The 58,437-nt window shown below is 37.1% G+C and overlaps 1 protein-coding gene across 3 annotated transcripts; it reads right to left on the bottom strand.

The window, feature by feature from the left end:
* Nucleotides 1-16,463: 16,463 nt before the first annotated feature.
* Nucleotides 16,464-27,478, bottom strand: LOC114261516 (mediator-associated protein 2). Of its 3 annotated transcripts, none has more exons than XM_082871523.1 (6): nt 27,334-27,474; nt 26,422-26,494; nt 22,104-22,239; nt 18,310-18,388; nt 18,068-18,151; nt 16,464-17,088 (listed from the first exon to the last, which is right to left on the bottom strand). In XM_082871523.1, exons 2-6 carry the CDS (start codon nt 26,469-26,471, stop codon nt 16,682-16,684), a joined length of 756 nt encoding a protein of 251 aa, XP_082727649.1. In that variant the 5' UTR covers nt 26,472-26,494; nt 27,334-27,474; the 3' UTR covers nt 16,464-16,681. The 3 variants fall into 3 exon arrangements, with proteins under 3 accessions (XP_082727649.1, XP_028057580.1, XP_028057582.1); XM_028201779.2 differs by lacking the exon at nt 26,422-26,494 and adding an exon at nt 26,652-26,737 and having other exon boundaries at nt 27,334-27,393; XM_028201781.2 differs by lacking the exon at nt 26,422-26,494 and having other exon boundaries at nt 27,334-27,478.
* Between the last annotated feature and the right edge of the window lie 30,959 nt (nt 27,479-58,437).

Consider the following 58,437-nt stretch of genomic DNA (forward strand, 5'->3'; position numbering starts at 1 on the left):
TTATTTACCATATTGCCACCCTTAGTGGCCCACTCAACATACATGTTTGAGCCTCATTACACCTTGTATCAAAAACACATTTCCATCAGCCATTTCTCCTTGCTTTGCCGACTTAGAGAGAGAGAGAGAGTGAGAGTTTGTGTAGTTCTTGAGATTTGGCTTAAACAACTTAGAGAATTGAAGGTTGATTGTTGCTTTGTGGTCCTACACTTGTAATTGAGGCTCTAGGTAAGAGAACTCAACCTTTATTGATGTGTTTGAGCTAGTTCTTGCATGGTTCATGTTAATTTGTAGAGTTAAGTCATGATTTGGTCCATAAATGATGGATTGAAGATCATTTCTTGCATGCATGTTGGTATTGTTGCATTTTGAGGTTGATTACATGGACATTGGTACATGCATGCTCATATTGTTGTTATAGACCATGTTTTCATCTGGTTTTGGAAAGAAATGAGCTCATTTGAGCAAGCTTTGGAGCTTCAATTTGGTTTAAAACTCATTCATGCATGTTTGAATGATTGTTCTTGAAAATGGGTTTGAATATGGTTTTAATTGACTCACCTTTGGGGCTTGAATTCATGAATTGAGCTTTGAAACTTGTTATACATTGAATTTAATGATGTTTTCAAGAATTTGGGACCAAGAGGTCGAGTTTGGAGTGGTTGAATGCTTGGTTTGAGCTTGGGAGGCAAATCTGGAAATTCCAGATTTGGCTTCCTCGCTCGAGCGAAGGATTCCCCGCTCGAGCGAGCACCTTTGTCCAGGGCTCCGCTCGAGCGACCATCGAGCGACCATCGCGCGTAAAATTTCAGCATCCAGTACTTTTACTGTTTTGCAGACCGCTCGAGCGAAGGATTCCTCGCTCGAGCGAAGCCTTTGATTTTGGACTTACGCTCGAGCGTAGAAAGTCTCGCTCGAGCGAGGCTCCTATTTTCAGCAAACTTTGCGAAATGTTTTCTAAGTGTATTTTTGCATCCTCATCCCATCCTAGGCATTCTTAGGCCTAGTTTAAGACATTTAGATGAGGATATCATTGTAGAACACACCAAGGCAAATTAGGGATTAAGTTATGAGATTTCCCAACTGTGTAGCTTAGTGTGTTCAACCTGTTAACTGTGTAGGGTTGGCAACTGGGGAGACACGCTCTAGCATACTGTAGCCCAGAACTCTGTGAGTAACAATTGTGTAAAGATATGTTCAACTGATTATCTTCTGAATACTGAACTGAACTGTTTACTGAACTGGTATTATTTACTGAATGAATGTATGTCCTTTATTTCTGAACTGTACTGTGGCATCCTTAGTATCTACGGTTTACTGTTACTGTTACTGTCACAGAGATCTCTGTCGGTTTCCTTGTGAAACCACTACTGTTTACTGACTGATGGCCATCATTACTGTTCGGTCTTTTAAGACCTACTGTTACTGTTATGCTAATGGATGTACCACATATGACTGTTTACTGTACTGAGCAACTGAATTACTGATTGAAATGAACTGTTTTCATTACTGTAAGGACATTCATTCTAAACCCCTTTACGCTTTATGTTATTCACTGGGCTTTAGCTCACTGCTCATATATATATGTAGGTGTACAGGCACCAGAACGGAGCTAGGAGCGTCAGGGTAACTCCAGTTTTGTCAAGCCAGCCTTTGTGCCTCACTGCGAGGTTCCGAGCCTACTGTTAAGGCTTAGGGGTGTTTTAGAGTTTCCCCCCCCCCTTTTTGTACTGTTTCACTGTTTTGTATAGACTGACTGTTTACCGTACTGTTATACAGGGATTAGGTCCCTGTACTGTGTGACTGTTAATTTTGTATACGGTGTTGTACAGACGGAATGTTTTCTGTACTGTTATGTGGGGTTGAGTCCCTAGTTAAATGGATGTGAATATTGTGTATACTGTTCTGTACTGTTTTTGTATAATGTATGAAAAGCCTTTTTGCATACAGACTGTCACAGCTCAATGGACACTATTTATTTACTGTATTGGCTTCCGCCAGGCCCTGTACTCTGTTTCACTGTATTACTGTTCAGCAGGCCTTCGGTAATCTCGGATTACTGGCCGGTTACGGTGCTAAACCCATAGGGCCGGGTTTAGGTCGTGACAGAGTGGTATCAGAGCGATACTTACCACGAGTTATACCGCACACACGTGTCCAAATGAGCTATAGGGTGTCCTAGAAAAGTGATTAGGGCATCTCATGAGCATGATAAGTGTGTGGTTATGTTATGACTGAATATCTGCCAATGTGTTAAACTGGTAAACAAATGACTGCTTATGTTTAAAATTGTTATAACTGCTTATAGTGAAATGGACAATGCAAATGAACCTGAATCCTCGTCTACCGAGGCAAGAATGGAAAGAATGGAAAGAATGATAGAACTGATAACTGCTAGACTTGAACAACAACAGAACCAACCGCCCCCACCTCCTCCTCCTCCGGTACAGCCGGAACCTAATGTTAATGTGGATGATGGGGATATTATTGCTCTCACCCATAAATTCAGCAAGATGAAACCGCCATCCTTTCAGGGAGGCCTTGAACCGTTAAAAGCTGAAGCTTGGGTTCTGGAAACAGAGAAATTATTTGAAGTGTTTCCGTGCTCGGAAGCGAACAAGGTATTGTTAGCTACCTTCACCCTTCAAGAAGAAGCTAGAAGGTGGTGGATGTTGATTCGCGAAACAAATACTGTTATGACTTGGGCTCAGTTCAAGGAGTCCTTCTTTGAAAAGTACTTCCCTCAGTGTGTCAGGGATAGAAAAGTGACCGAATTTGAACAGCTGAAGCAGGGCACAATGTCCGTTGCAGAATATGAAACCAAATTTACTGAACTTGCCCGTTATGCACCGCACATGGTGGATACTGAATATAAGAAGGCCAGAAAATTTGAAGGTGGCCTTAATGTGGCAATACTTGACCGGATAAATGTTTTGAAATTACCGACTTTTGTGGGTGTTCTCGACCGGGCATTGATGGCCGAGTCGAACATTGCAGCAGTGAAACAATCTGAAACACCAACAACTGAATGGCATGGAAAAAGGCAGAGTTTCAAATTTAAGAAAGGCAAGCACAACCCAGCCAACAAGAAACAGAATACGGGGTTGACAACTAGCCCCAGCCAAGGGAGTGGTTTCATACCACCCTGTTCTGAATGTGGCAAGAAGCACAAAGGGGTTTGCTACAGAATATCTGGAGCCTGTTACAGGTGTGGCAAGGTGGGCCACATGGTTAAAGACTGCCCCTCTGCTCCACAAGCCGGTGGTAAAGCTGCACCAAGCGCAGCAGCATCAACTGTAGCACCAAAGCCTAACCCCAGAGCTACCGGGAAAGAGCCTATGAGGCAAGGCCGAGTGTTCGCCCTAGTACCGGGAGACGTGCAAAATACTGAGACCGTTGTGTCAGGTATCCTCTCTATCTGTACACAAAATGCATATGTACTGATTGATTCGGGGTCTACGTATTCTTATGTATCATATGCTTTTTCACGGAAATTGGATAGACCCTTAGAACCCATGAACTATCTGCTAGCCGTATCATCACCCGTAGGGGGATCCATGACATGTGCTTATATGTACCCCGCATGTGAAATTATTGTTGGGGATATGCATCTATTTATTGATTTACTGCCATTGAACATTGATCATTTTGACGTAATATTGGGGATGGATTGGTTACAAAAATATCATGCCACTATTGACTGTGTGACCAAGCAAGTTGTTTTCCGTCCACCTGGTTTGCCTGAATTTGTGTTTAATGGGAGTGGAGTAGTACCTCCTCCGTATTTGATTTCGTCAGTGAAAGCTGTTAAATTAATTAGAAAGGGGTGTAAAGGATATCTGTGTTCTGTACTGACTGTGTCTACTGATGATAGTGTTAAAACTGATGTGAATTGTATTCCTATAGTCAGGGAATTTCCAGATGTTTTTCCAGATAATCTTCCAGGAGATTTGACTGATAGGGAGATTGAATTTACCGTTGATGTGATTCCCGGAACACAACCAGTTTCTAAAGCTCCTTACAGAATGGCTCCAACTGAACTGAAGGAACTGAAAGTGCAATTGCAAGAACTGTTAGACAAAAAGTTCATCAGACCCAGTACCTCACCATGGGGTGCACCAGTTTTGTTTGTCAAGAAGAAAGATGGCTCACTGAGACTGTGCATTGACTACCGTGAACTGAATAAGGTAACTGTAAAGAACAAATACCCTTTGCCACGCATTGATGATTTATTTGATCAGTTACAGGGTGCACAAGTGTTTTCTAAGATTGATCTCAGATCGGGGTATCATCAACTGAAGGTTAAACCGGAAGACATCGATAAAACTGCTTTTAGAACGAGGTATGGACATTATGAATTTTTGGTTATGCCTTTTGGAGTCACGAATGCCCCTGCTGCCTTTATGGACCTTATGAATAGAATTTTTAAACCATACCTTGATGACTTTATTGTTGTATTTATCGATGACATATTGATTTACTCCAAAAGTATAGAACAGCATGAACATCATCTGAGACTTGCCCTACAAACCTTAAGAGAACAGAAACTGTATGCTAAACTGTCTAAATGTGAATTTTGGCTTGACCATGTTATGTTTCTGGGGCATGTTGTTAGCAAAAATGGAATTTCTGTTGATCCGCAGAAAATTGAAGCTGTAGTGAACTGGCCTAGACCAACAAATGTGACTGAAGTCCGAAGCTTTTTGGGATTGGCTGGATATTACAGAAGATTTGTCAGAGATTTCTCCAAAATTGCCCTACCATTGACTCAGTTAACTCAGAAGGGGACATCATTTGACTGGACTGACCAAAGAGAATCTGCTTTCCAGGAGCTGAAAACTCGATTAGTGACTGCACCGGTTCTTACCTTACCCTCAGGTACGGATGGTTATACTGTATTTAGTGATGCTTCTCATAAGGGTTTGGGATGTGTTTTAATGCAGAATGGGAAGGTTATAGCTTATGCTTCCCGACAACTGAGACCACATGAAAAGAATTACCCGACCCATGATCTGGAACTTGCTGCAGTAGTATTTGCACTGAAAATCTGGCGTCACTATCTGTACGGGGTGACATGTGAAGTATACACCGACCACAAGAGTCTAAAGTATTTCTTCACACAGAAAGAACTGAATATGAGACAGCGGAGATGGCTGGAACTGATTAAAGACTATGACCTACAGATATTGTACCATCCGGGAAAAGCCAATACCGTTGCCGATGCATTGAGCCGGAAACCGATTGGAAACTTAGCCCGTTTGCTTACAGGGCAGAAAGAGTTGCTTTGTGACCTGGAAAAATCTGAAATAGAAATTGTTTTGAGAGGACAATGTGGAATCTTAGCTGCTATTTCTGCTCAACCGGCACTGATCGAGGAGATTAAAGAGAAACAGCAACTGGATGACTTCTTGAAAAAGATCATCGAAGAAAGAGAATCTAAACCGAGACCGGGATTCAAATGTGAGAATAATGTACTGAAATTTCAAGAAAGACTGTGTGTACCGAATGATACTGAACTGAAAAGAAGAGTTCTGCAAGAAGGCCACAATTCGAAATTGTCTATCCATCCGGGGAATACAAAAATGTACCAAGATCTGAAACAGAATTTCTGGTGGCCGGGAATGAAGAAAGAAATTGCTGATTTTGTATCCAAATGTCTTCATTGCCAACAGGTCAAAGCTGAACATCAACGACCTGCCGGACTATTGCAACCCCTACCCATACCAGAGTGGAAATGGGAGCATATCACGATGGATTTTATCGTTGGATTACCTCGCTCCAGAAAAGGTATAGATTCAATTTGGGTTATTGTTGATAGACTAACCAAATCTGCTCACTTCTTACCTGTCAAGACGATTTATAATGCGGACAAATTGGCTGTTATCTATATTGATGAAATCGTTAGACTGCATGGAGTGCCTGTGTCTATTGTTTCTGACAGGGATTCGAAGTTTACATCGAGGTTTTGGCAAAGCCTACAGACTGCATTGGGTACTGAATTGAGGCTGAGTAGTGCCTATCATCCTCAGACAGATGGCCAATCTGAAAGGACCATCCAAACTCTGGAGGATCTACTGAGAATGTGTGTCCTTGATTTTCAGGGAGACTGGGAAAGCCATTTGCCCTTAGCTGAATTTGCGTATAACAACAGCTACCATTCGAGTATTGGCATGGCGCCTTTCGAGGCATTGTATGGCAGAAAATGTAGATCTCCAATCTGCTGGGCAGAAGTTGGAGATGGGCCTTTGCTTGGGCCCGAGATTGTATATGAAACAACTGGAAAAGTGAAACTGATACAGCAAAGATTGAAAACTGCACAGAGTAGACAGAAAAGTTATGCAGATGTCAGAAGACGGGACAGAGAGTATGAAGTGGGTGATCACGTTTTTGTGAAAGTGACACCAATGAAAGGCCAGACTCGTTTTGGAGTCAAAGGCAAGTTAGCACCGAGATACGTCGGACCATACGAGATCATTGAGAAAATCAATCCGGTGGCGTATCAAGTTGCGCTTCCTCCTGAAATGGAGCACATGCATAACGTCTTCCACATCTCTATGTTGAGAGATTATCTCCGGGATCCCTTCCATGTGATTGAGCCTACTCGGATAGTGTTGGGTGATGACTACACTTACGAGGAACGGCCTATACAGATTGTAAACCGACGAATCAAGAAACTGAGGAACAAAGAGATCCCGCTAGTGAAAGTTGACTGGCAGAACCATGGTGGCGTGTATGCCACTTGGGAAAGGGAAGATGACATGGCCAAACGATATCCTGAACTGTTTCCACTGAATCCTGTTTTCTTCCAGAATGAAGGTAACTCGAGTTTAGAGGACTAAACTCTTTATAAGGAGGGGAGACTGTAACGACCCTCATACTGTTTACTGATTAAGGACTGATCGATTACCGATAATCACCGATTACTGTTAAACGAAACGGATAATGACTGATAACTGACTGATAATCGAACTGAATGAAATACTGAACCGACTGACTGAAATTGGAATCTGAATTAACTGAGTATATGATGGTTAATTGCATTCTATCTGTTTGATTGTCTGATTATCTGTTCATGTTTATATGTTTAAACTGCTAATTGAAGGCCTTATCGGCGGCCGAATTAGAAACCGATTGATGTTCCGTGACCCTCATAATTAATGTGATTTTATGGTATATTTATCTGAAAATTGATTAGGTATGATTAAATTAGATAAAATAAGCTAATTAAAGAGTTTGTTTTATTTACCATATTGCCACCCTTAGTGGCCCACTCAACATACATGTTTGAGCCTCATTACACCTTGTATCAAAAACACATTTCCATCAGCCATTTCTCCTTGCTTTGCCGACTTAGAGAGAGAGAGAGAGTGAGAGTTTGTGTAGTTCTTGAGATTTGGCTTAAACAACTTAGAGAATTGAAGGTTGATTGTTGCTTTGTGGTCCTACACTTGTAATTGAGGCTCTAGGTAAGAGAACTCAACCTTTATTGATGTGTTTGAGCTAGTTCTTGCATGGTTCATGTTAATTTGTAGAGTTAAGTCATGATTTGGTCCATAAATGATGGATTGAAGATCATTTCTTGCATGCATGTTGGTATTGTTGCATTTTGAGGTTGATTACATGGACATTGGTACATGCATGCTCATATTGTTGTTATAGACCATGTTTTCATCTGGTTTTGGAAAGAAATGAGCTCATTTGAGCAAGCTTTGGAGCTTCAATTTGGTTTAAAACTCATTCATGCATGTTTGAATGATTGTTCTTGAAAATGGGTTTGAATATGGTTTTAATTGACTCACCTTTGGGGCTTGAATTCATGAATTGAGCTTTGAAACTTGTTATACATTGAATTTAATGATGTTTTCAAGAATTTGGGACCAAGAGGTCGAGTTTGGAGTGGTTGAATGCTTGGTTTGAGCTTGGGAGGCAAATCTGGAAATTCCAGATTTGGCTTCCTCGCTCGAGCGAAGGATTCCCCGCTCGAGCGAGCACCTTTGTCCAGGGCTCCGCTCGAGCGACCATCGAGCGACCATCGCGCGTAAAATTTCAGCATCCAGTACTTTTACTGTTTTGCAGACCGCTCGAGCGAAGGATTCCTCGCTCGAGCGAAGCCTTTGATTTTGGACTTACGCTCGAGCGTAGAAAGTCTCGCTCGAGCGAGGCTCCTATTTTCAGCAAACTTTGCGAAATGTTTTCTAAGTGTATTTTTGCATCCTCATCCCATCCTAGGCATTCTTAGGCCTAGTTTAAGACATTTAGATGAGGATATCATTGTAGAACACACCAAGGCAAATTAGGGATTAAGTTATGAGATTTCCCAACTGTGTAGCTTAGTGTGTTCAACCTGTTAACTGTGTAGGGTTGGCAACTGGGGAGACACGCTCTAGCATACTGTAGCCCAGAACTCTGTGAGTAACAATTGTGTAAAGATATGTTCAACTGATTATCTTCTGAATACTGAACTGAACTGTTTACTGAACTGGTATTATTTACTGAATGAATGTATGTCCTTTATTTCTGAACTGTACTGTGGCATCCTTAGTATCTACGGTTTACTGTTACTGTTACTGTCACAGAGATCTCTGTCGGTTTCCTTGTGAAACCACTACTGTTTACTGACTGATGGCCATCATTACTGTTCGGTCTTTTAAGACCTACTGTTACTGTTATGCTAATGGATGTACCACATATGACTGTTTACTGTACTGAGCAACTGAATTACTGATTGAAATGAACTGTTTTCATTACTGTAAGGACATTCATTCTAAACCCCTTTACGCTTTATGTTATTCACTGGGCTTTAGCTCACTGCTCATATATATATGTAGGTGTACAGGCACCAGAACGGAGCTAGGAGCGTCAGGGTAACTCCAGTTTTGTCAAGCCAGCCTTTGTGCCTCACTGCGAGGTTCCGAGCCTACTGTTAAGGCTTAGGGGTGTTTTAGAGTTTCCCCCCCCCCCTTTTTGTACTGTTTCACTGTTTTGTATAGACTGACTGTTTACCGTACTGTTATACAGGGATTAGGTCCCTGTACTGTGTGACTGTTAATTTTGTATACGGTGTTGTACAGACGGAATGTTTTCTGTACTGTTATGTGGGGTTGAGTCCCTAGTTAAATGGATGTGAATATTGTGTATACTGTTCTGTACTGTTTTTGTATAATGTATGAAAAGCCTTTTTGCATACAGACTGTCACAGCTCAATGGACACTATTTATTTACTGTATTGGCTTCCGCCAGGCCCTGTACTCTGTTTCACTGTATTACTGTTCAGCAGGCCTTCGGTAATCTCGGATTACTGGCCGGTTACGGTGCTAAACCCATAGGGCCGGGTTTAGGTCGTGACAGTTTTCTTGCCTAGCTAAAGCAATAATACCGTTAATTACCCTATAGGAATTGATAGTGAGTTGCATAGGGTTCAGCCTATAGAAATGGAGAACTTGACGAAAGAGGGGATCGAGTGGAAGCCGAAGTCCACATTCGGTAAAAGCAACTATTGGAAAGGGCATTGTATGATCTGTGGGCACGATGGTATCATTATCCCCGGCCAATTTAAGATGAACATCGGCTGGGATAGAAAATTCTTGTCTAAAGTATTCAAGTTTTGTTGGGGTATTTACCCTATGCCTCCACATACCCATTATGTTGGCTTAAACTAAGAGGAATCTGTCTTAAAAGATGGGCGTTTTTCAAGTTTCCCTAAGGATTAAGGGTTCTATAGACAAATCCCAAATCTATGAACTATGAAGATAAAGATCGAGGGCACAGATCTGGGACAGATACAAAAAAAAAAAAAAGAAAAAAAAAGAAAACAAAGACGAAGTTTCAGATTCAAGAACAGAGGTATAGTTCTCAGAAGCAGTAGAGATACAGAAACAAATCAAGAAACAGCAGCAAAGAGAATGATGGAAAAGCATAGAAGCTCAAAGTATAGCCACAAATTCAAGAGACAAATAAATCCCAGACCTCGAACAAAATCAGTAATGGCAGCAGACAGACAAAAGCACATAAAGAGAATTGAAGAATTAAAAGAAAGGGTCTTACCAGAACAAATGAAGCCAAGGCAATGCTCACCAAACCCAGAAACCAGTTGCAACAACAAAGAGGGCTTTTTCAAGAATGAAGGATCAAAAGCAGTTCCAGGAGAAAGTTTGAAGCAATGGCGGATTCGAAGAAGAAAAAGCTTTCAAAAAGAGAGAGAACGAGAAGACAGAATGAAAAAAGTAAAGGAAAAGAAGAGGCAAAAAAGAGTTTTGTCAAAAAAATTTGAAACGGCGGCAAAAATAGGGCAATTATTGCGCCTAGAGCAACGCATGCGTCAGACGGCGCAGACGAACGAACAGACAGCTTCAGGCGCGTCACTAAAACGCTCCAATAAAGACGAAACACGTAAACGAAACAGTTGGATATGCATGACAGCTCATGCGCGTAGGGGAGTACGACCGAAGCCTCGTTCTCCGAAGAGAACACGTCGGCTGAAAGAAGATAATCTTGGCAAAACAGTTTTTTTTGAACCATTGCTCAGAAAAGAAGTGACAAAATTTCGAACAGTGTAGGTTCCATCATCTCAGAATGCCGAGGTAATGGAACCTAGGGGGCAGTTGTGGGGACATATTTTCTGAATACCAACACGTGGCATGGTGACGCCGACGTGTCAGCCGAGGTGCCACGTGTCCTGGTAGTTAAGCCGAGGTAATCCCGGATAAGCCGAGGTCATCTCCGAAGATGTCGGAATCCGAAGATAAGGGACAAGAGTCCTGAAGCAAAGAGGGGACTTAATTAAGATAAGGATAAACCTCTTAGGGAGTTTATCTCTATCTCCTAAAGAGTCCAGAGTAAGTACTAAGATTGGGGTACACAGAAGTCATATTTCTAGTTGGACTTGGATTAAGTATATTATAAAAGAGAGGCACCCCCGTGGGTCTAAGGTATGTAATTCATATCTTGAGTATTCAGTTTAATACTTGATTATCCTTGAGAAACATACTGACTTGATCGTCGGAGTGCCCCCGGGTGGAAGAACCACCGCCGGAGCTTTTTCTTTCTGTTACAGGTTGTTGGAGCCATCTATTCTGCCGGTGCTTTGCTGCTGATCACTAAACGGGCAGTGTGGTCAGATTTTTACCCACACAGTTATATATAGTTGTATTCAAACACAGACACACACACACCCATCCATATATATATAATCAATCAGATAAAGGGAATAATTTTGCAATTAACCTCAATTGAAAGACTGATGCTGGAAAGAAGAGAAGAGAAGAGAAATAAACATATTTGTTATAAAGACGAAATATACATTTTTGCTGGTAAAAAAGTAAATAAGACATGGGTTTTTAATTTAGATATTGAGCTCCTAATGATAACTTATTTGATTACGAAACCAAAATCTTATTTATAGTGATTATATATGTTCACATGAAAAAGGTTCTTTCATTGTTTCACTCTTTTAAAATGTGCCAGAGTTCTCCTTTTGTTTTTTGGTAAAAAATTGATGCTTAAATATGATTAGTTCACATAAAAAGCAACTGTGGAACCTAAGTGTATTATTCAATTTTTATCTCTGTTACCATTTTAATTTTTTCTTTAATTATTCTTTGATCATTATTTAATTTTGACTCTCACATATTCTATGATATGCATTTCTGTTGCAGAAAGAATGGATAAGAACAATTGATCTTGGTCCTTTCAAGCACATTGTGAGGAAAGCAGCATTTGATTGTACATTGTTCGACAGTTGTCTTGATCAAGTTTCATCGTTCCACACCTTAAATCTGGTCTGGATGGTGAGTTGCTTACTTTTTTTTCTCATGTTCCCCTATTTGTGAATAATGTTTGAAAACTACTACTTTTCTTTCATGAAATAAAGAGAGAAGAAAAAAGAAAAAAGAGAAATAATGACAGAATCTGAAGAAAAAAAGAGGGGAAATCATACGAGCAATGCACTTGTTAAGTTGGATTACGGTTGTCGGTCGACCGGCCAGATGTCCAACCGGTCGTCTCCCAATCAACGTGTGTTTTGATGACAGTTACAAATTCATCATTGGAATAGTTGATATCATATAGAGGAATTCATGCTTTTTTTTTATTCAGATTTGATGAAATATTTGATGAAACGTTAAAAATGCGCTAACCAAACAATGAAAATTTAATAAAAAAATATATATTCTTGTGCAAAATCTTTGCATATAAAATATTTTTCAAAGCCTAGGTTCAATATTATCAACAAAAAAGAGAGTAAGCAGAGAGAGAGAGAGAGAGAGAGAGAGAGAGAGTAAAGAGAAAGAGCAGACCCACATTCAACGACTTGCCATCCACTTCTATTTCTTTCTTGTAATTTGAGTACCAATCAACGAGATGAGAGCAAAGAGAGAGAGCAGAGATAGTAAAAGAGACAGAGCAGATAGATAGAGAGAGAGAGTACCAAATCGGTGATCGGCAAGGCTAGCGGCGGCAAGTTAAGGAGGAGTGCGAGGGGAGATAGAGTAGGGGTGTAACTCGGGTTTGGTTGGATTGGTAGGTTGTCTAAGCCCAGCTCAAGTTGTGCTCAGATCTGTCTAGGCCCGAATTATAACACGAGATTGTCTACCCAAGTCTGACCTGAATTAAATCTGAATTATTCAAATTGCTCGAATTACTCGAATTGTAAATGAATTTTAGTGTTTTTTTTTTTTTTTTTTCCAGCTATATTATTAAATTATTAAAATTTAATATTATCAAAATAAATAATTTATATAATATAAGAGAGATGTCGCTATAGTAATTTTTACAATTTATGAATAAAAATAAAAAAAGTAAGATTTTATGTTATTTGTATATATAATATATATTCAATATGATTTAATAATCTAAATTGCTTTAATATCATGTAGTAGTTAATAATTTTTATATATATATATATATATATATTTAATATTTTTATATATCTATATATGTATAATTCGGGTATCGGGTTGTTTGAGTTGTTTAACGTCTTTGTCCTAATCCATTCAAATTTAATTCGAGTTTCTGAATTTTTGCCAAAATCTGTATCGAATTTAAAAATATCTTATCTAAGCTCTAAAAAAATTCGAGATAAATTCAGATTACTCAGATTGAGCCCGTCCGAATTGCACCCTTAAAATAGAGTAGATCGAATCTGATGTTGGGATTGTGAAACAGGATTGGCTGAGAATTGATAATTTGCATTTTTAAGCCAATGGCGGGTCGGGTCAGTTTGAAAGCAGCCAACCGCACCGACCCCTCACCCCAGAATTCCAATCCGTCCAACCCGCTCTGAAAAACAATGCACAATTCAGACCGATTTCGCACAACTCTGACATCGTTGGCAATATTTTGTACAGTCATGAGTAAGAGTTACTTGATAGTCTACATTTAAAAAGAATAATTTAAAATAGATTAGTTTTTTTTTTTTTTTTTGTCTTTGGGTAATTAAGAGAAATCTTACTATGGCCTCGTTTGGCAAGAGGTTATTTTAGTCAATTAGTCAAAAAGTTACTAAATTAGCCAAAAAGCCAACAACCCATACCAAAAAGTTATACTTTTTGCACATCTTTTCGTAATTAGTCAAAAAGTCATCCCAAACATACAAGTTTTTTTTACCTACCTTTTTAGCCAAATAGCCAAAAAGTTACTAAATTAGCCTGTTCCCAAACGAGGCCTATACACCCTCTTAAATTTATTTTAACTTTTATCTGCTAAAAAGATTAATTAATAAAATTTTAAATAATTATACATTCTTAATAAATTCATTTTTTTTTTTGACCCCTTTGGAAATAAGCTATTTTAATTGGTTACTTATTGACTATATTTATGAATTTTTTTTGCTAGATTTGCATAATTTAAATTTTTTTTTTTTTGTAAGCTCGTCAAAACTTCATGGCCTTGACAAAAGTACTAAGGCAACATTTGATTTAGTTTCAAATTAATATTTGGATAAAAAAGTCAAAAAAATATGTTTGGGTAATCAATTTATAAAATTATTTTTTCTCTCCTCTCACCTTTTTTTTATTAATAAATAATTAATCAATTCTTTTCTCTCATCTCTCATTCTCTTACACTATACATATCAATAAATCAAATTTTTTTCTCACACCCATTTATTCAACTACAAAAAAAATTAAAAATTTACAAATCATTCCAAAACTATTTTCAAAATACATAACCAAACAAAAATTTTAAACTATTTTAACAACTTATCTTTTAAAATATAACTCAAAATTCTTTTTAAAAACTAAATCAAATGGAGCGTAATTTTTTCCATAGTATTTATCCAAACTTAATAAATGACCAAATTTCATATATTGAACCACCTTGCTAACACAACTGACGAAAAAAACCAAAGATAACCACTCAAGCAAACAACACCCTCCGTAAATGAACAAGAAAGCACACCAATTTTGCTAACACACTGCAACTCTAAAAAGAAAAAAGGAAGAGAGAGAGAGAGAGGAGTTTTTTCGACATTTTGGACCTTACAGCAAGCACTTTGGAGCACTTACAGCTGAATTATGATATCTGCAATGATCATCAACATGGCAATGCAATAGCATCTTCCTCACGTAAAAGAACAAAACAGTGGGAACTAATAGAGAGAGTGAGAGAGAGAGAGAGAGAGAGAGAGAGAGAGAGAGAGAGACATGATCAAATGATATGAGAATTGTCCAAACTACCTCAGCATGAAGCCCGGAAGCTGAAAGCACTAAGAAAGATTGAAAGAACCGTAAGCAGAAGAAAATTAATTTGGAAGAAGAAAACACAACTGAACATCAACCCCAATGTAGCCTGAATTGCATATCGTAATCCATCACACACCAGATGAAGTGGGGTAAAGACTCCTATAGATAATACGCGGATTGCACTTCTCTCTCTCTCTCTCTCTCTCTTGTTTCAAACCAGAAAGGATTATATTATGTGCTAACTTAAGGGGATGTGAGAGGGAATACTGGGAATCAAACAAACCTAGCTACATAGTGGGAGTCTAACCACTAGGACAACTCTGTGCTCACAAAAGTGCACACACTTCGATGCAAGTAAAATTTCAAAATTGAAAGATTATAAGATATGATATTTCAAACATTCAAAAAATTTCCCTGATTCCAGATCAAATCATTTTTCTGAAATAAAACTAGAAAACGTTAAAATAACCTTTTTCCAAACATTTTGAATTCAAAACTTCATATTTGACCAAATATTTTATTTTATAGGTGAATGTTTGTCCCAACCACATTAAAAAAACCAATCTAATGCACATAAGTTTCCTACTTTCACCTACAAAAGTGGAGAATTTATTGTGTTTTTTTTTTTTTTTTTTTTTGGATAATCTACAAAATTGGAGAATTTTAAAAGGCCAAACTACATAAAACCTCAAAATTTGCAGGGAAGAGCAATAAGGACTTCTTCATGAAGGTCACGAGACGACTCCTTTCCCATCTGTTGGACGTGTAAGAAAAATGTCACTGTTGGACCTCTCCCATCTCATGTCATACCATGATATCCTCAACCTTGGGAGCCGACTTAATGGTACCACCTCCAATGAACACATACAATGTGCAGTCTCTCTGTTTGTAAAATGGATATTACGATCAAAACCGCAATAAAAATACCCTCCCTGTGTAAAAGAGGGTTTGTAGCATGGTAGAGTATATTAACTTCTTGAGACATTAGATTTAACACACTGACACCCACTGGTTGCAAGCCTAATCAACCGATTGCGCATGTTAGACACCAATGATCCCAATAACAGTGCATGTCAATACTCACCCACAGATAAATTAAGCCTAAAGGTGAGTTATCCCCCAATAGGTAGCAATTTGCTAGTTCAATCCACCTAGTGAAGACCTATAAAATTTGACTAGATTTAACCTTCAAATGGTAAGACAAAACACAAACACAAACACAAAAAACAAGTTGCGGAAATCAAGGGAAGGCAGGCAAGACAAAACAATCAAGAACAGAATAATTTAAAGGATTCAATTAAGGATCATCAATTTATTTCCAAAGAAAGAAGTGATTATGAATCATAATAGTAATGACAGGACAACTGTAGACCACAATAGAAGAACTAAACAACTTGACTTCAATTATAATCCTTCAAGCATTCTCATTTCCACTAAAATCAACAAAGCCCTAATGCAAGCTCCCATGATTGATTGGATTCTATATACTGAATAATCATACTCAACTTCTTGTTCTCTATGTATGGAAGCCATTCAAAATTTCTAACTCATGCTTTTACAGAGGTAGCTGCAATTGCCACAGCCTATTTCCTATTTCTTTTTTATAACTTGTAACTCTGCCAACAACTACTTTGGTTTTCAATTAATCCTCAATTTTGCGAATAATTCAAGAGACACAAGTAATAAATGGAAGACGCAAATAACAAAAAATTGCGAAGGCCTGTGCACAATAAGTGAGTTTGCGACTTCACACTGGCTCAACTCAACACAAAAGCACCAAAAACATAGATTAACAACCAAATATTTTATGATTTCAGCTTTCCAAACATTTCAGTCAACTACTCAGGTAATATAACAAAAGCCAATTGAATGCAAAATTTCAGGATCCTGACGAACCACGTAATATTTCAATGTTGATAGACCAAGACTTTCAATCACCCTCAAAATGCTTGGATTTTACAAAGTGTAAGAAGAGGTAAACAACATATGTTGTATAACACACCTCACTCCACAATTTTCTTTTTCTTCCTTGATTTCCTGTCATTAGATTGCTCTAAGGACCCAGAAGAAGTAACCACACTATGACCATGTCCTGAGTCTTGAGTGGACTGGTCCATGGACCTAGTTGGCTCCTCAATATGCCTGCTCTGTGAAGGCTTTGATGGCTCCCCTACCTCAGACAAAGAACTTAAATATTTGCTACTATGCATTGAGGCAGCATTGCTGCCTGCTGATTTTGGGCTTCTTGGCCTGGTACTTTGAGTTTGAGTTGCAAAATGATGGGATGAATTGGTCAAGGAAGTTCCAGAAGATCTCTGATACATCTGCTTCTGATGATTGGTATTCTGTTTCTGAAGTTCACTAGGCTCTGGGTAATGAACAAGGGAAACACGACGTGAAATCTTCCCAACTGTCAATGAGATAAGTCAGTCAGCATAATGAAAATGCCCTAAAATATTGTTCGAAGTGTACAACTTCGCAAAGTACTAGTGGAAAAAAACCAAAGTGCTAGTCTAATTTTCATCATTCTAAACAACCAAATTATTCAACTTAATGCCTGTCCAATTTTCGTCACCCAAAACAACCATATTATTTCAACTCAATTTATCAAAATACTCATTATGAGGTGGCACCATCTAAAGCTGAAGATAAAATAAGGCAAACTGCCCACCCCCCTCCCTCCCTCCATGTAACTTGTCTATGTGCCCCTGCTTAGGCTAGCCTCATGACCACAATAACTAGCCCTAGTGATGACATGATGCCAAGTTGACTAGCCATTTAGAGATCCTTTTATCTGAGTTGGAGGTGACATCGAGCCCACTAGAACAGCCACATGGCGGTGGCCATATAGATACCCACAATTTTCAAGCAATCTCCATTAGAGGATCCTTTTTATTTTCCTTGCTTTAACTCCTGTTTTATTATTCATTAAAAAGTTGATCACAAACTATTTTATTATGACATGATGGCTGATTTGATGGATGTTAACCCAAAAATTTATGCATGCATAAAGATTAAAATATATGAGAGAACAAACATTAGAGATATTGCATGTCTCAGTTTCAAAATTGAAGGAAAAATTCTTTTCAGGTGAGGAAGAATGATGTAACTTCATTTTAGTCACTTCTATTTTTTTACACCATTCTTATTTTTGTTAAGTTATTCTTGTTGCTTTATTCAAGGCTATTGTGAAGCCAAAATGTAGTCAATATAGGATTAAACCATTGACAACATAAGAAGAACTATGCACTTGCAACCACAAAAGGGGCATTATCATGCATAAAGAACAAATCAATTCCTCAACACTGTTATTTAGATTAAGACTAAAATATAGAAGAATAGGAAAATAAGAAGAGAAGGAAAGAGACTAGGCAAATGCAAGGGTGTACCAATTTTCGACTCTGATGCAGATGATAAGAAAACTGTAGCATTTGGAACTTGTGCATTGAAACTGACCACATCATATGATTTCCCTGCCATCACGAGTGACATTTGACCATGATATAAAGTTTGTTAAAGCTCATATATGATATATTGAACTAGCTAAGCCACTATCAGAGATTGAAAACAAAATACAGCAGGCAAAATGATACAAGTTTGCATTATATGTCATTAACAAATTTATACTTGCCAGATGAACCCTCGAAACTTCCCAACAATCCATCATGATGAAGCTTCAGTGACAATTCTTGCCCATCAAAACCAGGAGCCTGCAATACCCAAGAACAAACTAATTAGCTCAATTCCAGACCAATTTGAAATTCACAAACAATGATGGAAATGCTACATATTAAATTCACATTATTCCTTTACCCCAAATTAAGATTGTGTATCATTGGCCATTATAGAGTTCAATTCAAGATAGTAGTATGCTGAATCATTAGACAAGCTGATTTACTTTCTAAGAACAAGTATAAATTACACTAACTCCCCATTGCCACCACCACCCTCCCTTCACACCCCTACCACCGATTTGCAATCCCTCTCCCACCATTGCCATCATCCACCCCCAGCCGCCACCTTGCTCTCCCCCTCCCACTCCCCACCTCCAACATCACGTCCCACCCACAACCACCACCTCCCACCCCCGCCAACTGTAATAAACCGACTCACTTATATCCTCCATAAGCTTTAATCCCTCCTTATATGTGTTATTGTATGTGTGATTATATGTTTGATGTGAAATTTCATGTTTTAATGAGTTAATTATATGTTTCTCAATGGGTATCTGTCGGTTATGAAGCAATCTGTTGAAATGGTGACCTTTAGATTGTAAATTGAGAGCCTTAGAGGTGCGATAAACCAAAATTGACTTTACAGTTTTGATTATCATGATTTTTAGGATATAATATGAAGTTTTGTAAAAATTTTGATTCATAATGAATTAATTGGCTTTATTTGGCTAAAATTCCTAGAGTTGACACTTGAAATTGAAATTAACGACTTTAATGAGTTTAGAAACTGAAATTGAGTACATGGATATGTTCAGGGGAATTTTTAGAGCTAATTGGGAAGTTTAATTGAAAATTGATTCAATCTGATTCGTTAAGGCTTGTTTGGCAAGTATTCTAGCTAAGTGATATAAGTTTCCTTATAACTCATTTTCCTCTCATATTTTTGAGTGGAAAATTCTGAAGAGTCATCCAAGAGAAAGGAAGAAAAGAAAAGAGAGGGAGAAAGGAGAAAAGCTTGGAGATTGAGGGGATTGATAGATTAATTTAAAGATTTAGCTCAAGGTAAGTGGAAAAGTAACTAAATTACTCCTAATTTTCCATCTTTCTTTGGAATCAAGCCTTGAGATGAAGTTTTGGCACCCATGGAAGTTAGGGTTTTTGAGATATGATCTTACTTGGCCAAATATCATGGGATGAGTATAGATTTCTTACATTTGTATGATTTAAAGGTCTATTCTTGCATTTGAGATTGTCTTGTGTTGGAATCACTTTCTAATCTCTAAGTGTTGCAAGCTTTGCACTCGTGTATGTATATATGTTTGTGTATGTCCTTGTGTATGTTGGTATATGTCTTGGTGGACCATGAAAAGATAAAGAAATGAATGGGGAGTGGCAATTTAAGTTGTACATATGCAATTAAGATGAGTTATAATCTAATTGGGTTTGAATTTCGTATTTATTATGCTCATATGTCATGTTTTGGAATGAATTTTGCTTGACTTGAGCCATATGAATGTCTTTTGGAAGCTAGAAATTGTTGGAGTTTCGGACTGCTCAAACAGAGCTAACGACCGCACGTGCGGGGCTCATGGCTGCACATGCGGGATGCATAGCCGCATGTGCGGGGCTCACAGCCGCACGTGTGGAAAACAGGGGAGACAGATTGGGGCACTCTACAATAAAAGCACGTGCGGGTCGCACGTGCGGCATACCTTCCTGCACGTGCGGTGGGGGACTCCCGCACGTGCGGCCAGTGGAAAGAAATTATGTCAACTTCCTTTCCCCTGTTTGACCCTCTGAAACTGTTAGTGTGTCTATTTGATCCCTTTAAAATGCTTGAAAATGAATAGAAAGTAAACGAATAGAACAAGTGATTAAAGAAATTAAAGAACTAATAAATGAAGGGAAGAATGCGTTATTTACCTGTTGTATACATGTGCTATGTGTAGGTCACTTGCGGGATGAGACCGCTGCTCGCCTAGACCACTGTGAGTAACAATAGCATAATGATATGTTTATTCCTGTATTTCTACTTTTGAATTATAATACCTTGATTGTCCTTGGCATGTTGGAATCATTATGCTATGGTTTATATATTATGATTGTGAATGGCATATTTGGGATGAGTGGTGCTAGGATTCATTTATTTTTGCTGGATACGAATTGTGTTTATTGTAATGGTGTACGTTATGTGAATTACATTATGATATGGACTACTTATGATTGGGCCCGAGGCCGTTTTGTATTATGATTGGGCCCGAGGTTGTTTTGTATTATGATTGGGTCCGAGGCCATTTTGTATTATGTTGGGCCCGTGGCCGTTGTGCATCACATTGGGCCTAAGGCCGTTCCGTCTTATGTGGGCTCGAGGCCGTTTTGGAATATGATGAAGGAGACATGTAAACGTTAGATAAATATTCTCCAAGACATATGCCTATTCACCCGAATCTCTTTATATTATTATTATTCACTGAGTCCTACTCACTTTGTTCTTTGATATGTTTATGTAGGGGAGAAGCCTTTTTCGTGGGTCTGTTGTGTTCAACCTCCACAATTGAAGCTTTTTGTCTGGTCCTTTTGACGTCACATGTGTGGTCAAGTTTTTGGTGGCTTTTGTCGAACCCGTGGTTACTTTATAAAGTTTTGGTTACTAACCCCTTGTATATATACCTAGATGACGTAGACTAGATTATATATATATATATGTATAATTTGTGTAATGATCCTGGCATAGGCACAAGCTCAATGGACATTATTATTTTGGTATCTGTTTCCGCTTAAAGCCCTGTATTTGAATAAATATTATTTTTTTGAAATTTTGTTTTGAGGCCTAAGTACAAGCCGGTCATGGACCAAACTTTTAGGGGGGGCATTTGAGTCGTGACACAACTACATCTGCCTCCAGTCTCGCCGATGCTTTGGCTCCGTTGACTTGACCTCTAGTGGGTCTTCCCAAATATGTTTTTTTCTTTTCCCCCTCGGTGGAATTAGCAAATATATTGTTTTGCCCTAAGCAAAATTTAAAATAAAATAAAATAAATAAATAAATAAAAATAAAAACTGGTTTTTAGGTGATGATGGTAATGAGGGACTGCAATGCAACTAAGTGATTCGGATACATCTTTTTATTTTTGTCCTTGGTCTCTCTCTCATACACAATAATTAGTACCACGCTTTGAGTTTTTTTTTTTTTTTTTTTTTGGGGGGGGGGGGGGGGGGGGCGGTGTTGATTTTGGGTTTTAACTCCCCCCTATAACGTGGGTGTTGATTTATTGGGAAGGATGATAGAGACTGTTGGCGATGGTGGTGGTGGGAGGTGGTTTTGGGTGGTGGTGATGGTAAGGGTGAGAATTGACTGTGTTGGTTAGGTAGGCTGAGCAGCGGAAAGGGAAGAGGAAGGGGGTAATATGTAAATTCATACCCTCCGTCGAGCGTATTAAGGCCATTACACATTTTTTTCATTATATTTGTTAAGAGACAAACATTGATAAGAGAGGTCACTGTAATTTTTGAAATGTCATGTGAAAATTTTGTATTAAAAGACGACATTGCAATGTCAATGGATATGTTTTCTTTAATATACAACCTTTATGGGGCTGTGGAGAGAGAGAGAGAGAGAGAGAGAGAGAGAGATTTTCCACCATTTGTGCCACTATAGATGTCATTGTTTGGACTCAACGTTGTGTTGTTTCACAGTAAGGCAACATTTGTATAAGAAGAGATGGACCAAAATGAACTAAAGAAACTTTACTTGATTAATTGGCCATTGAATGAGCCAAAGCTCATTTGAATCTGTTAAACTAAGATCAATGAGTGGATCCTTCACATCCTCCTGAAATTCTGTTGCAGGTCTATTGCCCACTTCATCAGCAGCGTCCATTCCTTCACTATACATAGCCAACCAATAAAGTACTCATAATTATAACAAAAATATTAGCATTTGACAAATATCAGTCGTAATGTCCTTGTATTATACAACCTAAAATCAAAGAAATAGGAAGGTTGATATTGGTTTAAACTTCTCTGTGAATATATATATATATATATATTGGATGTTCTTCTTCTAAAATTAAACCTAACTTGGGGCTTTTTCATCAAGTATACCTAACAGAGGCTCTTGGCCCCTCAAAGTGGGATGTTCCCCCTTCCTTAATCTTCTGATTTATTTTTTCACAAAAGGTTCAAATCAGTCCCATAGTTTCATCTGAATGCAGTTCATAGCAACAGAAAAAGTTCATTTAATTTGACCATTTAGGAGAATAATAATACTAGCTTCAGCTCTATTGGATGGTGTCAACAACAAAACAAAACCCATAAACAGAGAAATCATACTGTAAATGAATGATAAATATATAAATCCAAACACCTATGACTTAAGTCCGAAGATAATGGCAAATATACAAATAGTACATGTTAGAGAATTAGGGAGCCCACAAGCGCACAACAATACCGGCCCAATTCATCGGGGAGAAACTTCCAATTCCACATACTGAACGCTAGGGTGATGTAGGACAAGATTTTCAGGACAAGATTTTAAGAATTTTTATATTTTTAGTTTTAATATTTTTGATGTATTATTAGGATGCTTGTAATTTAGTATAAATATTTTAGAATTATTAGGTTTCTTAATTTTATTATTTTAGAATTAGATTTTGACTAGGATTTTAAATAGTTTAGAATTTTAGTCTCTTATGTTTCCTAGTTCTCTTAAGTTTCTTAATTTGTGTTGATTTAAGTTTCCTAGTTTATTTTGGAATCACTTTTCCTACAAGTATTAGGTATAGTCTATTATAAATAAGCCTACAAGCATATGTAATATTCATTCATTCAATAATATTTTTAAGAGCTTTTCTTCTATCTTCCTTGTGGATTCAAGGGTATTCTTGTGGATTCAAGAATTTTCGTCTACTAGAACGATATCTAGTCCCGTGTGATTTATTGATGTAGGACAAGATTTTCAGGATAAGATTTTAAGAACTTTTATATTTTTAGTTTTAAAATTTTTGATGTATTATTAGGATTCTTGTAATTTAGTATAAATATTTTATTATTTTAGAATTATTAGGTTTCTTAATTTTATTATTTTAGAATTAGATTTTGACTAGGATTTTAAATAGTTTAGAATTTTAGTCTCTTATGTTTCCTAGTTCTCTTAGGTTTCTTAATTTGTGTTGATTTAAGTTTCCTAGTTTATTTTGGAATCACTTTTCCTACAAGTATTAGGTATAGTCTATTATAAATAAGCCTACAAGCATATGTAATATTCATCCATTCAATAATATTTTTAAGAGCTTTTCTTCTATATTCATCCATTCTATATTCCTTGTGGATTCAAGGGTATTCTTGTGGATTCAAGAATTTTCGTCTACTAGAATGATTTCTAGTCCCGTGTGATTTATTCCGCTGTGTCAAGTGGTATCAGAGCAAGGATTCACCTGGCTCTATGGCACAAGACAGAGTAGATCATGCAAACCCTACTGACGGTGATCGTAGGGTCGAGGCCCTGTGGGTAGCATATGAGAAACAGCAAGAGCAGTTAAACGAAATTCGTGATCTGCTTATTGGCCTGAATCTCAATGCCAACAATAGGCCACCAATGGTTGATAGGGTCTGTGCTGAGGGCGTTGCCCAAGGCCAACCTGTTAACTAGAACAGAGTGCGCACCGAAGGATTTGCCCGAGGTCAGCCTGTTCAGAATGCTCTTAGACGTCCCCTTCGTTGTCCATCTGATAGTGAGGAGGAGTCTGAACCAGAGTTTGAACCACTTCCAGCCAACTATCAACCCCGAAGGCAACAACAACAAGGGTTCAATGAGTACCGAATGAAGATAGATCTTCCCCAATTCAATGGAAATCTACATATTGAAGATTTTCTTGACTGGCTTTCAGAGGTGGAGCGATTTTTTGGGATGATGGATGTTCCAGAATCAAAGATGGTGAAATTGGTGGCATACAAACTAAAAGGAGGTGCTGCGGTATGGTGGGATCAATTGCAGAAAAATAGGCATCGACAAGGAAAAGAATCTGTACGGACTTGGCGTCGGATGAAACAACTCCTCCAAGACAGATTTTTACCACCAGATTATGATCAATACTTGTTTCAGTTGTACCAAAATTGCAACCAAGGAAGCCAATCTGTATTTGATTATACAACTGAATTTTGCCGACTTTCAGATCGCAATAATCTGAATGAGACCGAAGGACAGCGTGTAGCCCGGTATCTCAATGGGTTGAAATTAACCATTCGAGAGAAGATGCGGCTATCAGTAGTGTGGACTATGGATGAAGCACATAATATGACTCTCAAAGCCGAGCTAATGGAGCGCAAGACAACCTATTCTGGATGTTGTTGGAACCTTCCTGATTCATCGTTTCCTACTAGGGAAAAAGGAAAAGGGGCTACCCAACCAACAATTCCAATAAATCAGCAGAGGAGTACCACTGGTGGAAGAGGAGGAAACCAGATGACTGGATCAAGTAGCAGAGAGGCACCTCGAAACACAAATCCTTATGCCAAACCAACAATGGATAAGTGTTATAGATGTGGTACGCCTGGCCATCGCTCTAATGTGTGCCCAGAAAGAAGGACTACTAATTTAGTTGAAGAAGAAGATGAAATTGGAGATGATGGAGATGTAGAATATGAGGGTGATCAGTATGAAGGTGCTGAACTCGCCAGAGAAGAAGGAGAACGAGTCAACAGTGTAGTTCAAAGGGTTCTATTTACACCAAAAACTGAGGACCTCAGTCAACGTCACAGTATTTTTCGTTCTTGTTGTACCATGAATCAAAAGGTGTGTGACCTTATTATGGACAGTGGAAGTTGTGAAAATTTTGTGGCTAAACGATTGGTAACGCACCTGAAGTTGTCTCCTGAACCACACCCCTCTCCCTACAGTATTGGCTGGATCAAAAAAGGACCTGCTGTCAAGATAACTGAAGTATGTAAGGTACCTATTTCTATTGGTAAACATTATAAATCTGATGTATTATGTGATGTGGTTGATATGGATGCTAGTCATGTATTATTTGGAAGACTTTGGCAATTTGATGTGGATATTACATTTAGAGAGCGAGACAACACTTATGTGTTCAATTGGGGGTCTCATAAAATTGCTATGAGTCCCTTAAAGCAACACAAAGTGCCTCCGAAAGTCGAAGCGAAGTCTTTCCTCACTATAACCAATTCAGAGGCCGAGTTTATAGCAGATGCGAAAACTTCACAAGAGTTATATGCTATGGTTGTGAAAACAATGGTACCTGTGGCCAAGGAGAACACAGTCACACCAATCCCTTAGAAAATTCAACCATTGTTGGAGGAATTCCAAGAACTTATTGCTGACAGGTTGCCAGATGAACTTCTGCCCATGAGAGACAAACAACTGAAATATTCCAAGTATCTTTTTATTTGGCATGGACAATGGCAGATCTCTAATATGAACTCGAGGGCGAGTTCTTTCAAAGAAGAGGAGTCTGATGTAGGACAAGATTTTCAAGACAAGATTTTAAGAATTTTTATATTTTTAGTTTTAATATTTTTGATGTATTATTAGGATTCTTGTAATTTAGTATAAATATTTTAGAATTATTAGGTTTCTTAATTTTATTATTTTAGAATCAGATTTTGACTAGGATTTTAAATAGTTTAGAATTTTAGTCTCTTATGTTTCCTAGTTCTCTTAGGTTTCTTAATTTGTGTTGATTTAAGTTTCCTAGTTTATTTTGGAATCACTTTTCCTACAAATATTAGGTATAGTCTATTATAAATAAGTCTACAAGCATATGTAATATTCATTCATTCAATAATATTTTTAAGAGCTTTTCTTCTATCTTCCTTGTGGATTCAAGGGTATTCTTGTGGATTCAAGAATTTTCACCTACTAGAACGATATCTAGTCCCGTGTGATTTATTCCGCTGCGTCATAGGGCCTAACAAACATCATTTGGAACTCATACCCACCAAAAAGCTTAAGCCCATAAGTGAATAGTTCATCTAATGTATATTACGATAAGACTCATCTCTTTTTACTCTTTATCCGGTACCTTCACACATGCTCCAACAGTACATACCATGATAAACATATATATGTGTATGTTAAAATCCCAATTGCATCATCCATCAAGTAATCTGCATACCCTTGCCCTTAAACAAGTTCAAACCAAATATCCATCAACAAATTATGTAAAATCACATATTTTTCAATCACTCACCAACAATTCAAAAACGGAATCATTCAAATCCTAACCCATCAACATAAAATTGTGAAGGATGAAAAAGAGAGATCAATATAGAGGTATACATGTGAGTCCGCAAGAGGATTGTCAACGACTGCAGGAAGTGATAATGCAGTTTGTGTTTCATAGGAACCCACGCCTGACCCAGGCCCTAAGAGCAACCCCAACACTAATAAGAAATTTTCCTAGCAAAAGTACATAGAGAGTATACTTGTGTATTTAGCCTGACCACTTTAGCTAGTGTGTGTACTCCAATAACACTTTCTATATAAGAAAAACCTTCAAACTAGCCAAACTGATATTTAAAAGAAAAATGGTATATACAAAAAAAAAAAGTTAAAATGCTACATTTTCATGGCATGCCATGTATGTATATATATATATATATATATTCATTTCCTAGATAATCCAAGTATACACCATCATCAAATTCCAAATTCCTAATCTCAGATTTTAGCAAGAATAAAAAAGCACAACAAAACAATTAAAAATAAATATATGTTATCAAACGAAACGGTGAAACAGCATATATAACAATAAAGCAGACTCAGCCAACTTATTTCAATCTCTAATTTCAGTGTTGTAGTTAACCATCAACTCTTAGCAACCACTAAATCGAATAACACAGGTTTACTCAGAAGGACGTTTGTGTGGGGAGTTGAGGATGGATAGAGAGCGTGTGGAGAGAATAGGTTTCAGCGAGTTGCACGCGCACGCGCACACACACACACACAGAGGGTTCCATACCTTGAGGCAGAGCCGGAAGGGATTGGTGGGAGTCGCCTGAAGGAAGGAGTTGGCGATTTCAGGGGGGAATGTCCTACAGTTTTGAAAAGGGTAAATTACACTTTGCACGACTGTAGGTTGCACCGAATCTCATTTGTCCCCACAAAATTATGACTGTCAATACTCTAAATTATGACAGTCAATACTTTTACTTTTAGTCCAATTTTATTTTAATCCCTTAATTTTTATATTTTTATTTAAATCTCACTTTAATGTCAATATCTTTATTCTATTATTTTATTTTTAAATATTTAACAAAATTTAATCATGCGACAAAAATAAAACAATGAAATGAGGATAAGAAAAGAAAATTATCAATACTTCTCATCAACACACTTTACCTTACATGAAAAACACGAGCAAGGATCCTCTAGAATTTTTTTTTCCTAAAGTTTCTTAGAGTGGTGCATTGTGTGGTTGAGATTTAATGACAAGTCACATCAATTTTTTAACATTAAATCTCAACCACACAATACACCACTTTAGGAAAGTTTAAGAAAAAAACACTCTAGAGGATCCTTGATGGATAAACACATGAGAGTTATATAATACAATATATATATATATATATATATATATGTGTGTGTGTGTGTGTTCGTATGGTAAAAATTGAAATGAAAATGCAAGAAAGTAGAACTTTTGAAATAAAATAAAAAATATTCGACAAAGAAATCAAAGAGACCGAAATATGAATAGACAGAAAACTGTATTATTGTGAAAAATAGAATTTTGTGATTCCAATTTATGCAAAATCTTAGTTTATTTTCTTAATTGTTCACAATATGTATTTTGTTTTAGCCTAATACAGTCATATTTTGATATAATTTTTGAGATAAAGTGTGTATTGGTAGAAAATGTAGATGATTTTCCTTTTGTTATTCTCGTGTCGGAGTCACATTCCTATCACATAATTAGATTATGTTAAAAATTTGAACAATTGAGTAACAGAAATGAGAGATTGATAATTGTATAGGGAACAAAATGAGATTTTACCAAAAGTACAGGGGATTGACTGTAACAATTTCATGTGTAAGGACTAAGTGAGATTTGACCGAAAGTGCAGAAAGTTGTCTGTCATAATTTTTTACGTAAAGATCAAAATAAAATTTAGTACAAAATGCAAGAGTGCAAAGTGTAATTTACCCATTTTGAAAACCTGCAAAGCGCTCTTCATTGTAGGGTTGGGCCAGGTTTTTAGGGGTTTGAAAATGACCAGAGGCCTGTGGGCAGCCTGAAGCCCGCCCGTAGCCCAAGATAGGCTCGGCCCATTTCGACCTAGTAATATCCAGGCTCGAGCCCAGCCCAGTACCTTAGGCCTGGCCTTCTATTCTTGGCCCGTTGGCTTAACTCTGGCCCCAAAAAAAAAAACGAGGCTCGGCCCGGCCAATCCACCCACCCACCCAACCCATCTCTCTACCAATGGTCAAATTTCAAAAAATAAAAATAAAACAACTTGTAATGATTAAATAATTAAAAACATAAAAAAATATAAACAAATAAAATAAATAAAAGATTGATCATGTAAAATTAAAAAAATAAAAACAAAAAGTTATTAATATTATTATTTTATTAATTTAATATATTTATACATCACTTAATACATACCTTAAAATATCTATTACACCACCACTCACTCTATAAGATTAACAAATTCTTAACACATCTTAACACACAATTTTGAGCCCCACTTTTATCACTTTTAGTCATGTAACATACTATTTTTTAGCCACTCCATTGTGAGTGTTCTTACAATGAATGAATTAAAATATATATATATATATAAATTCAAATAGTTGGTTGGTGTGTATTGTATTAGCAATAATGCTAGGTAGCTCAAAATTTTGTGGCTTAAATGGCTCAAATCATTTAAAACGACGTCGTTTTGACAGATTTTGAGTGTAAAACAACGTCGTTTTGATAGATTTGAGCCATTTGAGCCACAAAATTTTGAGCTACCAAACATTTTCCATTGTATTAGCCTGCCCGCCTGCCCCTAGCCTACTTTGTTCACTGTTGTGTCTCAATCTCATCAATCACTCAAGTCTTCATTCAATAAATGAAAAAATAAATAAATAAATCAAACGGTCATAATTTAGTAAAAAGGGTAAAAATTCAAACATCCTAAGACAAACGGTAATATATATATATATATATATTTATAAATTCGTTTCACTCTTTCAAACTACTATAAATATTCTTCATTTTTCAAAATAAATCTGACAAATAATTATCTCTCTCTCTCTCTCTCTCTCTCTCTCTCTCTCTCTTAAACTCTCTTAATCTCTTTTAAACTCCCAATCTCTATCAACTCTCAATTAATTTTGAAGTGTCATCTCTAAGTGACAATTGCAATTGTGTAACAAGAAACTTTTATCAAAAGAAGTTAATTTATGTATCGCATTCACCAGTCGGTAACATTAATTAGTTTAATTAAATTTATTGGCTACTCATTTTTTTATTAATTATTTATGCACATATATTAATTATTATATATTGTTTTACTTACATTATTATGAATCATAATATTCCTAATGTTTATGTCGATGTTGATACATATACTACACAACATGAATCTATTTATTCTCCTTCTAATATCACTCTTCCAACAGTTGGATCATCATCTAGGAGCAGAAGTAGTAGTGTATGGGAACATTTTGAAAAAATATCTATAAATAATCCTGATGGTACAATTACATTTAAAGCAAAATGTAAATATTGTACACATTTACTTAGTGTTGCATCTGCAGGGGGTACTAGTAATTTAAAAAAACATGCTAACAAACATTTACAAAGTCAACAACCTGATATTCGAAGTCAAATGTAATTAGGGGCTTCATCAACTGGTAATTTATATGATCCTATATGCACACAAAATTCTATAGTTGATTATATTATTAAAAAAAAACAACATTTTACTACTAGTGAATGTCCCGATTTTACTGAAATGATTCACAAAAGTTTTGCATCGCAATATTAAAGTTTTTCAAGAAATACTACTAAAAATAAGATTTTAAAGTAATTTAAGAATGTTAAAAGTGAATTATTTGACATATTTAAAAATTTGAATGGAAGAGTTTGTTTAACATTTGATCTGTGGTCAAATAATGATTTTGAATATCAATGTATCACTACACATTTTATTGCTAATGATTGAAAATTAAATAAAAAATTTATTTCATTTAAATTAGTTGAATTTTCATACACTAGTCATTCATTTGGTGTAAAAATAAGAAATGTATTATATGAGTGGACTTTACAAAATAAAATATTTACGATTAGTTTAGATAATACAGCATATTAAAATCACATTGTAACTCATTTAAAATCAACTTTACAATTACTTGTTGATGGTGATTTATTTTATGTTCATTGTTGTGCCCATATTTTAAATTTGATTGTTAAAGAAGCTATGCATGTATGCGAGACTTTTGTACTTGTAATAAAAAATACAATTGTTACTATTATGTCTTCTGCTAATTGAATTTCGAAATATAAAAAAATTTGTCAACGAGAAAATATGCCATTTAGAAAATTAATTTTAGATGTAAATAGTATGTGGATTTTAACATATAGTATGTTCAAAATAGCTCGTAAATAAAGAAGAGCAATAAATTTATTTTTTGCAACAATATCAATAGAAGGAGTACTGACTCTCATAGAACTTAATTGACGTCAAGTAGTCTTGTTTAATGATTTTTTACAAAATTTCGATATATCAACAAAATTATATATATATATATATTTCTACTTCACCATTTGTTTTACATATGCTAGCAGAAATAATTAAAGTTTTCATAAAATATATGGGTAATGAATATTATGTAACCATTATTACTTCAACAAAAGTAAAATTTGATAAATATTTTAATCTATTGCCTCATCTATTAGGTTTAGTTATAATAATTGATCCTAGGTGTAAAGAAATTGGTTTATAAGAATTTTTAGAGCGTCTTTTCGTTGATCAAACACAGTTTGCCCTATTATGCAAACATGCAACAGATTATTTGAAGAATACAGGGCAATTGCATCTGTAAATACACTTACATTACACTAGTAATCTCATCTTGAGGCGGGAGGTTAAGTGTTTTTCAACAATAAAAAATAAAAGAATATCCCAACATACAAGTGTAAGTAGTTCTGAACTACAACGTTATTTGGAAAGTCCGTCAATGGATGATTATGATAATTTTAACATTTTGGAATGGTGGAAATAAAATGAAACCATGTGGCCTGTGGTTTCACAGATGACCCGTGATATACTAATTATTTCTATTTCTATAGTTGCTTTAGAAAGAGCTTTTGGTGTAAGTAAACGGGTACTGAGCGATTACCGGAGCAGGCTTTCACCCTAAATGGTTGAGGCATTAATGATATCTAGAGATCATATGCATGCGCTTACAAGAAGACAAAATTACAGTGAAAATGAGTGGATTCAAAATGATTTGGATGATATATTCTCGGGCAACGCGACTGAAATGTCTGTCTCCTCTGATGATTGATCAACAATTTGTTTTTTACTATTTTATTTTTATTTTATTTTTTTGTATTAGATTGTTGAGGTGGAATATAATACAAATGATTGGCAGCCTAGCAGGTGTCACAACCCAATCCCAAGGGCTTAGAGTTGGAATCGCAACTTATTAACTTTTTCTATTTGTAGCAAATTAAACTGCACAAGTAAAAATAAAAGTAATTAAACAGGAATTTATTCCATTTTACTATTTTAATAAGAGAAATACATTTATAGGGATTTTATTATTTTATTGTTCAATGGCCTGCCTCGAGTAGAACAAAAGGAAGCAAAATAAAAATTTTAAAAAAAAAAGAGAAGAAGGAAAAAAAAAAAAAGTGCTTCAACATCAATCCACGTGCGTGTTCCATTTCGTGAGGTTATGGGTTTTTCCCTACATCTCGTCACCTAAAATGGTAACAACTATAAGCACACATCAGAGTGAGAAATATTATGCCAAGAGTATAGGGAATATAAAATAACCATGAATAGTTAGTTAAGCCAAAACATTTACATAACTCAATTTGGTAAATAAATCAGTTAAGTGGCAGAAACTGAAGCACATAAATTGTGTAAATAAATAACCATAACCACGGTACAGAACAAAACAAAATAGAGATCATAGAAGTGACAATCAGAATAGAGGTCAATGGATCCATGACAAACAGAGGATCACGAAGTGGCCAAACAGAGCCAATGGTTATTTAAGTCCCGCAAGGCGTGGAACTCCCATGGTGGTACTTACGAAACATAATTGTTTATAAGGTTATAGTCAAATATTCTGTAAAATATAAACAAACATATCCATGGGTTTTATTTTAACAAATAGAGTTCAGAAATTAATCAACGTAACTGAAAATTTATAAAACATAACTTGAATTAACATAACTTATAAAACATAACTTGTATAAAATAAATTGTGGTAAGTCAAAACATACGTAAAATATATTATGGTAACTCAAGGTATAATATAACTCACCTTAATATTGACCCTTAGCCTTACTCCACTATCACAACCTTTCTACTATAAGTTTAGTACTTACTTACCTCTCTCTCGTTTTTTTTCTTCTTTTTTTCTTTCGATTTTTCCTTCCACAGATTGTCCCACTCCTCCCTATTTATAGCGAGGTCAAACCACTCTTAGGCCAACACGTGGCCAATTCAAATCCTTCTACAGATTTGTTTCAATCTCACTTGGATATGTTATTTATAACCGTAGATTTATTCTTATCTTAGTAATTGTTTGTGGTAATTACACTTTTGCCCAGTAACCATATAAATAAATTAATCCCTAATTAAATTTCACTTTATCGTATACCAACAGAAAATTAATTATATATTTTACTACCACACCCACTATTATTATTATTATATTATATTATTATTATTATTATTATTGTTATCAATATAATTATTTATTTACTCTTACTTTTATATTTATTTATTTACTATCTTTAACTCTAATTTGACCCAACTAGTATTATAATTCCATATTTCTATTAATTTGGCCCTAAATAATAATTCCTAATGAATCCCATACTTGATAATCTAATACCAAATTAGATTATGTATTTATTATTATTTATTTAATAATATATTATCACACACATTCACAATTATATATTTAAGTATTTATGTGGTATTTAATTAAACGTTTAGGGTGTCACATTTCTCCCCACCTAAATAGAAGTTTGTCCCCAAAATTAACGTACCTTAATTTTCGAAGAGGTGTGGATACTTGGCTCACATTTGATTTTTCGTTTCCCACGTAGCTTCTTCGATACGATAATTTCGCCATAAGACCTTTACCAACAGTATGGTCTTGTTTCGGAGAATTTGATCACGACGATCGAGAATCTACACTGGTTGCTCTTCATAAGAGAGATCCTCATGAACTTCTAGATCCTCGTAATCAACAACGTGCTCTGGATCTCGAAGGTACCGCCAAAGCATTGAAACGTGAAACACATTGTGGACATTGGATAGTTCAGGTGGCAGTGCAAGGCGATAGGCTACAGAACCAATCATTTCCAGTATCTCGAATGGTCCGATGTAGCATGGGTTTAACTTTCCTCGCTTTCCAAGTCGGATTACTCCTCTTGTTGGTGAGATCTTGAGGAACACATAATCCCCTACTTGAAATTCCAAGTCCCATCTCCGAGTATCTGCATAACTTTTCTGGCAGCTCTAAGCAGTGCGAATTCATTGTTGGATGAGTTGGATTTTCTCACTGGTGACTTGCACGATCTCGGGGCCTAACAATTTCTTGTCCCCGACTTCTGCCCAACACAGAGGTGATCGACATCTCCTTCCATATAGAGCTTCGTACGGTGCCATTCCAATGCTTGCTTGATAGCTGTTGTTATAGGCGAATTCTACTAAAGGTAGGTGCTCGTCCCAGTTACCTTTAAGGTTCAACATGTATACACGTAACATGTCTCCCAACATCTGAATTGTTCTTTCAGATTGCCCATCGGTTTGTGGATGATAAGTCGTGCTAAACTTCAGTGTAGTTCCCAAAGCTTCTTGCAATTTATTCCAGAAGCGAGACACGAAGCAGGGGTCTTGGTCAGATACGATTGAAACTGGGGTACCATGCAAACGAATAATTTCCTTGATGTATAAAGTGGCAAACTTATTAAGGGAGTACATGATTTTGATTGGTAGAAAATGAGCTGACTTCGTCAATCGGTCTACTATAACCCATATTGCATCATTCTTCGAAAATGACTGTGGTAGCCCAATCACGAAGTCCATAGTAATGTGCTCCCATTTCTATTCAAGAATAGGGAGTGGTTGCAGCAATCCTGCAGGTCTCTGATGTTTTGTTTTAATACACCGTCAATGCAGACATTTGGAGACATGGCTTGCTATGTCTCTTTTCATTCCTGTCCACCAGTAGTGTTCTTTCAGGTCATGGTACATCTTTGTGTTGCCAGGGTGGACTGTAAATCTCGAGTTATGAGCTTCCTTCAGTATCTTCTTCTTGAGTTCTGGAATGTTGGGTATATAAATTCGATTTCGAAATTTCAGTATCCCATTGCTTATAGTGAAATCAGAGTCAGGCGTATTCCTTTGTTCCTCGTACTTTTTCTTCAAAAGTTTATCTTCCCATTGGCGCCCTTTAATTTCTTCAATCAATGTAAGCTCCACGGTTACGTTGGCAAGCAACCCATTGATCTTGCGGGAAATGAGAGTACATGCCAAACTTCTAGTCGTCTTTCGGCTCAATGCGTCTGCCACCACGTTAGCTTTGCCTGGATGGTGATGGATCTCTGTATCAGTCTTTCATAAATTCTAGCCACCGCTGTTACCTCATATTCAGTTCCTTCTGCGTGAATAGATACTTAAGGCTCTTATGGTCAATGTAAATCTCACAGATTGCACCGTACAGATAATGACGCCAGATTTTGAGGGCAAAGATTACCGCAGCCAATTCCAAATCATGAGTCGGGTAGTTCTTCTCGTGAGTCTTTAATTGTCGCGACGCATAAGCAATGACTTTTCCGTTTTATATGAGAACGCAACCGAAACCATTGTATAAGGCATCACTATAGATTACGAATCCATCTGATCCTGTAGAGACTGCTAGTATAGGAGTTGACACAAGTCGACTTTTTAATTCTTGGAAGCAACGCTCTTGTTTGTCAGTCCATTCAAAGGGTGTGTTCTTCTAAGTTAGCTAGGTCAAGAGTGATGCTATCTTTGAGAAATCTTGCACGAAGCATCGATAATAGCCAGCTAGACCCAAGAAACTTCGAATTTCTGACACATTAGTAGGTCATGGCCAGTCCACGATTGCTGTAACTTTTTGGGAGTCAACCGAGATGCCATCTTTATTAATGACATAACCGAGAAAGTGTACACTAGTGATCCAAAATTCGCATTTCTTCAACTTGGTATAAAGTTTGTGATCACGTAGTGTTTGTAGAACCATTCGCAAATGCTACTCATGGGCTTCTGGTGACTTGGAGTATATGAGGATGTCGTCAATGAAGACGATGACCAACTCATCAAGATAGGGTTTGAACACTCGGTTCATGAGGTCCATGAAGGCTGCCGGGGCATTTGTGATGCCAAAAGGCATAACAAGAAACTCGTAGTGCCCGTAACGGGTTCTGAAGGCAATCTTTTCAATGCGTTCCGTTTTGACTTTTAGCTGATGGTAGCTAGAATGCAAGTTGATTTTGGAGAATACTTGGGCACCTTAAAGTTGATCGAACAAGTCATTGATTCGCAGCAGAGGGTATCGATTCTTGATAGTAACCTTGTTCAGCTCTTGGTAATCGATGCATAATCTCATCGTGCCATCATTTTTCTTCACAAACAATACTAGAGCTCCCCAGGGTGAGGTACTAGGTCAAATGAAACCTTTGTCCAGTTAGGGACTGTGGTGAAAATATAGTCCTTAAGGTACACGTTCCCTCTTTTGGTCACAAAATCTGGGGGTAGAGGACCTATGATATAGTACGGGTGGTCATGTCCTGGGGCGACGCCAAGGACACGAGACGGTCCAAGAAAACGTCTGCGTGTATCGACAAGGCTGTGCCTCCATAGTAAATGTGAGACATCGGTAGGATCAGCCTGGATATAACCTGGCCGACCGATCAATTGGGCAAGGCTTGGGTACAGTCCTCTGATTATGTCCTCGGAATCTCCCCAACCCTCAGGTGAGGCGGGGGCAGGGTGTTTGGCTAAGATCTCATCTAAATTAATGTCCCCGAGCTCATCCCAAAACGCATCATCAAGATTAATCTCTGACATTCCTACAACACCAGAATAAACGTGAGATTTTACACAAAAGGACTAACGTTGAAGGTAAGTATTTATTATTATTATTATTAATCTTATTTTATTTTATTATGTTTATTTAGCTATATATTTTTATTTATAGATTTGTTTATAACTTTTTGAACTTCTTGATCAAATTAAAATAGCATTTATTTTATTTTATTTTCTTTGAACCGATGTTTTGATACCACCTTTGTCACGACCCAATCCCAGGGCAACTTACAAACTTTTTCTATTTGTAGCAAATTAAACTGCGCAAGTGGAAATAAAAATAATTAAACAGGAATTTACTTTATTTTACTATTTTAATAAGAGAAATACATTTATAGGGCTTTTATTATTTTATTGTTCAGTGACCTGCCCCAAGTAGAACAAAAGGAAGCAAAATATAAAAAAAAATAAAAATAAAAAGAGAAGAAAGGAAAAAAAAATGGTTCAACATCAATCCACATATGGGTTTCATTTTGTGAGGTTATGGGTTTTTCCCTACATCTGGTTACATGAAATGGTAACAGCTATAAACACACAGCAGAGTGAGAAATATTATGCCAAGAGTATAGGGAATACAAAATAACCATGGATAGTTAGTTAAGGCAAATCATTTACGTAATTCAATTTGGTAAATAAATCATTTAAGTGGCAGAAACTGAAACACATAAATTGTGTAAATAAAAAACCATAACCTCGATACAGAACAGAACAGAACAGAGGTCACAGAAGTGACAATTAGAACAGTGGTCAATAGATCCATGACAAATAGAGGACCACGAAGTGGCCAAACAGATATCAATGGTTATTTAAGTCTCCTAAGGTATGGGACTCCTGTGGTGGTACTTACGAAACATAATTGTTTATAACGTTATAGTCAAATATTCTGTAAAATATAAACAAACATATCCATGGGTTTCATTTTAACAAATAGAGTTTAGAAATTAATCCACGTAATTGAAAATTTATTAAACATAACTTGAATTAACATAACTTATAAAATATAACTTGTATAAAATAAATTGTGGTAAGTCAAAATATACGTAAAATATATTATGGTAACTCAAGGTATAATATAAGTTACCTTAATATTGACCCTTAGTCTTACTCCACTATCACAACCTTCTTACTATAAGTTTACTACTTACGTACCTCTCTTTTTTTTTTCTTCTTTTCTTTTGATTTTTCCTTCCACAGATTGTCCCATTCCTCCCTATAATAGGGAGGTGAGACCACTCTCAGACCAACATGTGGCCGATTCAAATCCTTCTACAGATTTGTTTCAATCTCACCTGGATATGTTATTTATAACCGTAGATTTATTCTTATCTTAGTAATTGTTTGTAGTAATTACACTTTTGCCCAATAACCATATAAATAAATTAATCCCTAATCAAATTTTATTTTATCGTATACCAACAGAAAATTAATTATTTATTTTACTACCACGCCCATTATTATTATTATTATTATTATTATTATTATTATTATTACTATTATTATTATTATTATTTATTTATTTATTTATTTACTCTTACTTTTATATTTATTTATTTATTATCTTTAACTCTAATTTGGCCCTAAATAATAATCTTTAATTAATCTCATACTTGATAATCCAATGTCAAATTAGATTCTGTATTTATTATTATTTATTTAATAATATATTATCCAAATTAGATTATGTATTTATTATTATTTATTCAATAATATACTATCACATACATTCACAATTATATATTTAAGTATTTATGTGGTATTTAATTAAACGTTCAGGGCGTCACAGTAGGTGTTAACCTAGTTGAGATGTACTTGACCTATAGTAATGCAATTGCTCTACCATCATCAATAATCTACACTTATTTTATTTAACAATATCAATTTTTGTAATATTTTATTTCATTTTGAAATAAAAATTATTCATTCAATAAATGTTATATAAATAATTTAATATTTCAATATTGAAAGTTTCATTTTCATTTATATAAAATTATTCATTTCGAAAGAACAAAATTACATAATTACATACTTTTTTAGTTATAAGTACATAATTAAAAATATATAAGTCATACACAATTAAATTTAAATATCACCATGAAACATAACTAGACAAAACATCTCATTAATCTTAACTAAAATACTCTAGTATAATTTTTTATTTCTAATAAAAAAAAATGGGCCTAATTAGGTCTAGCCCTAGGCTATATTATGAGTGAGCTTGAGCTTGGGCTCCACTTTTTGGCTCATGGCCCGGTCCGCTAAAAAGAAATGAGCCCACGAGGCCCGCTTGGGCTGGCCCCGAGCCTGGGCCCAGATGGGCCAAACTAAGCCGGGCTAGGCCATTATTACATTCCTACGGGCTTCCTTTATTTAAGAAATATATACAACAACCTTACAAATTCAACTTATGAATTGAGAATTTGTTTAAAAAATGAATTAATAACTCAAATTTATTTTACTCACTTCATTAATTTAACTTCTATCACACAAATATATTCAGTATAAATTATGGGTTGACAAGGGTGGATTCATAATAATTTTGTAATACATTCTCTCTAATTCAAACTCTCAACTAGAGGACACTGTTCAGGGTCCCACAGACCCAATATGAGTTCCGTTTTGATAATTCAAATCGTTTATTTTGTCATGAACTTTATGTATTTCATCTATAAAAAAATAGACCGGTTCGATAATTGTAACTTATTGCGTTTGTTACCAAAAAATTATATGATTTATTTTTAAAAGCACAATTGGTGCCTATTTTTTGGTGACAAACGCGATGTGAGACTATAAAATATCCTCTCACATGGATTGTAGAGATCCAACGAAGAGATGAACTTGGTCCTGGTATACCTGCAAAGATGAGCATGATCGGCGCCACCTAATCGGGGTTGCCGGCCGGAGGCACTCCGATGGTGAAGTCAGTCACCTGTTAAGTAGAATGAAAGTCTAGAAAGTGTAGAGTGCTTGGTGTGTAGTGTAAAGAGAGAGAACATACCTCAACTTGGGATACCCCCTCTTTATATAGGTGGGGGGGGTGTAATATTTGTTTGGGCTGGACCCATTGTAGGCCTTATTTGGGTTAATCCTAATAGGCTAATATTTTTTTTTTTCTGGCTCCCACAATTGCCCCAAAACTTTCCCTGTCTTCGGTAGAAGGAATGAGAGTTTTTATTGCCGAGTTATGCTATTTAAATAGTTGTTAAGTCCTTTGACAAAGAATACATTTGATAAATGAATAACATAAATGAATGAATGACTAGATAAATGCATGTATGCATAAATGTATGTACAAATATATGTATATAAAGGAGAGAGGTGAGCTAAAGACTAATGAGTAATACTATCTCTATAATGGTGGGCCGCGGTATTATAACCCTCGGGCAGGGGTGTTGGCCGCGATATTGTAACCCCGAGCAAGGGTGTAATATATTGCCGAGTGCAAAGATTGCTGCCAAATATAGACTTTCGTGCCGAGCTAGAAATATTTCTATTTGCTGAGCACGAAAATGATTGCTTGAACCAAATAAGATAGATTAAATAAGGTAGATATATTAGCCAAAAAATGGATCACGGTATTATTACCCCCAGGTGAGGATGTAGACCTCCGGTATTATAACCCCCAAGTGAGGGGTATAGACCTATGGTATTATAACCCCCGGGTAATGGGTATAGACCTGCAGTATTATAACCCCTGTGTGAGGGTGTAGGCCGCGGTATTCTAACCCCTAGGCATGGGTGTAGGCCGCGGTATTATAACCCCCGGGCGAGAGTATAGGCCGCAGTATTATAACCCCCGGGCGAAAGCGTAGTGCATTGTTGTAAAAGCAAATATACGAAGAATCGCACGCAAATAATGTAGATATATCGGCCACAAAAAAGTGGAAAGCAGTAAAAGCTATAAAAATGATGGCACACAAAACATGTGAAGAACTGCCGAATGACGCACAGGTTTTGCGCAGTAGGTTTTGATGCGGCTGAACAGAGATTGAATTGCCAAGTTGCCGAATTAAAAGCGCCAAGTGAGTGTAAGAGTTGTTTAGTGAGTTCGGTGAGGAGCGTTAAAGCCGACTAAATTGTACCATCACCACATTGAACTGTCATGGAATTAGTTGTAAAATTGCTTCCATTGTCGTATTGCCCCATTGCTTTCGAAGGATAGGGGTGATTCGGAAGGAATTCGGAATAGAAATGAGCCAAAATTGCCGAATGATGCGGGTGGCTATAGTGGCGGGAAGACGTCAAAATTGTTGAATTTGGCATCGATCAAATGCCAGGCTGGATGTCAAAAGTGTTGTTGGAGTTGTGATATGTGGTATTGCATATAAAATCTACAAATTATTGATATGAAATGTACAAAATTAGACCTTACGGATGTGTTCAGAATACTCTAAATAGTTGGAAACGACTATAGGGTTGTTGGAATCAGACTCCGAATGGCGTAATTGAGTCAAAATAGATCCGACAGCTCAGATCGGTGGAGAATTAGTCCCTGCGAAGTACTGGATAATTTCTCTGACAGATGCTGCATTGGACTTGGAAAAAAATAAAAGCAAAGTTGCTGCCTAGAAGATTTGAACTCATGCCATTAGGAGGAAAATTTAATGCTTAACCACTTTGCCACCTTAGCACCTTGTTTATATATTACCTTGTTTATATATTTTATACATTATATATTTGAACTTGATTATTTGGCTATGATAGGAGGCAACTTAGCCGCAATGCACACAATAATTTCTTAATTTGGACAGCTTCAAATCCAGTCGTCTTTGCCGATGGAATAACGACGTTGCTTGGCAAACTTCGACGGCTTCGTTTGTGTTTCGATTTTGATGCAGTTTGTTGTGTTGGACTCGTCTTTATGAGTACTTCACACTGGTATGGTCAAAATTTGATTTCGATAACGTCAAAAATGTCAGTGTGCTGAAAGTTTTGGTCCATTTCGCAATTGTCAGTGAACATTGGTTAAATTATGACTCCTGGTTGGTATATTTGGACTGAGCTGATACGAATCCGAAGAGGTAGAAGAATTAATATGTGGCCCTGTAGCCTTGCCGAGTAAGCCGAGTAAGCAATGTTGCAGAATAATGTTGCCGAATAAAGTTAATGTATTGTCGAATAATGTTCATGCATAATGTTGAATAAATAATGGTGCCGAATAATCTTGCCCAGTAAAGTTGATGCATTGCCGAATAATGTTCATGCATAATGTTGAATAATGGTGCCGAATAATCTTGCCGAGTAAAGTTGATGCATTGTTGAATAAGGTTGATGAAGCCGAATAATGTTGCCGAAGCTGAGTTGATGTGCAAAATGCTAGGCCTAACAACTACCAAAGGCAAATTTAATGCAAAATTTACTGCCTCTGTTACTGCCGAGGGAGATGGATGAGCAACAGGGAGCTCAGTGGTGATGCTGAGTTTAGCCACCTTTTAGTTGAAATAGGCACTCGTGTTATGTAGTCTCGGCGCTGATCAGAACTAGTTGGCGAGTTTGAGTTGGTGGGTGGCCATGCTAAGTGTGAAATATTTTCTTGGTGGCGGAATTGTAGTGTAATCATTTTCAGTTGGCCGAGTTCCGTTAGACTATGCAATTTCATATCACGGTGAGGTGAAGGCATGTCATATGTTGCCGAGCAAGCATTTCGTTGAGCAAGGATCCTCTAGAGTGATTTTTCCCTAAAGTTTTCTAAAGTGTTACATTGTGTGGTTGAGATTTACTAGCAAGTCACATCAATTTTTCTGATGTGACTTACCAGTAAATCTCAACCACACAATGTAGTACTCTAGGAAACTTTAGGAAAATTTTACTCTAGAGGATCCTTGGTGCATTTCGTTGCCGAGACGGATGGAAGGTAAGTGGAACATAAATGGAACTTTATTGCCGAGGAAACTATTCACGCAAAATTGTTAATGATCATGAAATTATATTAGAGAAATAGAATGAAAAGCTTGGAGAAATATTGTAAGCCATTCTAAATATATCTGCATATAGATGTGTATATATAGCTGCCGAATTGGTTATATCCACCGGAGTTATGATACCCCTGTTCTGTATTATGCTAAATTGGTCCTTAATTTGAATATGATTAGGTGTTCAGCCTGACTTTATGTGCCATTATGTGAATATATGTGATTTTGCAATTCTATCTGTTCACTGTAGGAATATCTGTTTGAGTAACCTACTTTGGAAATTAAATTGAGGGCCCTATCGGCCACAGAACCCGAAATTGATTACGCCATTGTGATTGGCATAATTTTTAGAGCCTACGGTGGAACTTAATTGGAAATTTATTCGGGTCAGATTAAACTGATTAAATTGAGGGTCTAGTGCCTCAATTATTTAATATTAATAATTTTAAGTTAGTGGGGCCATATAAGGGCCCTTGTTACATTCAATTCTCCTCCTTATATCATTTTGGCTGGAGTTAACTCTCTAGAAAAGAGAGAGTCGACTTTGAGAGAGAAGGGAAGCACCGTTGGGCATTTTGATTCAAGATTGTGGATTGGGAAGCTACACTCTAGAATTAACAAGAACGGGTGGAGATTGAAGCTCCTAGGTGAGTGATCAACCCTTAATTCATGAATTTGTGTATGTAATAATGTTAATTCGAAGAGAATATCTGATCAAGAACATGAATGGTATTGAGTATGATGAAATTGAAGTTTATATGCACATGCATGCATAGAATTGCCATGAAATTGCATAATCAAGCATGTGAGGAGTAGAATATGAGAAATTGGGTGTCGAATCATACATGCAAGTATGGTTTGGTCGAGCTTCATGGTTATGAGCACCATTTGTACCAATTGTAATAGAAATGGAGTCAAGGATTGGCATGCATGCATGATTGATGAAGATGTGAAGTTGGAATGCATGAATTAATTATGTTGGAAAATGAATTTGAGTCAAAATGGGCCAAGCATGTAAGTAATTCTTGGGATTGAGCTTCGTTGTGTTGTAACTTGGGGTTTATGCCATGTTAGTGTATGTTTCTATGCTATTTGAGCCGAAATCATACATCTTGAACCTTTGAATTTCGAGTTGAAGCTCAAGAACACAGTTCTGGGTTTTCCAGAATTTTGAGGTCCGCTCGAGCGGGAAATGCGTGCTCCAAGTACTTTTTGCAGACTTAATGTCCGCTCGAGCGTGGTAATTAACGCTCGAGCGTGGTAATTAACGCTCGAGCGTGGGAGCTATTTTGACAGGCCTTCCGCTCGAGCGTCCTATTTCACGCTCGAGCGTATTTTTGATGCAACCAGCACTTTTGCAGGCCTTGAGGGTCCGCTCGAGCGAGGAAGTCCACGCTCGAGCGGGGACCCTATTTTCTGAAATCCTGTTTTTGCATTTTGTGTTCTGTTTTCCATTCTGTTTCACTTGCAAGCACTCTTAGGCATATGTTAAGCATTGTAAATGAGTTAATGAGATAATAATAAAGCCTAAAGAGGAATATGTGAATTAAAGAACGGATTGAACTGTTAATGACCCTTTTGTGTTCATGAAACGTGTAGGGTCAAGCTCCAGGGCAAATCAACAAGCCGATCACTGTGAGTAATATCAATATTTGAAAGTTTGTCAATGTCCAATTGTTATTCCCTTATAAACTTTATGAGCTGTTAATTGGGATTGTGGACTAAAGTCTGACAAGAATCAATGAATGGACCAAAGGTCGTTTTGATGTATATGAATGGACCAAAGGTCGTTTTGATAAGAATGAATGGACCGAAGGTCGTTTTGATGTATATGAATGGACCAAAGGTCGTTTTGATAAGAAAGAATGGACCGAAGGTCGTTTTGATGTATATGAATGGACCAAAGGTCGTTTTGATAAGAATGAATGGACCGAAGGTCGTTTTGATGTATATGAATGGACCAAAGGTCATTTAGATGAATATGAATGGACCGAAGGTCGTTCCGTCATGAATGAATGGGCTAAAAACCGTTTTGACGTAAATGGATGGGCCGAAGGCCGTTTTGACATAAATGAATGGGCCGGAGGCCGTTTTGACAAGAATGGAAACCTGAATGGGCCAAAGGCCAGTATGGTGGAACTACAGTCACTTGATCTAAATTTTGTATAAGTATATATATATCTGTGTTAAATAGAAGTATGAATTGGGCCCAAGGCCGTTTGGAGCATGTTGTTCTACATATTGTCATATAACTGTCATGTTTGATATTATTCACTGGGCTATCGCTCACGCTCATTCATGTGTTTGTAGGTGAGCCAAGGGAAGTCCAAACCCAGCCCCAGTGAAGTCTGCTAGGAGAAATCCGAGTTTTGAGGAAGTCAGCCTTGCGTCTCACTCTTGAGACCTACCTTGCCTTTTTGCTATGTACTTATGTTTTGTCTTGTTGGCAAGGGCCTAGTGTATATCTGTAAATAGCCTGTCATAGGTTGACTCGTTTTGAATGATCCTGTCTGTAATGAATTTTGTGAAACTGTAATTTTGAGGTGGGTTATTAATGTAACTGAATATGGTCTGTTTGATGTGCATATAAGCACTGCTCTATGGACAAAGTTTTTAATTTTTGCTTCCGTTTGGCCCCTTTACTCTGGCAAGTTATGTCTGTAGAATATGAGGCCGTAGGTAATCTCAAGATTGCTGGCCGGTTATGTCCTTAACCCATAGGGGCGGGTTCAGGTCATGACAGGAGTGCCCCACAGGAAGTGTAGCTGACAAAGATTAATTCCCTGGAAATAATACAAACGCTTGTCGGCAACTCGTTTTGGATTTTGATGTACCGATCGACAACTTCTTTTTGTCTTGCCAATGACGCGAAGAATTGGGGTGATGCTTGGCATGGCGTCGGTAATTTTCTAATCATGCTAACAGCTGGTATGATTGCCGAGACATCATAGAAATATATAAAGCTTAAATTATTGCGAATGAAAGACTTGAGCGATTTGTTTTTTTAGTTATGGAGCCACAAAACATAATTCCTTAATTCCTGTTAATTGTGAGCACATAACATGTATATCTTCAAGAATCAATAAACTCATGTGAAGGAATAAATAAATAATGCTAGAAGTGGGTTCGGCCGAGCAACTCTGTGTATAATGCCAAAAAGAAGCTCCCATAAGCAAAAGTGCGAAACCCAGTTTTAGAGAGAGACAATGAAGATGAAAAAGTAAACCATCAATTCTATAATGCTTTAAACCTTTTTAATGGAGTTTCACAGTGAGCAAAAAGCTCTATTTTGCACGCACAAATATATGTATATTGTGTGAGTGATTTTTCGATCACACTGCCCAACTTAGTATTCAGCTGGAGAGCACTGGCAGAATAGATGACACCTGGCTGACCTGCAACAGAAAGAGAAGATTCCGGCGGTGGTTCGTCCACCCGGGAGCACTCCGACGATCAAGTCAGTATATCTCTCAAAGATAATCAATAGTGCTAATTTCACTGTTCAGAATATAAATTGCGTACCTTAAACCCATCGGGGGTGCCTCTCTTTTATAGTTAACTCAATCCTTGTCTCACTAAAAGCCTAGCTTCAATGGACTCTTACTCAGTGTTTATCCTGGACTCTCTAAGAGATAAAGATAAACTCCCTAAAAGTGTTATCCTTATCCATGCTATAGTCCTTCCTCATTCTAGGACTCTTGTGCCTTATCCGTTTATTTCGGATTCCGATATCTTCGGAGATAACCTTGGCCTTGCAAAGATCACATCGGCGTCATGTCTTGGACACGTGGCACCTCGGCTGACACGTCAGCGTCACCTTAGCCACATGTTTGGGACTCAAAAAATATATCCCCACAACTGCCCCCTAGGTTCTATTACCTCGGCATCCTGAGGTGATGAAACCTATATCGGTACTTCTTGTCAGTACATCGGCGTAAGCCGAGATCATCATTATAGGCCGATATGTCTTCTTAAAGATTAAGAATCCCAAGGACTTCTTCACGCGTATGAGTTGTTATACATAACAACTCAACCATTTAAGCCACGTGCCTTCCCCTCACTGGATCGTACTTGTTACGCGTTTGTAAGTCGTCTCACGCCTGCATGCGTTGTTTGACAAAGCTGTTTTTCTAGGCTCATCAATCTTGTGCTGCCGCCGTTTTAGGTTTTTAACAAAACTTTTCCCCCTTTTGTCTTTTCACTTACATCGTCTCTATTCAAACTCTTTCTCTCTCTTGCCCTCTCTAATCTTCTATTGTTCCAAGCTCTGAAGCTCTGCTGCCACAGCTGTTTCACCTCTTCCGGCGAGGCTCTTTTTCCGCTACCACCATTTTTCTGACTTCGGCGATCTCAACATCGGCTTTTTTCCTCTAGTAAGTCATCGTTCCTTCTGGTTTTTAGTTCTTGTTACGCTACAAGAAATTTTACTTTATCATTAGTCACCATTGTTGTTTTACTTAAACATTTGATTTATGAATCATGCATCTGAATGTGTTTATTTGCCCATGTCTTGAATACTCGCACTGCTCACAATTTTTCTGTAATTTTGCAACTGTTCTTGACCTTGTATCCTTTCACACACTCTGTCACAGTGTTCTTGGTAGTTCACCCTTGTTCTTGATTCTGAAACACATTCTTGTTTTCTGTTTTCTGTGTCTTTTCCAGATTTTTGCCTCCAATCTTGCTCCATTTTATTTAGGTTTGGGATTTATTTGTAGAACCCTTGATTTTTAGGAAAAATTGGAACTATTTCCTCAAATTCTTACCCAGCACACAATTTTGATTTTTGCCGAGGTCCCAATAACCCTTTTAAAACACCTTTTTGAAATCCAACCCCTTGAGTTAAGCCGATATCATGGGTATGTGGAACCATAGGGTAAACACCCCGACAAAATTAGAATACTTTAGGCGAGAGTTTTCCATTCCTGCCGACGTCCATCTGAGGTTGGCTGGGGGTGACAACTCTATCATGCCCGATGTAAACCTCATACCTTTCCCAGTAATAGCGTTTATTGAGTGTGGACTTAGGTTTACACTTGATCCTTTCTTCCGTGAAATCCTCCACTTCTATAGGTTAAACCCAATGCAACTTGCAATCAATTTGTACCGAGTTATTAATGGTACCATAGCCTTAGCCAAACAAGAGAATGCTAGGATTACTCTTGCCGACTTCCAGTTCTGTTATACCATGTGTCGCCTGAAATCAGAAAAATGCCATATCTATTACCTCAAGCCGAGGTCTACGGAATACAAAATTGTTGCTGATTTTTCTGACTCCAACAAGGGAGCAGGGGATGATTACTTCATCGTTTCGCGTAATTGGGAGTTTTAGCCAAACGATGACCTTCATCTTTATCCCATAAGTCAAATAGTTTTCGGGGAAGGAGCTGGTAAGGGCCACCCTTCACAAATTTTCTTGCTTTCTTGCATAAAATTTTCAACATCCTGCTCTAATGTTTACGCTTTTTTCTTTTTTGCAGTTCTCCCTTAGCCACCAAAGGGCTTCTGTCAGTCTTTCTTTCCCAGCAAAGACTTGAAGAAACTACTGAATTTTCCAGTCCACAAGCGGAAGACCCTTCTGCTTCTCAACTTCATCCCCACTTATAAGTCGGCTCTTCCCGACGTCCCAAAGAAGAAGAAGAAAAGCCTTCTCTACCTTCTGCCACAACTCCACAAGTCGTGTCTACATCTCAGACAGACCAAGGATCAACCTCTGATCCTGTTGAGCAACCGTCAACCTTGGCTCCATACCTGATCCCACCATCTCAACGACATCGTCGGCGATGAACTGTGTTTTCTTCCGAGATGGGCCGCCAGAAAGCTGTTACAAAAGACCTCTTAGCCAGCATCCCTTCCGATGTTGACGCTCAGCCAACGCAAGCCCAGCCTCCACCAAAGTAAAAAAGAATTAAGAAGGCTCAACCAAAGGCCAAGGTGACTCAGGTTGACACTGAGGACACTTTCCCGATCTCCAAACTGGTTGAAAGTGACAAGTCCCAGCCTACCACGGAGAAGAGGCGTGCCGAGGCCTAACCATCCGATTCTCCGAAATCAAAGAGGCCGAGGTCATCCTCTGCAACCACCTCGGGGTCCAAAAAACATGATGCCCCCTGGGCCCCCAAAATCACTTTGGAAGATAAGTCAGTTATGGCCAATGATAGTGCCGATGACATTAACGTCAGCGTAGCCCTCAGTACCGCTCTGCTTCTCCCCAGCAATCTCAATCGAAACGCCGAGTTGAGCGAGTATGAAAGCTACGCCCTGATGCTTCAACGCTCCGTTCAAGTAAGTGTCCTTATCTAGCAAATTTTTCTTTCTTTCTGTTCATTCCATACTTGTAATTTTTTCTAACAACTTCTGTTCTGTTTTACTTTTAGGCCATCCAACACGCTCATTCCTTCTCAGTACAATCATTTGAGAATCAGAAGAAGCTGACCGAGAAGAAGAGGGAGGTCTCCACTCTTCAAAAGACTAATAAGAACTTGCAATCAAAGATGAAGACCCTGGAAGATCAGGCTGAGGATGCTATCAAAGCTCAACATGACGCCGAAGAGAAAGCAGGTGCTGCTGAGGCGATAAACAAAATTCTTCAAGCCCAGCTGAAAGAGGCCGAGGACAAGGTGGCCGAGGCCCAAAGAGAGCTTCAAGACGCCCTGGCCACCAAAGAGGCCGAGGTCAAGGCCGCCGACAAGAAGGGCTACAACGAAGGGGTGGCCAATGTCACGACAGATTAGGAAAAGCAAGTGAAGCAGGCATGCAACAAGGGTTTCACCCTTGGTTGGATATCTCTTCTAAAAAAGCTTGAAGTCCCCGAGGACACACCCCTTAGGAACGCCGATGACATTCCTCTTCCATTCCCTCCAACTCCAACTCTAACTCAATCCAATGACGACTCTGAATCTAAGGAGGAGGTTTTGGTGAGGAAGTCAAAAGATGTTGCTGGGGCCAAGTCTCCTCCTCAAAATGAGCAAGTCTTGGACTTGACTCAAGATGAGGAGGATGAGGAAGTCCCCAAGGATGCCACTCCAGAGAAGGCGTCATCGGACGTGCCTCCTGCCGACAAGAGCATAGATGAAACCCTTCAAGAAATTGATGCTGAACTTGTGGCCGAGAAGGTTACCGAGATGTCTTCTCAGCAGTCCTCCGAGGTCCAAACCCAGCTTGCTGCTGAAAACTCTTGATTTCATGTTTTTCTCTTTCTTTTGTGCTTTATACTTTTTTTTTTGGAACAATTGTAGGCTTTGGCCGATATGTCAACTTTTTTAATATAACTCTCTTTTCTGAATGCTTGTATGTGTGCCTTCTCTGTATTACTTCTGTATGATTCCATACTTAAAATATATCTTTAGTATACACTTCAATCTTTGTGCAATCTTCTCGAGATAACACACCTCGGTCATACAGACTTCGTTTAACTTTAACTTGTAAACTTTTCTCAAGTTTCAACAAGTGTTAAATATCATCTCGGTTTAACTTCAACTTGTAAACTTTTCTCAAGTTTCAACAAGTGTTAAACATCATATCGGTTTAACTTCAACTTGTAAACTTTTCTCAAGTTTCAACAAGTGTTAAACATCATTTCGATTTAACTTCAACTTGTAAACTTTTCTCAAGTTTCAACAAGTGTTAAACATCATCTCGGTTTAACTTCAACTTGTAACCTTTTCTCAAGTTTCAACAAGTGTTAAACATCATCTCGGTTTAACTTCAACTTGTAAACTTTTCTCAAGTTTCAACAAGTGTTAAACATTATTTCTTCTTTCTGCCCCCTAATGTGAACTTAAGTTCCACTTGGGGTCTCATTATGCATGTACTCCAGAAACAACAAGTATGGAAGAAGTCTGCTAAAATTTTATTCATTACGTTGGCAAATAACAAGGAAAATCTAATGGTAGAAAAATTTCAAATTACAAGTATTCTTGGGTCTTGGCAACTCTTTTATCTTCAAGCCGAGAAGAAAGAAGTGTTCTTCATCCCCCTCCTGGACGAGGATTTTCTTTAGTGTTTCTTCACTCTTCTCGGCTGGTTTCTTGCCGACATCCTCTAGGACCTCCATGTCCTCGCCTTCGATCTCTGCTTTCTCTGGTTTCTCGAATGCTGCAGGTGGATTTCATTGCTGCCATGGAGTAATTCTTTGCCTGCAGCTGATCTTCTCTAACCTCTTCAATCCTATGCTCTATTAGGAACCGCAATAGTTGATGCAATGTTGAGGGAACTGCCCCCATTGCATACAACCATGGCCTTCCCAAAATGATGTTGTAAGGGGAGGGTGTGTCAATTACGGTAAACTCTATTGTTATCTTCTTAGTGCCTGCCTGTACTTCCAAGCTGGTTGTTCCTAGTGGCCATGTCGGCGTTCCATTGAACCCGACCATTGGGCTATTGGATTGCTCCATATCGTCTGGGTGAAAGCCAAGCTCCTCGTAACATCGAACGTACATGATGTCACAAGAGCTGCCCTGGTCAATCAGAATGTGTTTTACTTGGCATTCCCCAACCTGGACGGATACTACCAAGGCATCATTATGCGGATGATGTACTATCTCAAGGTCGGCCTCAGAAAAGGACACTACTGGTCCTTGGCACTCCTCTGCCCGATGTCTCTTTTCCCTGACTTGGTAAACATGCTGCAAGTGCTTCACCTTCTGGGTCTCCCCCCTAATTTCGTTCTTGTTAACCTTCGAGTGAATTACATTAATTACCCGAGGTCCTCCTGCTTAAGGTTGCTGTGCTGGGGGAGGTGGAGCTGTTGTCGTCTGAGGCAATCTTGTCTGTTCTTCCCTTGTCCTGGCCTCATCGATAAGGTCTCTCAGATGACCTTGCCTCACAAGGTCTTCTAAGTGTGTTTCCAGGGCTCTACAACCTTAAGTCATGTGCCCATCTTCATTATGGTAAGCACAATGTCTGCTAAGGTTTCTTCCCATAAACTCTTCTGGTGCCCTTGCTGGTGTTCTGAAATAGGGTTGACTCCGAATTTGGTACAGGACTTTGTGAATTGGGATTCGGAACACAGTTGTCACTACCTGTGTAGCCCTTAGTTCTGTCTCCTGCTTGCTGGATCCGTTGTTACCTCGGCCTCGCTTCGGCGAGCCGTTTCCTTTCTCTTGCTTTGTTTCCCTGGTCCCTGACATGTCTTCCTCGGCTCTGGCATACTTCTCGATTCTTGCCATGAGCTCTTTCATATTTTTTGGCAATGTCTTTGCCAAAGACTTCCATAGTGGACAGTTATCTTTTAGGCCGTTCTTGAAAGACACAACCGCCACTTCTTGATTACACTCTAGTATTCGGTTGAATACCTCCTAGTATCTTTTTGCGTAGGCCCTAAGGCCTTCATCCTTACTGATCTTCAAAGCCATCAATGTGTCCACCCGCAATGGCTGCAGTTTGTTTGTTACGAACCTGGCCACAAACATCTCGGCCAGGCCTTCCCAAGTCTTCACGCTTCCCTTTGATAATTTGTGAAACCAATCTGATGCAATCTCCCCGAAGGATGAGGGGAACACTTTGCAGAGTAACGGCTCGTTTCCACTATACAACATCATTGAGTTCAAGTATAATCCAACGTAGAAGTTGGGGTTTGACTTACCATCGTATATTTGGAACCTTGGCATACTAAATCTCTTCGGCGCCTCAAACCTGTCCAACTCTACCGAGAATGGTGTCCTCGGCTTATCTGGGGAGGTTAACTCGGCGTCGGCATTCTGTTGCTTCCTCTTGAGGTAATCTCTTAAGTCCTCCTTTGTTCGCCCAGGAGCTCGGCTATCTCCTGTTTTTCAGTCTTTTTGGTGCACTACTTTCAGCTTCATGGTGAGTCCTCTTCGACCCTTTTTCATGAGTTGTGTCAAAGCACAGCGCCTGCTCCTGAACATTCCAATGTCCTTTGGGGTCTGTCTCCTTTGTGCGATGCGTCCTCCGTGATTCTTCTCTTCTTGACTCTCTTCGTCCGACCTCCCTAGAAGGTCGGTGAGAGTATCTTTCGCTCCCGTTGTGCTGAGGGGTTACGGGGATTGTTTTCTGCCCTTCCTTCTGGGCATTGTCCACTAGAATCGGCGTGTCCTGCAACGGGAACGGTGGTTGCATGACGTTATTTTGCATCATGAAATTAACGACCGACTGCAGGTCTGCCAATTTGTTTGCCATCTCTTTTATCTCTTCGTCCCTCCGTAGGCACCTATCTTTCTATACCTGGAGGTTGTCCTCGTTGTAGTACCCACTTCGATTTGGTTTCTTTGGTACGTCGCCAGTCTAGCCGACGTCTTTCACTCCGTGATTCTGGTCACGATTTTCTGTGTTGCACTCGTCCTCTTCGATATCAAGGTCAATAGGTCTCCCACTCCCAGCAGGAATGTTGTCCCCAATCTTTTCCTTCTGTCCATCTATTCTCCTTTCTTTCCCACAGACGACGCCAAATTGTGTGAGTGATTTTCCGATCACACTGCCCAACTTAGTATTCAGCTGGAGAGCACTGGCAGAATAGATGACAACTGGATGACCTGCAACAGAAAGAGAAGATTCCGGCGGTGGTTCGTCCACCCGGGGGCACTCCGACGATCAAGTCAATATATCTCTCAAAGATAATCAATAGTGCTAATTTCACTATTCAAAATATAAATTGCGTACCTTAGACCCATCGGGGGTGCCTCTCTTTTATAGTTAACTCAATCCTTGTCTCACTAGAAGCCTAGCTTCAATGGACTCTTGCTCAGTGCTTATCCTGGACTCTCTAAGAGATAAAGATAAACTCCCTAAAAGTGCTATCCTTATCCATGCTATAGTCCTTCCTCATTCTAGGACTCTTGTGCCTTATCCGTTTATCTCGGATTCCGATATCTTCGGAGATAACCTCGGCCTTGCTGAGATCACCTCGGCGTCATGTCCTGGACACGTGGCACCTCGGCTGACACGTCGACGTCACCTTGGCCATATGTTTGGGACTCAGAAAATATATCCCCACATATATCCAATCCAAGAACCATTCTTACAATAATTTTCAGAGAGCAAGATCAAAAGTGTAGTTAAATTTTTACTTACAAGAACATGTTTGCTCCTCTCTTCGTTGAACTCTTGCAAACGTTTCCCACAGACGGCGCCAATTGTGAGACCATGAAATATCCTCTCACATGGATTGTAGAGATCCAACGATGAGATGAACTTGGTCCTTGTATACCTGTTAAGCAGAATGAAAGTTTAGAAAGTGTAGAGTGCTTGGTGTGTAGTGTAAAGAGAGAGAGAACATACCTCAACTTGGGATACCCCCCTTTATATAGGTGGGGGGTGTAATATTTGTTTGGGTTGGACTCATTATAGGCCTTGTTTGGGTTAATCCTAATAGGCTAATATATTTTTTTCTGGCTCCCACACGCGATAAATTAAATAAGTTACAATTATCAAATTGACCTAATTTTTTTTGTGAATGATATATATGAAGTGTTCAACAAAATAAACGTTTTAAAGTATTAAAATAAAATCCGTGATACATCCCACGAGTCCAAATAATATCCTCTAATTTAAATTTCTGCCTCCCTAATATAAAGTGTATATTTATATACTTCTACGTCTTGGATGAATTGGTGTGTTATTAAATCTATATTTATTCTATATATTATATAAAGTAAATGAAATTTTTAGGGGAAAAGTCTTCTCGAAACTTCAAATTCTCATTCTAAAATGATTGAATTTTAAATAATTAAGAAAATTTTCATTGACTAACTTCCATTTACTTTTTATTTTACAATCCCATATCAGATAAAAAAAAAAAGTGAATTGTTTCACTTACATAAAGTGAATCTTATACTCTCATTTATATAAGTAAAAAAAGATTTTTAATGAGAAGCCTTATCTATATATATATATATATATATATTATGTAAGAAAAATGGAGTTTTTAACAATTAAAAAAATTCTCATTTGCTAGCTTCCATTTACCTTTTATTTTATAATATTACATCGAGAAAAAAAAGAAAAAGTAAATTGTTTTACTTACATAAAGTGAATCTCATACTCCCATTTATATAATCAAAAAGAGATTTTTAGTGAAAAATCTTATGATTAATATCTTATACTAATTTTTTTTATTTTATTAATTTTAAACAATTAAAAAAATTCTCATTAACTAGCTTCTATTTGACTTTTATTTCACAATCCCACACAGAGGTTTTGACTTTAACAATAATTTTTATGAGGTTTTGAAACTCTCATAATATCTCTTCTTAAAAATATTATTTTGTAAAATATATAGATATATTGATAATTTTAACGTCACTTTTACTGCTCCTTAATACAAAAATTATAAGGTCTCGGTGTCCCATAGCGGGAATGGAGGGGGAATTTCTGAACTATAAAAGTAAAAACCTAAACCCTTATATAGCATCGAGACCTTTTCTCGGGTGGTAAGATCCCTAACCGAACTCCCCAATTAAGTGTGCTTAGGCTAGAGTAGTTCTGGGATGGGTGACCCACTGGGAAGAATAAATCCGTGCCGGCGTGGCCCAAAGCGGACAATATCGATGACATGTGAAGGGTTGGGGTGTTACAAATGGTATCAGAGCCGACTCTCCGGAGTACCAAGTGTGGGCCCCTACCTTCTCTCTATGCATGTGGGTGGGCTCGTAAGTTAGTAAGCTACGACACGAGGACGTGCAGATCTAAAGGGGGTAAATTGTAAGGTCCCGATGTTCTACAGCGGGAATGGAGAGAGAGTTCTTGGACTATAAAAGTAAAAATCTAAACCCTTATAAGCATCGAGGCTTTTCCCAGATGGTGAGATCCCTAACAAAGCTCCCCAATTAAGCGTGCTCAGGTTGGAGTAATTTTGGGATGGGTGACCCACTGGAAAGAACAAATCCGTGCGGCCATGGCCCAAAACGAACAATATCGATGACATGTGAAGGGTTGGGTTGTTACAAAAATTATGAGATAATTATGATAATTTTAAATTTGTATTTAAAACTTAATCATGGGATAGATTATTATAATTTTAAATTTTAAAATTTAAATTAATAGATTACTTTTAAATTTTAATAAAATAAAATTTAAAAATTTTAATTAATTAATTTTTGTGTAAACTGGTTGGTCTTTTGACCTAACTGATTAAGCTAAAAGATTTTTTGTTTGAATGATTTGTTGGTTTGATCGTGATTTTTAGCGGTTTTATCAAAATATATTAGTTAGATTTGTTTGATTCGAAATAAACTAAAGATTGACTTAATTCAAGATTCAATGGCTGAGATTGCTTGATTCGAAATAAACTTCGCGCCCAAACTATTGTTGACTTTTATTTTACACAATCCTACATGGGAAAAATAATGAAAAGATGAGTTATTTCACTTATATTATATAAGGGAGAAAAAAAAGGGTTTTTAGAGAGAAACATTCTAGGAGTTTCAAACTCTCATTCTAAAATTATTGGATTTTCTTAATTTTAACAATTAAGAAAAATTTTATTGGCTACATTTAACTTTTATTTTACAATCCTACATCGGAAAAAGAAAAAAAAAAGTGAATTGTTTCACTTACATAAAGTGAATCTTATGCTCCTATTTATATAAATTATTAAATTTTTTTAATTTTAAATAATTAAGAAAATTCTCATTGGCTACATTCTTTTAATTTTTATTTTATAATCCTACATCGAGAAAAGAAGGAAAAAATGAATTGTTTCACTTATATAAAGTGAAAGTGAATTGTTTCACTTATATAAAGTGAATTTTATAAAGGAGATTTTTAGTGAGAAGCCTTAGGATCAATATCTTATACTAATTTTTTTGATTTTCTTAATTTTAAATAATTAAGAAAATCCCGATTGGTTATTTTCCATTTAATTTTTATTTTACAATCACACATAGAAATTTTGATTTTAAAAATAATTTTGTATGGGGTTTTAAAACTTTTATAATATCTCTCCTTAAAAGTATTCTTTTGATAATCTCGACGTCACTATTACGGCACCTTATTACAAAAATTATGAGACAATTATGATTATTTTAAATTTGTATTTAAAACTTATAAATCATGGGATAGATTATTATAATTTTAAATTTATATTGTGCCAATTTTAAATTTAAATTAATAGATTTTTTTTTTCATATTTAGTGACAGTTTAAATTTTAATAAAATAAAATTTAAAAGTTTTAATTAATTAATTTTTGTGTAAGCTGGTTGATCTTTTGACCTAATTAATTAAGCTATACCGTTTTGGTTTGAATGATTTGCTGGTTTAACCGTAATTTTAGTGGTTTTACATGTTACGATAATTCTTTCTTACTTATTAAGTTTTTTATTTTTTTTTAATTATTTCCCTTTCAAAAATCGATATGAAATTTTTTTAAAATTAATATATTTTTATTCTAAAATAGTGAAATATTAGAATTATGTCATTTTTTTTATAACAAATCATAATTTTAATTATTAATTGTCAATACAACAATTTTAATCTATCTATACTATATATTATAGTAAATGAACATTTGAAACAAAACCCTCAAACTTATATGTAAAATTTTATTTAGAGACACATATAAAAAAATAAAATATAATTATTGTATTTTTAATAAATAATATATTATTTTATCTCCGTGCATAACCCGGGTAATATAAAATGCCTATGTTTTGGAAGTGGATTTTGTGGCTTTTTTGGGCTAAAATAGCACAAAAAACAAAATAGGTTTTTTAGCCCAATAAGACAAAACATCACATCCAATCCACAATCATTACATTCTTTCTCTCACAAAAAAGTCAAAAAAGCCAAAAAAATCAAAAATCATTCTCAAACTAGGCTTTTTAGGCACAAACTAAAATAGCTAAAAAAGTAAAAAAGCCAAATAGCCAACCCACTTCCCAAACGAAGCCAAAAATAAAAGATAAGAGAGAAAAATGATGATTCAAATATATTTATCACAATAAATCGTATTTAAATGCGGCCAATTTAAAATCAATCAGCTTGTTTAGTTTTGATTTCTAAAAAACAATTTTTAGAAAATTTTATTTTTTTATTTTTCGTATTTTAATATTTTCAATGGATTTTTTAATATTTTAAGCATTTTTTTTAAATTTTTAGACACGCTTAACATAAATACACTTAAAAGTATAATATTTGTGAAAAAAAACTTTAAAAAATACACTAAATACCAAAAAAAAAAATTCAATATATTTTTCGTATTTTTGTATGTTTATTAATTTTTTAAAATATTTTTCACAAACATTTTACTATTTAGATACATCTAAGTAAGGTGCATCTAAAAAAGTAAAAAAAATTGATGAAAATTTAAAAAATATTGACTAAAAATAAAAAAATATGAAAAATAAAGAACTCAGTTTTCAAAAAATTAAATTCAAAAAACTAAAACTAAACATACTAATGCTTTTTTTCTTTAAAGGAATATAAAAAAAATTAAAAAAATGGTAAAAAGGAATAAATATTTAGATGGTCGTTAAACCATCTCATCCCAATCAACCACAAGTAGGTATTTTTGCAAATGGTAGTGCTACGTAGCTTGAAAGGTGGAGCTCGAAATTGGCTCGAATCAGAAGCAGAGAAGGAGAAGAGAAGGAATGAGAGAGGAGGAGAAGGAGGAGGAGGAGGAGGGACTGGAGGGGGCCCAACAAATGGGGTTGGAGGCGGGGGGCGGGGGACGGAGGCGAGGCAGAGCTGACGAGCGGCGACGGCGGGCGATGAGGCGACGAGCAGCGACGGCCGGCGACGAGCAGCGACGATCCTCGACGACGGCGGTGGTGCTGGCTCTTCTCCTCTCTTCTTCCTCTTTTCTCTCCCTCTTTCTCCTCTGTCTCTTTCTCCTCTCTTCTTCCTCTCTTCTCTCCCTCTTTCGAGCCAATTCGAGCCAACCAATTCGAGCTACGGCTCATTTC

This window comes from Camellia sinensis, chromosome 5 (genome assembly GCF_055761805.1).
Source record: "Camellia sinensis isolate YWXY chromosome 5, ASM5576180v1, whole genome shotgun sequence".
Lineage (NCBI taxonomy): Eukaryota > Viridiplantae > Streptophyta > Magnoliopsida > Ericales > Theaceae > Camellia > Camellia sinensis.

What these genes read in the sequence shown, in the direction of transcription:
- LOC114261516 (XM_028201779.2), bottom strand. Translation starts at nt 26,713, where the DNA reads ATGAAACACAAACTGCATTATCACTTCCTGCAGTCGTTGACAATCCTC. An exon ending in TTCAATGGCCAATTAATCAA is followed by an intron (nt 18,389 to 22,103) that starts GTAAAGTTTCTT and finishes TGGGTATTGCAG; the next exon opens with GCTCCTGGTTTTGATGGGCA. An exon ending in AAGTTTCGAGGGTTCATCTG is followed by an intron (nt 18,152 to 18,309) that starts GCAAGTATAAAT and finishes TCGTGATGGCAG; the next exon opens with GGAAATCATATGATGTGGTC.